The sequence below is a fragment of the Lithobates pipiens genome, unplaced genomic scaffold (assembly GCF_037356315.1).
Source record: "Lithobates pipiens isolate NorthernLeopardFrog02 unplaced genomic scaffold, aLitPip1_a1.2 Scaffold_18, whole genome shotgun sequence".
NCBI classification, from domain to species: Eukaryota; Metazoa; Chordata; class Amphibia; order Anura; family Ranidae; genus Lithobates; species Lithobates pipiens.
In genome coordinates, this window is record NW_027507758.1 from 395,491,465 (window position 1) to 395,563,553 (window position 72,089).

The following is a 72,089-nucleotide window of genomic DNA, read 5'->3' on the forward strand; positions in this document are numbered from 1 at the left end:
CATGCTTTCTGTGTTTTTCTGGCCATAGCTGCCGCAAAAGGGACAAACTTTCAAAAACGTCTTGCCTAGGCTTTAATATTGTTCCAAAAGCAATTTTAAAATCAGTTCTTATACTTATCTTTTAGTTCCTTGAAATCTGCTTTGTTCTTCCCCTTTCAGCTCGACATGGGGCAAGATATTTCTTAGACTAGGTCCATGCACCAGGACCAGGCTGACTATGCATCAGCACATCAGCCTGTAGCCTACACTTGAAGTGAGTAACTTAAAGTGACAACGCTGCTTTTCCATAGATTTATAGAGTTAGTAAATGTTGTCACTTTAGGACAGGAACTGCATTACTGGCAGGTGCAACAGGTAAAAATCAAGAAAAAAAAAAAACTGTGAGAAAAGAAAACTAATACAGCCATCACGTCTAAAGACAGATAAGCTGTACTATATCACATTTTTGTTCTTGGCTTTAGATATAGTTTAAACATTCAGTGATCATCCTAGATAACTTTAACAATAAAAATGCTGCAAAATACATTTCTGTCAATAACAAATAAATCTTCTTTAACCATTAAAATAAGCTGCACATTTCTATCATTTAAGAAATGATGGTAAAAATATAGGGCATCAATACAGTGCATCAAGTGCAAAGAAGTCTTGCTGTTTTTTTATGAATTGCAGCAGGCACCCGAGACCCCATGTCACTTATTCCATAAAGATACTATGACATTAGTCTGCTGTTCCTTTCAGAATCACGTCTATGCAGTAAATTATGTTTGTTGCTTGCCCTCAGCTGTAAAGTAACATGCTTCAGTAACTGCCACCTTAATTGAGATGGATTACATTTCTCTTGAAAAAGTGGTGTGCTTGAGATTGAAAATTTATATTTCTGTATTCTCACTTTGATTTCTCTTGACATTTTGCCCAAACAGCCATGGCTACGAGGGCATTTTTGTTTTCAGATAAATGATGAACTGTTTTTGAAATATAAAGACTGGATATTGGGTGTGTTTTATGAACATGAATATTTTTGTATTTTAATGGGATGTTGCAAATGTAAGCTTATTGGATTTGTAAAGCATAGGCAGTATCCAGAAGGTTAGAGGCTCTTATACTCATACTGTAAATACACAAGCCAGGAAAGACTTCTGTTAAAAGAACTATATGTTAATAAAGAGAAATTCCAACCTACATGGGAAACCAGGCAGTGAGCTACTAATCCAATCTAGCAAATACTGAAGTTGTACTTAAACCAAAAATTTCACCCAAAACTTTAATCGGCGGTCTTTGTTATCCTTTTCACTCAGAATCCATAGAGAGCACCACATGGTTCTTCATGCATGATATTCATGTAAACTGTATTTTGTAAGTGCCACTATCTCTACTTCCTTTATCACAAATAGAATTCAAACTTTGCCATGTGATTTGTAGCTGTTAAATTCTTAGGACTATATATGTACAGTATATATTTTTTTTACATCAAGCTTTCTTTGTTAGAGACAGCAAGACGCCAGTAGTGGATATGTTTGGGGATCGTTCTGTATCACAAACAGCACTTTGTTTACCATATTACTAGCCTGTTCAGGTCAGAAACAGATGTTTGTCAAAACTGGTTCCATTCATCAGACAGTAACAAGCACCCCTGAACTAGTGTGGGGTTCTTTGACCTGCCTTCCACAAATTTTATCATTATAACATCTCTGCTGCAGCAATTTCACACATTTAGCCATGTAAGTTGAGGAGTTTTGAATAGTGTTAGAGAGGGTTAAAACCCCTGCCAAGTTTTTTTTTGTGCCATCTGTGCCCCATTGGAGAGATTTTCCCTCACTTCCTGTCCCATGGCCAAAACAGGAAGTTGAAGGAAATCCCTCCAAAGTGAGAAGATCTCTGGTTGTCACCAGTCACAAAATCAAGTGTCACCTTCTCAACTCTATTTCTGTCCTGGTGACAATTTCAGATATTTTTTCACAGAAATGGAGAAAAGTGTCGTTAGAAAAAGACAGAATAGTCCATCAAGCCCACCCTTTTTCTTTTTTTTTACCGTTAACTTTATTGTCTGACTATAGAGCTATGTTTATCATTTACTGTTGACTATCTCACTACCTCTGCTGGTAATTTATTCCAAGCATCAACTACCCTTTCAGTAAAATAATACTTTTTAAGATTAGTTTTGAACTGTCCTCCAGCTAGTTTGAGGTCATATCCCTGTGTTCTTGATTTTGGTTTCATATTGAAAAACTGCCTTCCTGAACCTTATTCACACCCTTGATGTATTTAAAGGTTCCAATCATGTCTCCTCTTTCCCTTCTTTCCTCCAGACTTTACATATTAAGTTCCTGAAGTCACTCTTGATATGACCTTTACCATTTTTTGTTACCCCTCTCTGGACTCTTATGAATATCTTTGTGTAAGTGAGGTCTCCAGAACTGTACACAGTATTCTAAATAAGGTCTCACCAAAGATCTGTATAGGGGCATCAGAACCTCCTTCCTCCAGCTGGTGATCCCTCTAGTGATTAGGGGTGAGCCGAACACCCCCCGGTTCGGTTTGCACCAGAACTTTCGAACGGACCCCACGTTCGTTACGAACGTTAGAACCCCATTGAAGTCTATGGGACTCGAACGTTCGAAATGGAAAGTGCTAATTTTAATGGCTAATATGCAAGATACTGTCCTAAAAAGGGTTTGGGGACCTGACTCCTGCCTCAGGGGACATGGGTCAATGCAAAAAAAAGTTTTAAAACGGCCGTTTTAGCGGGAGCACTGATTTTAATGAGGATTAAAGTGAAAAAAAAAGTGAAATATTCCTTTAAATATGGCGCCTGGGGGGTGTCTGTAGTATGCCTGTGAAGTGCCACGTGTTTCCCGTGTTTAGAACAGTCTCTGCACAAAATGACATTAAACGGAAATAACACCATTTAAAACTGCTTGCGGTTTTAATGTTATATCTGGTTCCTGCAATATGGTTGAAAATCATTGAGAAAAATGGCATGGGTAGCCCTCCCTGCCCATTACCAGCCTATTTGGGTCTTGTACGCATATTAAGGGTAACCCTGTACCCATATTAAAAAAAGGAAATGCGTGTGGCCCCCAGGCCCTATATACTCAGAACAGCAGTATACAGGCGGTGCAAACAAGACAGGGACTGTGTAGGTTTGTTGTGTTAAGTTGAATCTGTTTGTAATTTTCAACTGGTACATTTTTTAAGTGTAGCTCCAGTCAAAAAAACTATTTTTAAGCTTTTTGGAAAACATAGGGAAGGGTTATCACCCCTGTATAATTTGTTTTGTCGTCCATCTTTTTTCATCTCACTTGCTGCTGTCTGATGTTTGTAAGTTGGATGTTTGAAAGTAGGGGCCTGCCCTATATGCTCTGCAGAAATGGCGGAACAAGGTGTTGGTTTTGCCACAACATTGTAAGCCCTGAAAGTGACTCTTGGTGGGCGCTGGAGCGCCCTGCTGTGAACGATTATATCAAGAATTGTAATTACATGCCATTGTTGAACAGTGGTAGAAAAATTGACCTTTGGTGGTTGTGGTGCTGGTGCCACAACACTATAAGTCCTACCGTTACTCTGGGTGGGCACAGGAAGGGGCCCTCCTGTGAAATATTATATCAAGAATTGTAATTACATGTCCCTGTTAAACAGGAGCAGAAAAATTTGGCCTTAGGCACTGCTGCTGGTGCCACCACACTGCAACCTCTTCCATATACTCTAGTTTTTTTGCTGGAATTAGCCCTGCTGCAAAGCATTGCATCAAAAATTGTACTTAAACGCCCCTGTTAAACAGGGGCAGAAAAATTGGGCCTTAGGCTGAGGCGAATATCGCGGTGTATACTGCGGTCAGGGCACGCAGACAATAACCAGAAAACAGCAGAGATAAAGGGGTATATACAGATGTATACTGTGCTGTGCTGGAGGCACACACAACTTCCAATAACTCCTGCAGATGGCAATTGGGCTCAAATAGAGAACAGCTATGTAGGTGGATTATAGCGGTATGTACTGGGTACAGAGCACGCAGACATCACGCACTCCTAACACTACTGACTGCAAGCTCTATTATTAAAGCTAGATCACTAGCTATATAGGTGAGGTGAATATAGTGGTGTATACTGCGGTCAGGGCACAGACAGTAACCACTACACAAGAGCAAGATAGGAAATCAGCCAAAAACGATCGGTGTGTAACTGTGTTGAAGGTACACAGAACACCCACTGCTTCAGATGCCAACACACTACACGAGGCCGCCTCAAAGGCGGACTTATATAGTGTGGGGCGTGCACTACACAGCCTGAGCTATGATTGGCCACAGGCATCCTGCCTGTGGCCAATCATGGCTCTCCTCGCTGCTGGCGCTGCGATTGGCCAAACATGCGGGGTCACAGTGCATGCTTGGCCATCGCAGTGCATTGTGGGCCGTGCGCGCCACACGAATTTTGACGCGAATGGACCAAGAGTTCGGATTTCGCCGAACGGACGAACAGCCAATGTTCGAGTCGAACGTACGTTCGACTCGAACACGAAGCTCATCCCTACTAGTGATGCATCCTAGAATTCTATTACTTTCATCTCTTTTAAACTATCATGGTGGGTTTCTTAAAGCACTATTAATAGTTTAGTCTCAGCATACACTGCACAACTTTTATTGCTGGCTCTCTTTTTTTCTTTGTTGCTCAAATAATTGGCGTTTCACCTAAGTAGTGGGTCTTTTATTTTTTCTCACTCTTAAGGATATCTTTTTATGTTTTTGGATATTATTTATATAAAATCCTAAAAATCCCCATTCTTTCTTTCTTTGATTATGTTTTTTCTTTTATCTATACAGCTCAGGGGATACTAAACAGTATCCATCACCGATCCTACTTCTGTTCACTTACGCCTCAAGAATACTTATTAAACACTGAAGATTTGAAACCTTATGAGCCCAATGCACCTTTAAAGTGATTCCACTAAGCTCAAAATCTATACTTATATTTATCTGCTCAACAATTACTTCCTTTTTTTTTTTCCCTTTTTCCCCTTCCCCTTCTTCTCTTCTCCTTTTTTTTTTCCCTCTGTGGAGAAATGGTTGTGTAATCAATCGTACCAACTTCCCCATTCTCCTTCGGAAATGGTGGTCTCTCTATATGGGACACACTCTATGAAGGAATGTAAGTATTGATGGCTTGACACTATATGATATGAAATAGGAATGTTATATCCGCCCCCACATTGTGGTCCCAGAAAATCCCCCTTTTTCCCTCTCCCCCCCTCCCCCCCCCTTTTTTTTTTCCCTCTCCTTCATCCCCCTTTTTCGAAACACCTCAGTACTCTGATGGGTGATATAACGAAATATGTTATATATATTTGGATATGTGTATTTTATATGTATGCTTATATATGCGTTTTTTTGTATTTTATATACATATATGTTTTTTCTTTTTTATTTATTTATATTCTCTCCTTACAATTTAGAACACTGTTATCAGCTCCTGAAGAAGCGTCATCACAGACGCGAAACATGTAGAGCACCAAAAATATATGTAATTGCTGACTGTATGGTTAATATCCTTGATCCTATATTTATATAGATATATATTTTGTTTTTTCCTTTTTGGAAATTTGAAATGGATTTTACCACTTTTGATAGGATGTCAATTAGGTCTTAAATGTATAGTTATAAGGAGGAAACATTTCTTTTTTGTGTGTAAAAAGGAAATTGAACTCTTTATTTTCTGTTTTTATTTTTTGTTTTAAAAATAAATAGAAATAATTCTTTTTGAATATACTGGTTGTGTTAACAACTTTCTTTCTGCCTAAAAAGTCCAACTGAACCCACATTTTTTCTTTTGAGGTCTTTTATGTGAAGGTTCTTTTATTTTCATTTTTTTTTTTTCTCCCTTACTCCCCCTTTTCCTTGTCAATATTTACATTCACTAGAATTCTATTAGCTTTCCCCACTGCCTGTTCATACTGTTTGCTCATTTTAAAAATAATCTGAAATAGTTATCCCAAATCTTTTTCTTCTGTAGTGCTGGCTAACACTGTACCCCTGAAGCTGTACTCTTGGTTATAACAGTAAATAAGAGCAATAAGACAAATCTCCCTAACGGGGGCATAGGAAGTAATAAAAACCTGACAGGTGTTTTAATTCCTCTCCACTTGATCTAAAACGAAAAAAGGAAAGTTTGCCTAAAGCCATGTTTTGCAAACATTTTTAGGCACAGGTGTGTCAGGTGTTTGGGAGTTCATTTTTTTCATTGGCCAGAATATTAATCTATTCTGGCCACTGAAATTAATAAATACTAAAGCGCCTAATTTTCTTAGGTGCATTTACATGCTTTTACAGTAAGTCCCCTACTTACAAAAGAGTTCCATTCCGGAAGCTCGTTCGCAAGTCCAACTTGTTCATAAGTCCAATAAAGCTCAGCGCTTGCAAACAAAGGCTGTGGGTTCTGGCAGGGTGGAGTGCCCCTGTTTGAACACAATAGCAAAGCTGGGGAGATCGCTCCACCAACATTGCTTGTGTTGGTACGCAGATCTGTCAGTTTTTTTCACTCAACCCGCTGGGTTAAATGAAAAAAAAAGATGTTGCAATGTTTGCATCTTTGAAAGATCACAACTCGAAGGTTCCTATGTAGCGGATTTACTGTATATGCATTTAGGTAAATTTGTCATTCTTTTCTGCCAAAACACTCCTCTCCTTCAGACTCAGCTGATCATAGATCGGGGTGAAGGGCCACGTGATCAGCTGTGTCCAATGACAGCTGATCATAGGATGTAAACACAAGCCAGTTATTGGCTTTTCTTTCCTCACGCTGACAGCGTGAGGCGAGAAGAAGAAAGCTGATAACCGGCTTGTGTTAAAGGGACATTGGCACAGATAATGAGGGCACTGATTATCGGTGTCCTGATTATCAGTGCAGTCCCACCAGTGCCCAGCAGTACTGCCAATCAGCGCCCACCAGTGCTGCCAATCAATGCTCATCAGTGCCCATCAGTGCCACCTATTAGTGCCACCTCTCAGTGCCCATCAGTGCCACCCATCCGTGATGCCTTTCAATGCAGTCTCATCAGTGCCTCCTCATCAGTGCCCATCAGTGCCACCTATCAGTGACCATCAGTGCAGCCTCATCAGCAAACATCAGTGAAGGAGAAAAATTACCCGTTTGCAAAATTGTATAACAAACTGTCTTTTTTCATTCGTTTAGCAAAAAATAAAAAACCCAGTGGTGATTAAATACTACCAAAAGAAAGCGCTATAAAACAAATATATAAAAATTTCATATGGGTACAGTGGGTACAGTGCTGCATGACCGTGCAATTGTCATTTGAAGTGTGAAAGTGCTGAAAGCGGAAAATTGGCCTGAGCAAGAAAGGAGAAAAGTGGCCAGAAGACAAAGAGGTCCTTGATGACGTCCTGTGTGAGGGTGAAACGCATTGATGTAATTACTGGTTCCGAGACGTCAGTTCTGGTTATCGGTAAAACACGCGCCATGAGCGGCGCTCTTGTACTTACTGCTCTCTCACTTTTTATGCCTGATTTTATCTTCCTTCTTGTAAGTATTCATTTTTATATGCACAATAAATTCATTGCCAAACGATACTTCACTATAGTCCCTTCTTTTTGTTTTTGGGTACTAATTATCTCGGCTGAGTATCTGTAACAAGTGAGATCTTGTTACAGATACTCGGTGAGATCTGTAACAAGTGAAATCTGTCTAATGATTTGATGTCAAGCTGCCATTCCCGGTCACCGTTATAAGCCTGAAGTGACCCCTAGACTAAAAAGCTAGGGGTCCATTCCATCTGGTGAGTGGGGACACAGGAGGGGGTGTTTTGCGCACCTGAAAACTCTGGAGCACTTTGCATTTTTTTGGATTGGAGCACATCAGTCACTTTATATGGACATTCACTTTTTATTGTTTTTCACTATATTTATTGATGTTATGTTTGCTAGTGCTGTAGTTTATATTTTATCCTGTTTGTCAAGTGAATAGCACTTTGTGCACAGCAGCTGCATTTCTATTTTTATCTTTATCTTTTCCTATTCGTCACATTTACCACACCATTAGCGCAAGTTTATATATTTAGAATATTTATGTTCAAGTGGTTAAACGGTCCTGCCTCTAAACACCTATGTATGCAAGGACACATGGGGGGCTATTTAAGAAGGGCAAATCCACTTTGCACTGCAAGTGCACTTGAAAATGCACTGAAAGTGCACTTGGAAGTGCAGTCACCCTAAATCTAAGGGGTAGATCTGAAATGAGTGGAAGCTCTGCTGATTTTATCATCTAAGCATGTGCAAGCTAAAATGCTGTTTTTTATTTTCCTTGCATGTCCCCCTCGGCTCTACAGTGACTTTACTTCCAAGTGCACTTTCAGTACACTTGCAGTGCAAAGTGGATTTTCCTTTAGTAAATAACCCCCATAGACTAACATGGAGGGACATTTAGAGGCAGGAGAAAAAACCCTGTCAAACTTCCTTAAAAGTGGTGTTTTTGATGCCTAGTGTGTATGGGGCCTTAGGAAAGGAAACTTTACTTTCTTCCATCACTACAAAATTGAGAACCTTGTTTTTGTTATAAACACATTTTCTGCATTGATTGTCATATCTTCAACCATGTCCATTCTGGAACAGACACATGTTTTCTAGTTATTTGAAAAGTAGAACAGGGTAAAATGTTCCTATCTCACCCTTTTTTGCAGTAAGCCTTCTCATTTCCTCCAGTCTCAGAACCTGCTCATTTAAAGAAGGCTTCTTACAGAAATCAGTGATTAGAGAGTTACTTGCAGCTCTGCCACTACCCTGGAGGTACAAATGTCTGCACTTTGAATGCTGTGATATCTCCTTTACCTCGGGAAAAACATCTGCGATAGAGTCATTAAAAGATGTCATTTACAGTAAGTGAAGTCTGCATAAAACAAACAAATCATCTATGGTACAAGGGAACGGAAAAATGGAAAGCTACCCCATGCTGTTCTTAATGGGCTTCATTTTAGCCATTTCTAATAGCCTTCGGTATCACAGTTGAGATTTCTGGCGTTCTTTTAATTCACAAATATGAATTAAAATTTTAAATATGCTACGTTTATCAAAGAAGAACGCAATGTCATTTTTTCAAAACTGTTATGCAACAAAAGCCTTATCTCTCTCATTTTTTCCTTTTGTGTCTTTTCCCTTCAAATCCTGTCTGGAAAGCCCCAGGGTAACTTATCCAATTATTGTGGACACTGACTATATTAGGCTATCCTTGCATGATAGCTTTGTCTTAATTGCCGACAGAGACCCTAAAAATATCAGAACAAAAATTATATCCATCAAACATAATCCTCTTACCGGATATTCATATGCATTAGATGATTTACATTAATTGACAAAGATAAGCTGCTACTATTTTCCATTCGCAAGTAAGACTCATTTCATGCCAAATCATTACTAAATTGCCAAGGTAAACTACCTGCTGAATGAAGAATAGGATAATAATGCTTTATGTGTTTCATTTACATAAACAGAGTAAAAAAAAAAAGAAAAAAAAGCTAGGTCATTACATTTTTTAGTCTACTGTGCTATGCAATGTAGCTATGATTTATTAAACCTATTTTTTATTTCAAATAAACATACACATTTTGCATAATATTTACATAAGTAAACATAATGAAATAGCTTTATCTCAAATGTATTATTTGTTTTGTATTCCCATGTTAACCCTTTAGGTATATTTGTAGCTGTGGAAATCCCCTCACTGCCACACACAGTATACGGGGTATACTATACAGCTGCTACCCAAAAATATCAATAAACTCAACAATATAACAATATTTGATATAGCTAAAATGAAAAAAAGTGTCACTATAAAGGAATCAAACAAATATAAATGTAAAATATAAACATATATACACAAATTCATTTTTAACAAACACATATGTCCATAACATAAATAAATTAAAGGAGTTGTAAAGGCAGAAGTTTTTTTTTATCTTAATGCATTGTATGCATTAAGATAAAAAACTTTTTGTGTGTATCAGCCTCCCCAGCACCCCCTAATTACTTACCTGAGCCTCCTCTTTCTCCAGAGATGTCCACGAGTGTCTAAACCATCCAGGGCACTCCTCCTGATTGGTTGAGACACAGCAGCGGCGTCATTGGCTCCCACGGCTGTCAATAAAAGTCAGTCGGCCAATCAGGGGAGAGAGGGGGCTGGGCCGGGCCGGGGCTGCCTGTCTGAATGGATACAAGGAGCTCTGACTCGGCTCATGTGCCTCCATAGGAAGATGATGGCTGAGGGGGCACTCGATAGGAGGGAGGGGCCAGGAGCAGCAAAGAGGGACCCGAGAAGAGGAGGATCCAGGCTGCTCTGTGCAAAACCAAGTGCACAGAGGAGGTAAGTATAACATGCTTGTTATTTAAAAAAAAACAACTAGACTTTGCAATCACTTTAATGATTCTTGATAGTAAATATTCATTAATAGTCCCAAATAAATGTTCCATTTAAAATGATGAAAATTCCTTCATAGAACATCCACAATGTGTCCGCATACCACCAGCACAGCTCTCCACCTACGATAATAGAACACCAGAGGAATTGATCACGATATTGCATTGCCATGCACACAGGCATTGTAGGGTCTGTTCACATTATTTCCCCATGGATAAATGCAGGTAACTGCAATGACACATGGAAAACATTAGTGTTCACACCAGAACTCTGACTTCCAGAGAGGTGTGATATTTTGCAACATGTCCGCATAAATGTTGCACCTTACTTGATGGCCCGGAATGTCACTGCGCAGCAAATGCAACGCAGCACGCTTCTGTGTGGTCAAATAAATGAAGGGTCACTTTGTGCACTTCAAATAAAGTTGATACAAAAAAAAAGGAACTGCGTGATGCGATTAAACATACACCGCCCCCTACCACTGGCTCACCTGGTGAGTGTGAATGGGCCCATAGGAGGAAGCTGCTGATGCTCTTCAAATCTGTGTGAAAAATTACGTAAGGTTTGTTTATTCTAGTCATTGTTTAGTGCAACATATGCGCTCTAAGGCTTCATTTAGAGGAGCTGCTAACATTGCTGTACATCCTGAAAAGCGAACCGTGGTGGATCCCTTTTCAGAGGCGTTTGATGGGTAGTGAGGAGGTGAAATATTGCTTCCGCACCACCTGTTTTAACTCTGTAAATGCTGCACCATGGCACCACAAGCACGTGCATTACACTCAGTTTCGGGGCAGTTGAGCATGACCCCTCTCATTGGAATGAGTTTATGTTCATCCCCAAAAAAATCATATTTCTATGCTATGGACCTTTATACTTTATGTGTTTCTTATATATGAATGCATATATTTACTATATTTCAGTGCCTTGAAAAAATATTCATATGCTTTGAAATTTTCCTCATTTTGCCATGTTACAACCAAAAACCTAAATGCATTTTATTGGGATTTTATGTGATAGAACAACACAAAGTGCCACATAATTGTGAAGTGAAATTAAAATGATAAATGGTTTTCAATATTTTTTACAAATAAATATGTGAAAAGTGTGGGGTGCATTTGTATTCAGCCCCCTTTACTCTGATACCCCTAACTAAAATCTAATGGAACCAATTGCCTAATTAGTAAATAGAGTCCACCTGTGTGCAATTAAATCTCAGTATAAATACCCCTGTTCTGTGAAGCCCTGGGAGGTTTGTTAGAGAATCGTAGTGAATAAACAGAATCGTGAAGGCCAAGGACCAACCAGACAGGTCAGAGATAAAGTTGTGGAGAAGTTTAAAGCAGGGTTAGGTTATAAAAAAAATATCCCAAGCTTTGAACATCTCACAGAGCACTGTTCAAACCATCATCCAAAAGAGGAAAGAGTGGAGCACAACTGCAAACCTACCAAGACATGGCTGTCCACCTAAACTGACAGGCTGGGCAAAGAGAGCATTAATCAGAGAAGCAGCCAAGAGGCCCATGGTAACTCTGGAGGAGCTGCAGAGATCCACAGCTCAGGTTGGAGAATCTGTCCACAGGACAACTATTAGTCGTGCACTCCACAAATCTGGCCTTTATGGAAGAGTGGCAAGAAGAAAGCCATTGTTGAAAGAAAGCCATAAGAAGTCTTGTTTGCACTTTGCAAGACGCCATATGGGGGGACACAGCAAACATGTGGAAGAAGGTTCTCTGGTCAGAGGATATTAAAATTGAACTTTTTGTCCTAAAAGCAAAACGCAATGTGTGGTGGAAAACTAACACTACTCATGAACCAGAACACACTATCCCCACCATAAAACATGGTGTAGGCAGCCTCATGTCATGGGGATGCTTTTCTGCAGCAGGGACAGGGACGCTGGTCAGAGTTGATGGGAAGGTTAATAGAGCCAAATACAGGGCAATTTTAGAAGAAAACCTGTTATAGTCTGCAAAAGACTGGGGCAGAGGTTCACATTCCAGCAGGACAACAACCCTAAACATACAGCCAGAGCTATAATGGAATGGTTTCGATCAAAGCATACCTGTATCCATGTGTAATGCTCTGTACACACGGTCGGACATTCCGACGACAAAATCCGTCAGATTTTTTCCAATGGATTTTGGCCCAAACTTGTCTTTTGCACTAAGTTGTTGGAAAATCTGATCGTTCAGAATGCGGTGACGTAGAACATGTACGACGGGACTATAAACGTGGCAGTAGCCACTAGCTTTTGTCTCGTAATTTATTCTGAGCATGCGTGGCACTTTGTCTGTCGGAATTGTCTACAAACGATCGGAATTTAAACGATCAGATTTTTTTGGCGGAAAATTTTAGATCCTGCTGTCAAACTTTGTGTGTCGAAAATTCCAACGGAAAAAGTGTGATGGAGCCCACACACAATCGGATTTTCCAACAACAAGATCCGATCTCACATTTTACATCGGAAAGTCTTACCGTGTGTACAAGATATTAGAATGGTCCAGTCAAAGTCTAAACCTAAATCCAATTGAGAATCTGTGGCAATTTGACATAGCTTGAGATATTTTGCAAAGAGGAATGGGCAAAAATGTCACTCTCTAGATGTGCAAAGCTGGTAGAGACATCCCCAAAAGGACTTGCAGCTGTAATTGTAGTAAAAGGTGGTTCTACAAAGTATTGACTCAGGGAGGCTGAAAACAAATGTACCACACACTTTCCACACATTTATTTGTAAAAAGATTTTGAAACCCATTTATCATTTTCCTTCCATTGCACAATTATGTACCACCTTGTGTTGGTCTATCACATAAAATCCCAATAAAATACATAAACATTTTTTGGTTGTAACATAACAAAATGGGGAAAATTTCAAGGGGTGTGAATGCTTTTTCAAGGCATTGTATGCAATTTCTTTATATTCACAAATCTTTCAATACATTCTATATTTATAATTGCTGCTTTTATTTTGTTATATTTGTAGCTGCAGTGGTTATTAGAACACCCAAGTGAATGATAGAACACCAACAATCAAAAAGAGAATCACTAAGTTGGAAAAAGGATCATCCCCCATATGTCAGTATTTAGTTGGACCGCCTTTTGCTTTAAATACAGCCTTTAGTCTGTTTGGATATGTCTCTACTAACTTTGCACAATTAGACTTTGCAATATTTGCCCACTCTTCTTTGCAAAACTGCTCAAGTTCAGTTAAATGTGATGGTGATGGTTTGTAGACTGCAGTCATTCCACAGATTATCAAGGGGTTTAAGTCTTGGCTCTGTGATTCTGTTTTTTTTTCCTGACATTTTGGTGTTATATCTTTCACTTGAATGTTATAAGTTGCACTAGTAACTAAATACAGCTGGATAAAACAAAAATGGTGTCTGACTTCATTCAGGCTCTAAAGCAACAACATGTGCTTATTTTAAAGGGGGTGATTCTTTTCTATACCCACTGTTTGTAATCAGATACTGTTTACCATTTAAGTGTATGTAAACCTAATCACTAAAGTACAAAATAAGCAATTGTAAAAATTATCAGTTCCCATGTGCATTTGTTTTAATGTAGTACTAAGCTTAGTTATGTACTGTAAACCTTGGCTTTTTAAAACCAGTCATTTCAATAAAAAAATAAAACTGTACTTACAGTTATTATGCTTGTTAATAACAGGCATTCAGCAGGAAACCAAAAATATGTATAACTATTAAGGTGTATTTAAACGCAATGGATAAAATATTATGTACGTTTTAACATGTTAATGTAATATCAACGGTAATTTTCAATATTTTTTCATTTGTGGCCTTCATTAAAAAAATATTTGGAGATCCTGTCATGAAGGTCCTTTTCTAGGCACTCTCTGTTAATAAAGTGATTGCACCATTTCTCCCAGTTGTACCCATTTTCCCCCTGTTACACAATGAAGACCAAGTGAATGTTTCAGCACACATTATGCAGGTATAGTGCACTGTTGAGATAAAAGGAGAAAAATGTTGGGACTTTATATGAGACCTTGGACATCACGTACAAAGGTCTCCATCCCTAATATATTGATACACAGGAGGGAAAAACTAGGGGACATAGAGGACAAGGGGACTTTATATGAAATACGACACTCGGGGTAGGCTGAGACATTAATTGTAGTATAAATAATGTTCTGAGGTGACAATAATGGGCATAGAGCAATAATTGATAAATATTTAATTGAAATCATTAGGTAAGATATAAAATAAGAGATAGTTGATACAATATATTAATATTAAATCAATAATATAAAGTAAATAAAATATAGTTAGTATAATATCTCATAATACAATTTATATCATACAATATCTCATAATAAAAATAAAAATAAATATAGTACTATATTTATTTTTATTATGAGATATTGTATGATATAAATTGTATTATGAGATATTATACTAACTATATTTTATTTACTTTATATTATTGATTTAATATTAATATATTGTATCAACTATCTCTTATTTTATATCTTACCTATTGATTTCAATTAAATATTTATCAATTATTGCTCTATGCCCATTATTGTCACCTCAGAACATTATTTATACTATAATTAATGTCTCAGCCTACCCCGAGTGTCGTATTTCATATAAAGTCCCCTTGTCCTCTATGTCCCCTAGTTTTTCCCTATAGTGCACTGTTGTCACCAGGGCAGGACTTAGGGTGGTGGGGTTAAGTCACTTTCGGGCCCTACCTTCTATACATTACCGTATTTATCGGCGTATAACACGCACCCCAAGTTTAGGAGGGAATTTTAAGGAAAAAAACTTTTAGGAGAGAAGTTTAAGGTAAAAAACTTACATTTAAATGCCCATCAATGCAGCCTTATCAGTGTCATTTGCAGCCTTGCCCCAGTGTCATTTGCAGCCTTGTCATTGCAGTCTTGAAGTTTGAAAATGGCGCCACCGAGGTACAGAGTCCTGTGTATCTCGGCGGCTCTTGGGTCCCCTCGCAGTCCCGAGCAGAACCGAGTGTACTCGCCTCGGCTCACAGTCACACTCAGTGCCTGTGTTATGTCCTTATGTCCATCATAGGGCGGGACTGGGCGTGACTGTGAGTGGAGCCAAGTACACTCGGCGGGGCCCCCTATTGGGAGGGACCCATGGGCTTGAGCCCAGTCAAGCCCAATGGTAAGTCCAGCCCTGGTTGTCACCATCAGGAACCCAGTCCTGAGAAAATTGGAAGAGAGCAACTGTTTTTTTTAACCTAATGTATAGAATGCTTTAAGGTAAGAAAAATAAATTGCCTTTACTTTAAAGTGGAGTTCCAGGCTAAAATTGAACTCCTTTTTCGTTTATTTTCCTCCTGTTGCTTTCTGGGACCTGTGTGTATCCCAGAAGACAACGAGACTATTCAGAAAGCGCCGTGTGACTTGCACATGTGCAGTTGGAAACAGGTTGTGAAGCCACAATGCTTCACTTCCTGTTTCCCTTAGTAAGGAGGCAATGGATGGGTTGGCTTCGGGTGCTGACACCGTGGGCTTGTTGGACAGGTAAGAGTCCTTGTATTAAAAGTCAGCAGCTGCAGTATTTGTAGCTGCTGACTTTCATTTTTTTTTCACCCAGGCTGGGACTCCTCTTTACAATGAATCATATATTCATTTTCACACTGAATTTTAATGTCTTCCAGGCCTACTCCTATTACTTGGAAGGATTATTAAAGTTTGTAAACTTCCTTTGTGAAGATCCCCATAATTTACTTCCTTGAATTCTTTAGAACATATTCACTCTGCCTTGTTGATAGACACTGCTGTGTAACAGAATTCAAATAGCCTGCCTTCTGAACTACAAAGGTGCTGAGAGGAAGAGTTTCAGGAGCCTGTGTCAGTATGGGAATCACTGATTGCAGGCAGCAAGGTACCATGGGATATGTAGTCCTTAGAAATTGAAAGTAAACAGCAGGGGAGAAGCTGATGGTCAGCTGACAGGCAGAACTCACAACATGAAAGTAGATTTTCTAAGTAAGCTTGTATTGAATGGCTATTGTTTTTATTTGTCAGGAAGGCACTAGCCATAGTACAGATGAATCCTCAAGACGCACACAGATGCGCAGGAGCAGATGTGCAGGTGCCCGTTTTTCTGTGCATAGCCATGCGCAAATGCGTGTGCCCATTGCCAATGTTGGTGCCAATGGGACTATTTGAACTGCAGCAGTTCTATTAGCCAGTACTGTCTGAACTACAGCTATTACTGGTGTCCAGTGGCGGTGCATCCATTAAGGGTGCATGGGCGCCGCCCCCTCTCTCCAGCCACCCCCCTCTGTGTAAAATGGATAGATTTATGCATTGCATGAATCTATCCATGGGTGCTATAGCCACCTCCAATTCAGGCGTCTGGCCCCTTTTCGGATGCCGGGGTGCCTGAATTACAGCGGCAGGGGTGTTTTTATGAAGCACCTGATTAGAGCCATAGGCTTCAAAAAAGGGGAACTGCAAGCGTGGTGTCTTGCACTCGCAGTTCACCTAGGTGGGTTAGCAAAGCAATTTAATATTTGCTTGGCTAACACTGAACCGCCTTTCAGCCAATAAGGAGGCGCAGGTCTAATACCCATCACCTGATTGGCTGAAAGCACAGGCTCCCTGATTGGATGGAATGGAAGAAAGGCAGGGCAGAGAGACATGGAGGACACAGGAGCTCACTGCCGTCACCTGCTGCATGTCCCACAGATCGCTGCCGTCACTCGCCAGCAGGATGGGGTAAGTGTGTACCGGTCAGACGGCATGCGGGGGGTCACAGAGGCTGCATATGATAGGCACACAGGCTATATATGATGGGCACACAGGCTATATATGATGGGTACACAGGCTACATATGAGGGGCTCACAGGCTGCATATGATAGGCACACAGGTTACATATGATGGGCACACAGGCTGCATATGATGGACTCACAGGCTGCACATGATGGGCACACAGGCTGCATATAATGGGTCACAGATACTGCATATGATGGACACACAGGCTGCATATGATGGCACAGAGGCTGCATATGATGGGCAAAGGTGCTGCATTTGATGGGCACAGAAGCTACATATGATGGGCACACAGGCTAAATATGATGGGCACACAGGCTGTATATGATGGGCACAGAGGCTACATGTGATGGGCACAGAGGCTGCATATGATGGGCACAGAGGCTGCATATGATGGGCACAGGCTGCATATTATGAGCACAGAGGCTGCATATGATGGGCACAGGTGTTGCATTTGATGGGCACAGTGGCTGCATTTTTATGGGGCACAGTGGCTGCATTTGATGGGCACAGAGGCTGCAATCGATGACACAGTGGCTGCAATCGATGGCACAGTGGCTGCATTTGATGTCACAGTGGCTGCATTTGATGGGCATAGTGGCTGCAATTGATGGCACAGTGGTTGCATTTGATAGGCACAGTGGCTTAATTTGAGGGGCACAGTAGCTGCAATTGATGGCACAGTGAGGCTGCAATTGATGTTTTTTTTTCAGTTTGTCTATGCCCCCAAAAATGTTGAGAACCAGCCGCCACTGCTGGTGTCCCTGTATCTGTTCCTGTGTTGACTTTTTTTTTATAAATAACTAACATGTTATACTTACCTTCTTTGTGCAGTGGATTTGCACAGAGCCAATGGCGCTGCTGCTGTGTCTCAGGAAACAGGAGGGAGAGTCTTGGACAGCTGAGGGACTTGTGGACATAGCTGGATAGAGATGGGGCCCAAGTAAGTATTAGGGGGGCTGAGAGGGGCTGCTGTACACAAAAGTTTTTTTTATCTTAATGCATAGATTGCATTAAGATAAAAACCCTTCTGCCTTTATAACCACTTTAACTGACTGACTGTTGACTTGACTTTTATTAACCCCACTTGCCCTGACCTTGCTTGAACACTTCCTGCCCTGACCTTGGCCTGTCTCTGGATTTGCTCTGCCTCCTGCTCATCTGCTTGATTCTACATTGCTCACTTTTGCTTGTATCCTGACAATTTTCTGCCTGCCGTTCATGTATCTGACCATCTGTTGCTGATCTTGTCTGACCCTGCATCCAGTTATCCACCTGTCCTGCTCCGGGAGAGGACTCCCTCTACATGTCAGTCTCTGCAATAAGGTATGTGACAGTATTATTATTATTAGACTGCACATGCAATTAAATGTAAGTGTATGCTTTGACCATAAAACTCCTTTAAGCTTTGGGATGAATTTACAGAGCACAGCCCACCTGCTCTTTATTTTTACTTTCATTCCAGATAGTATTCACAAAGACAAGCAATCCAGCCTCTTTGTTGTCTCCATACACAGAAAGGCTGATGTAAAAAAGAACCAACACAAGATGTTACTTACAGCCACCAATCAGATCCAAAGGTAGCAGAGAAAGGTAGGAACATGCAAAACACACAAGATAGATTTTTCTAAATATAGAAAATGAAATAGGTTGTCATGCTACAGGTACTGCATCCATAAAATGATAATTGAAAGTATACCATTGATAACACAATTGCAGTAAAAAAAATGATAAAATCAATTTTGTCAAAATCTTTTTAACAGGACTCTGATGCACAGTGGTGTAGTGGTTAGCACTCTCACCTAGCAGTAAGAAGGGTCGCTGGTTCGAATCCCAACCACGACACTACCTGCCTGGAGTTTGCATGTCCTCTCTGTGCCTGCGTGGGTTTCCTCCGGGTACTCCGGTTTCCTCCCACAATCCAAAGACATGCAGGTAGGTTAATTGGCTTCTGTCCAAAAATTGGCCCTAGTATATGAATGGGGACCTTGGATTCTGGGCTCATTGAGGGTAGGGACTGATGTGAGTTTGCAATGTACAGGGATAGGGACAATTGTAGACGCTCACTCAGGTTGAACTGGATGGACTGGTGTCTTTATTCAACCTTACTAACTATGAAACTATGAAACTATGACTCAAAATGCCATCACTACAAGTTTCTGATCTGCTAGACAGGTGATAAGAGCATATTCACAGCGCGGTTCACTGAACAAATTTCTTCCTCTTCAGGAAAAGTATTGAGACTAATTTATTATCTGTGTACTCTGCATTGGAGCATATAAACTAAAAATGCTTCCCTGGGGCGAGTAGAGGGGCACCAATGAGGACCATAGGACCTTGATGTGAAAGAAATTGTTCCCGGCTTGTAAGGAGGTGCATGAAATCTTAAAGTCTTAAGCTGTTGCAGCCATAGTGTCATGCAGTACATCAGTAAATTCCAACTGATCTAAGGGAAGAGGCCTCCTCATAAGCTAACTTAGGCCATTGTATCAATGTCAAAATTCTTGCCTTCGTTACCTTAATGTTGTGGAGAGTATTACATCACACTTATTGTACTTCTTTGAGTATAGGGGCTAACTATATAGAATAATCTGATAACTCAGATTCTTCAGGGTGGTAAACATTCAGCTTACAGCGTGCACAACCCAAGTTTTTAGTGCTTAGATCCCCTGTTCAATTAATATTAGGCATACTCTCCATATACAGTGCCTTGCGAAAGTATTCGGCCCCCTTGAACTTTTCAAACTTTTGCCACATTTCAGACTTCAAACATAAAGATATAAAATTTTATTTTTTTGGGAAGAATCACCAACAAGTGGGACACAATTGTGAAGTGGAATGAAATCTATTGGATATTTTAAACTTTTTTAGCAAATAAAAAACTGAAAAGTGGCGTGTGCAAAATTATTCGGCCCCTTTACTTTCAGTGCAGCAAACTCACTCCAGAAGTTCAGCGAGGATCTCTGAATGATTCAATGTTGTCCTAAATGACTGATGGTGATAAATAGAATCCACCTGTGTGTAATCAAGTCTCTGTATAAATGCACCTGCTCTGTGATAGTCTCAGGGTTCTGTTGAAAGCGCATAGAGCATCATGAAGACCAAGGAACACACCAGGCAGATCCGTAATACTGTTGTGGAGAAGTTTAAAGCCGGATTTGGATACAAAAAGATTTCCCAAGCTTTAAACATCCCAAGGAGCACTGTGCACGCGATCATTTTGAAATGGAAGGAGTATCAGACCACTGAAAATCTACCAAGACCTGGCCGTCCCTCTAAACTTTCAGCTCAGACAAGCAGAAGACTGATCAGAGATGCAGCCAAGAGGCCCATGATCACTCTGGATAAACTGCAGAGAACTACAGCTGAGGTGGGAGAGTCTGTCCATAGGACAACAATCAGTCGTACACTGCACAAATCTGGCCTTTATGGAAGAGTGGCAAGAAGAAAGCCATTTCTCAAAGATATCCATAAAAAGTCTTGTCTAAAGTTTGCCACAAGCCACCTGGGAGACACACCAAACATGTGGAAGAAGGTGCTCTGGTCAGATGAAACCAAAATCGAACTTTTTGCCCACAATGCAAAACCATATGTTTGGCGTAAAAGCAACACAGCTCATCACCCTCAACACACCATCCCCACTGTCAAGCATGGAGGTGGCAGCATCATGGTTTAGGCTTGCTTTTCTTCAACAGGGACAGGGAAGATGGTTAAAATTGAGGGGAAGATGGATGCAGCCAAATACAGGACCATTCTGGATGAAAACCTGTTGGAGTCTGCAAAAGACCTGAAACTGGGACGGAGATTTATCTTCCAACAAGACAATGATCCCAAACATACAGCAAAATCTACAAAGGAATGGTTCACAAATAAACGTATCCAGGTGTTAGAATGGCCAAGTCAAAGCCCAGACCTGAATCCAATCGAGAATCTGTGGAAAGAGCTGAAAACTGCTGTTCACAAACGCTCTCCATCCAACCTCACTGAGCTCGAGCTGTTTTGCAAGGAAGAATGGGCAAAAATTTCAGTCTCTCGATGTGCAAAACTGATAGAGACATACCCCAAGCGACTTGCAGCTGTAATCGCATTAAAAGGTGTCTCTACATAGTATTAACGCAAGGGGGCCGAATAATTTTGCACGCCCCACTTTTCATTTTTTTATTAGTTAAGAAAGTTTCAAAAATCCAATAGATTTCGTTCCACTTCACAATTGTGTCCCACTTGTTGGTGATTCTTCACAAAAAATTAAAATTTTATATCTTTATGTTTGAAGCCTGAAATGTGGCAAAAGGTTGAAAAGTTCAAGGGGGCCAAATACTTTTGCAAGGCACTGTATCATGTATGTGCTTCTCAGGTTAGTGTGGTTTTTCTCAAGGTGACCCAGTTTTCCTCTTAAACCTAGAAACACTCTGGTAGATTTCCCTTCAATTATCCAGTCATGTGCAGATGACAAAAGAGATAAACAGGAATTTCCCTTTTACTTGGATTCTTAAAGTGAATCTTAAAGTGAAAATTTGCCTGTCTTCTGATCAGTATGAGCCTAGAGTTCCTGCAAGTGTTTGTTCGACTGATACAGGGACATTGGACTGCAAACTTTTCTAAAAGCAATAACCCATTTAGGGTTCTAAATCTAGGGAGTAAGCAATACTCACTATACATATTATTGGTAAAGTTGACAAGTGGGTTTTTAATTCTGCCTTTCATTGTGAATCTCTGCAGAAAAGACAGTGCTTGGGGTACAGTAAATGCATCAAAACAAACATTCACATTAAATTCTTGTCTATGCAGCCAAATATTGTCAGTGGTACATTCCCATCAATCACCTTTAGTTAGCATATGATAAATAGGAATTTCCTTCCCCAAAGACAGTGTAAAATATATAAAGCCAAAGGTATTGTATTGCAGAAGCAGACCAAAGAACAAAAATGGATTATGTTGCAGCCCACAGTCATTAGATGGCAAAACATTTTAAGCTATGAACATTTTCAGCAAATAAACAAAATACTGGTTGATCTTGCAAGAAATGTGGTGTCCTTGTCATTTCCTGCAAGCTGCACCTAAGAATTTCCTCCTTCCTAGCTATCTTCTCTAAACTACCAATTGCCCTGGTCCCATGTAATAGAGGTGAAGAGATACGGACATGTTTGGCGTCAATATCAGGAAAGTAGCCTAATGTGACAACCATGGCTCCCTCAATAGATACAATGGGGGAGTGACATAGCCACCCAAGGAATGCAGATGTGTTATTCACAGGATTACCAGGTGAAAAAACAACAAAAGAAACTTGAAAAAATAAAATGAACGCAGCCACCAAACAAAGGACTAGTAAGCTATAGCATATTACATTTTTGGTTTACATAAACTTTAAAGGGGTTGTAAAGTTATTATTTTTTTTTTTCAATAACAAACATGTTATACTTACCTCCACTGTGCAGCTCGTTTTGCACAGAGTGGCCCTGAACCTGCTCTTCTGGGGTCCCTCGGCGGCTGTCTTGGCCTCCCCACGCAAGTACTTCTCATGTTCATGCGAGCTCACTCACATGGTGAGAAGCACTTGCGGGCGCTCTCCCGTGATACAGCAGGCGGCTATAGCAGCTCACTGCATCACTCCGCTCTGCCCTCCCGGTGCGCCACGTTATTGGATGTGATTGACAGCAGCGAGAGCCAATGGCTGCGCTGCTTTTAATCCATCCACTCTAGCCAATCAGCGGCCAGGCTGAGCGGTGAAGAGGATGTCGGAGGCGAGTGCGGGACTTTCGAGGGGTCAGGTAAGTAAAATGGGAGGGCTGGGGGACCCGGCACTGTCAGATGTTTTTTCACCTTAATGCATAGAATACATTAAGGTGAAAAAATATTTACCTTTGCAACCCCTTTAAATGAAACGTATGTGTATTTTGTTTTCAAAACGTATAAAGGAAAGTTTGAAAAATGTCATCATGCATTATGTGTACTGATCCATGGACATTATACTACATCCAAAATGCATTGTAAATGTAATCACCAAAAATGTGGGCTGGTTCACATTTTCACATTTTATTCTAAATGTGATTTTTACAAAAATTTTTTTATTTTTTTCATAAATAGCCTAAAAATAAGCAATATATTATATGTTTATAAAAATTACAGAAAATCGTGTTCGTTTTTGTGGTAGATTTAGATTTTTTTTAATGAAAGTGCAGTTGAAATGCTTCTTGTTGTTTTTTTTTAAAATGCACTGAATAAAAATGAATAGATGCAAACAGTGCCATTGATTATAATAGAACCAATCTCATCATACAATTCGTGTACGTGTTCTTGTTTGAAAATATGAACGAGACTTGATGTAAATGTACTTAAAGGTCTCACTGGACCGTTAAAGAATATAAAAAGAGGAAATTTTTTTTAATTGTTATTGAAAACCAGCTAAGCAATATAATTTGGGCGTCTCTCCCATTTAATCGTCCAATACAATAAATCTCCATCCACTAAGTTTTTGAAACTAACATTGAATCCTTTGAAAAGTTAAATAGGCAACTTTAATTAAATACTACAGTTTCTATGATTATCCCAATTATTCCACAGCCAAAGGAGGGAATCTGAATGTGATGCTGACTTCCAATATCCTGTGCTTTTTTGTGTTTAGCTAAGAGTTCAGAATAATAGTAGAGTACATTTTCTTTTATTTATTGCAAGAACAAAAGCCATCTGTGTCACTCCCACGATGATAAAAGGATATTTGGGCATAGCTAGATGTTGTTTTGAATGCACACAGTTGCCACTGGCAACATAATTAGTAACTACTTTGTCTTGTTTTTCATAACACTAGATTAATGTTGCATATAAAGTAAAGCGATGACGCAAATAATTTAAGTTCTGTCTGACAATGTTATTTTTCTGTTTCCATTTTATGGCCAGCAGATAGTTTGAGGAATATTCCTCCTGCGAAGTTTCCAATGGCTGGTCAAGAGGTTGTTTATTGGATAGACGGGAGAATTGTTTTGTAAATTGTGTGTGTTTTTACATGCATTCTTTACTCTTAATGTGGTAAACTTTTAATGCTTTTAAAGCTAATGGTTCTGAAACAGAGTTTCAGCTCTTATTTACTTTATTCTGTTAATCTGATATTTTAGTTCAAAGTCATCAGACGTAGCTAGCTGAGTTTCCCACATCGCTATTGTTCTATAAATGGCATTGACATTGTTGCCTAAATACTCTTTCTCTCCTTTCCTTTCACATTGACAGGAACATACAATCAAGTCAAATATCCTTTGGTGCCCATAGACTTGCATGCATGTTATTAATATGCTTGGAGATTGAAGAAAAAGTAAAACAGAGAGCCAGGGCAGGACCTCTGCCAAAAATTGTGACCTCCCTTTTTAGTCTAGTGAAAGAAATATCCAAAAACATTTTAATCAGTCTAGAAATGACCCAGATAGGTCATAGATAAAAAGTCATTATAATTTATTCAATTTAAACATGTCATGAGATAAATACACCACTATATACTTGTGCAATTCTGTGCCTAGATTAGTGAATAATATAAAAAGCAGAAACACCAGCTAGCACATGGAGAAATATACAAAACCTTAAGCAAACATCAATATATATTTTATTATATAATTTGTTATCACAGATTTTATTGGTTATTGCATTATGTGTTTATTTTGTAGATATTGTGACCTCCATTCTCCTGAGGAAGCGGACTTGTGCTGTGAAACATCTACAGAAAATTCCAACGTGGAATCATCTCCCATGCTTTCATATGTATTTGTTTATCCACTTACAGACCGGACCATTTTGCTGGTCAAAGACCAGACCACTTTTTGCGATTCGGCACTGCGTCGCTTTAACTGACAATTGCGCGGTCGTGCGACGTGGCTCGCAAACAAAATTTACGTTCTTTTTTCCCCACAAATAGAGCTTTCTTTTGGTGGTATTTGATCACCCCTGCTGTTTTTATTTTTTGCGCTATAAACAAAAACAGAGTGACAATTTTGAAAAAAACGCATTATTTTTTACTTTTTGTTATAATAAATATCCCCCAAAAATATAAAAAAAACATTTTTTTTCCTCAGTTTAGGCCGATACATATTCTTCTACATATTTTTGGTAAAAAAAATCGCAATAAGCGATTATTGATTGGTTTGCGCAAAAGTCATAGCATTTACAAAATAGGGATAGTTTTATAGCATTTTTATTAATAATGTTTTATTATTTTTTTTTTTTTACTAGTAATGGCGGCGATCAGCGATTTTTATTGTGACTGCGACATTGTGGGGGACCCATCAGACATTTTTGACACATTTTTGGGACCATTGTCATTTATACAGTAATCACTGCTATATAAATGCAGTGATACCTTTGTAAATGACACTGGCAGTGAAGGGGTTAACCAGGGGGTGGCAGTGTAGGGGTTAAGTGTTCCTAGGGGTGTGTTACTAACTGTAGGGGGTTGGGCTTTCATTTAGTGAACACTGATCTCTGCTCCAATCACATGGAGCAGAGATCAGCGTCACTAGTTGCTAGGCAGAATGGAGAAATGCTGTTTACACGGCATTTCCTCCATTCAGCCGTCCCGTGAGACGATCGCGGGTATGCTCGCGGCGATCGAGTCCGCGACCAGACTCACGGGGGTCCCGACCTGCGCGGGAGCGCGCCGCCGGCGGTGCGCTCCTGATGGTAGGGTGGCATTGAAGATTGGACGTACCTGTATGCCAATATGCCTGCCTGTGCCATTCTGTCGACGTACATCGGCGTGCGCTGGTCGGGAACCGGTTAATACTGCAAATGTATTGAGATACTGTCTGAAGTGGATTTAAACCCTCACATATACCCAGTGAAGTGAACAGCCTCAGATGATACACAGAGATGAAACAAATCTCCCTACATAACTTTTACTTGCATATCTGCTGTCTTCATCTTGCTATATTCTTTAGAATTCTTACATTTTGTTAGAATTTTCACTTTCTCATTCAGCACTGAGAGTGTAGTCTTGGCTTACACTGGGAGACAGCTGATTGGAGGAAAGTCACACACCCTCCTCCACATAGGTAGAAGAAGAAAGGTACTTTCAGAGCTGTTCCCTGCTAATCTATTTATAGCAACCTCCCACAACACACATTTTCAGCTGCTTTTATGTTCCATCTCGGAGAACTTGTCAGAAGTTATCATGCTGATAACAGAGCAACAAAACAGCAAAAACACACATGACTTAGTGCTTTGGAGAGAGATAAGAAAGCACTACAGATATATGTGCATAGGTCAAATTTCATAAATCGGATTTACATCCACTTTAACCTCCCTGGCGGGATGATTATTTCAGGTTTTAGGTGCTGAAAGCAGTACCATTATTTTGCATGGAAATTTGGCATTTTATATTGTAGTCCTGTAATTCTTAGGAATAACTCACTTAAATCTGTCCAAACCAGAGTCTAGCAGACATCCCGGGTATGATAAAGTTTAAAAAATGTAATCATAAATTATAATATAATTAATAACTATACATAATTATAGCAAATAATAATATAATAATAAGAAAAATTATTCAATAATGTAATCAAATCAAAAACACTGAAATTTGCTCAGTTGCAGAATTGTCACTGTCATTACTTTCAGTGTTTGATGATGAATCTCCCCACAAATCGCTATCGCTCAATTCTGCAAGTGATTCTAATTTATTATCGCTGTTTTCTAGCTGGTCTAAAACCTCTTTTTATGTAAAGGGATGGTTTTGGTTGCTATGGACAATCTCCAGTTTCCAGGCAAAAAGAACAGTTTTTATATTATAAAACTGCATGCAGGACACTGGGCAGACCACTAGGGACAAAGGGGATGTGAAATAATTACATACAGTAATGTAATCTGTAAGATTACATTATACTGTATGTATAGTGTGTGTTTCACTTTTTGAATTTGGCACCGTTCTCCATCCCCGTGCGTCGCAACGCTCCCAGGGAACTGAGCCCGGCGATGTGATCGAGTGGAGGACGAGCCGCTCGCAGTGCGGGGGGACATCGCTGGATCCAGAGGATAAGGTAAGTAAGCTCATCCTGGATCCAGCGATGCGATCCCGAGTCCGGCTCGGGGTTACCGCTAATGGTGCTGAATTTTCACCCCGGGAATACCGCCAAGGGGGTTAAGTCATTTCAATTTATAGATCTATATCACATGGGGACAATGTCACCACTAAATGGGAGCCCTCTAAGGAGGAATAGTATATGTATATGTTTTTAAATATATTCTGTTACAATAAAAAAAAAATTATTTTTATACAATTTCATAAAATTGTCAATGTTGTAAAGTCATCCATGGGGGGGGGGCGGGGTACCAAAAAAGTATTTTTTTCCTCAGTTCATATGTAATTTCTTCATAGATTTTTGGATGTGATCTCAATATACTGGCAATTTTACTAGAATAATAGAAATAGGGGTGAGGTTGGATGAGAAACCAAAACCGCTTTAGGGATAAACTCAAAACATGTCAGCATTGAGTGGTACAATCCCATTAATGCCTCCGCTTCATTCTAGCTTCACTCCCATGTATCAGGAATATGTAAGATTATATATAATATATAATATAATTTATTAAAATAAGGAACTGCACATACATTCCATATAAAAAAACCTGCATCAATAGTCCATACGCTGCAAAATTTGTAACATTCACTATGTATTCGTCCTGGCCAGTGGCCGCTGTGCGTGTTGCGAAGTGTTGCAGCATATGGACTATTGATGCCAGTTTGTGTGCATTTCCTTATTTTAATAAATTATATTTTAAGCATAGACTGCACTATGAATGTTTATATCTTGTTCCAGATATATGGGAGTAAAGCTGGATTGAGGTCGGAAGCATTAGCAGGATTGCACCACTCACTGCTGACGTGTTTGGGGTTTATCTCTCTCATTCAATCTCACTCCTGTGACTATTGGATTTCTGTGGGCCCTTTCTGGAGTTTTGAAACACCTCTTCAATTCTCGTGGACTTTTTTGAGAACCTGAGCACTGACTGTTACTGGACTGATTTCTTTTTTGTTTTTTTTAGCACATGAAATGGCCTCTTTGTCTTAAATCTTGGCTGGTTATTCTCCAATTAAAGGGTTCCTGAATATTAGGTATTACTCTAGCTGTGACCTTTGACATCTCAGCACTGTTTGGCTGCTTATTGATAAAGGAATTTCCCAAACTCATTCTGAGCTGATGGCATAAGATTTACCCAGGATAACATTGTTTTTCACACAGTGAAAATAGCAACTTCAGATGCTTTATAAGCCAACTTAAAACTTCTAAACTGTATTCTTATGTATAAGAACTGGCTGAACAAGTGCTTGCCAAAAGTTCATTAAATTCCAACTCCGCATATTGGCCTCTTGGGCTTAGATTTACTTACATTAACTTCTATCTCGTAAATCTATGGAACATGTCCAAAAAGCTTCAGTTACTGCTCTGTAAATTATTAGTCTGTGATTCTTCCTAAAGCGGTTGTGAAGGTTGATTTTTTTTAAAGTAAGTAACATGTTACTCTTGCCCGCTCAGTGAAATGGTATTGCACAGAGCAGCCCCCTGTCTCCTCTTCTTGGCTCCCTTGCCAGTACTCTCTGTTCTTCATCTTTACTCAGTGCCCCTATAGAAAACCCTTACCCTGCAGGCAATGCTTCTGAGCATGGCTGTGTGCATCTATAAACCCCCACAGTGTGGCTCAGCCCTGCACCTATTCTCTCCACACAGGATTAGATTGGAAGCAGCAAGAGCTCCTGTTGCTGCCTCTGTGTCCTATGAATACAGGAACAGAGAGCAGTGCTGCTGCAGACGGGCACTGTGCTGGACTGAAAGAGGTATTAAAGGGCAGCTGGAGGGAGCTGATCATGGAAGGTTTTTTTACCCCAATGCAGAGAATGCATTAAAGTGAAAAAAAAACCTTATGCTTTTAGAACCACTTTAACTATTTTCCTTGCATTAAGGTAAAAAAAGTTTTGACAGCAATATCCCCCTCAACCCCCTTCTAATTACTTGAGCCCTCATTGGATCCAGTGCTGTCTCTGTCTGCAGCTCTTCTCTCCCCTCAATAACTGGTCTCACAGGCTTTGCTAAGGTAGCGAGAGTCATTGGCTGATATCAATCAAAGCCAGTGATGAGTGAGCGGGGGGCATAGCCCATTGTCTGTGCTAACAGAGGCAGACAGCAGGGCTTGGGAGTGAACACACACAAGTGCCTCAAAAGGAAGTTTCTTCCTATTGGGGCACTCACCAGAGAGGAGGAGCCAGAAGTGTCGGCGGGGGATCCAAGATGAGGAGCTTTGGGGCTTCTCTGTGCAATTCCATTGCACAGAGCAGGTAAGTATAAACCTGTTTGTTATAAAAAAAGAAAAAAAAAAGAAAAAACAGAAAGTTTTACAATTACTTTAATGATTATATTGGCTATTCAGGTCGGATTCCTTTCTTGTTACTAGTAATCAAGCTTCACCTTCGTTGTGCAGGAATAGCTTCATTAGATATATCTGATATAACTAACCCTCTCCAAAACTCTCTTGCTAGTATTAATTATTGGTTTAAAAGTTACACAGGCCTACAGTCTTTCAATCTGATGTTGGCTCAGTGTCTCAAGTTATAGGACATAGTTTTGCTCATACTAGGTATTCTGAAGTAATTAGTCGCACTCCAGTTTGGCAAATTCATTCTTTCCTTGAACTTTGAATGGTGCCACATCTTGAGCTCTGGCGTAGACATGATATCAGTCAATCAAGGTTTAACTGGTAGTGAGCAACTCAAATCCTATTTATTCTAAAAGAGGAATTTAATTTTCCAAATTTTCAAAATTTTCAAAATTTTCAAAATTTTCCAAATTTTCAAAATTCTATGCTTTGCTGATACCTGCTGCTTAGACCAGTTTGGACCCTTATTTCCTGCACTTGTAGATAATCGTTTTGCTGACACTATGGTAAGAGCCTCTCCCAAAGATATGATTCCAGAATTTTACTCAGCCTTCTAGGAATCCATGGCACATGTTCAAGCTTGTAATAGAAACATTTTTTGGCAGTCTGATTTGGGTCCTATTACTGGGAAGAAGTTCTAATGCCTCGTACACACGATCAAACAATCGGGTGGAAAAGTCCGGCAAACTCAAGTCCGCCGGACAATCCCCCCGTGTGTAGCCTCCGGCATACTTTTTTGACCCAAAAGTACGGCGAACTTAGAAAGTAGTATTGCACTTCAATCTTCCCGCCGGACTTGCATTTCGGCGGACAATCCGGCTGTGCGTATGCCAGTCCGTCGTACTTTTAAAATGAATGGACTTTTCCCACCCGGAGAAAAGTCCGCTCATTTTGAGCGGGTCTCCAGGTAGGCGGGGCCTGCGAAGGCGACGTCGCTGACCCCTCCACCTGGTATGGACTTAAAGGGGAATCCCAACGCCGAAAAAATCGGCGTGGGGGTCCCCCCAGGTCCACATCAGACCCTTGTCCGAGCACGCTACCCGGCCGGCCAGGAAAGGGGGGGACGAGCGAGCGGCCCCCCTCCTGAGCCATACCAGGCTGCGTGCCCTCAACATGGGGGGTGCCTTAGGGAAGTGGACTGTGAAAAACAATCTACCAATTTTTTTTTGTTTTTTTTGTTCATAATTACTATATATATGTTACTGTTTTCAAAAAAGCTGGATTTCCTTGCATAGAAGAGCTAGGATTTTGTGTTAGTGAGCCATGTGACCTCACACAATGCATTTTTTTTATTGCATGACCTTTTGCATGAATAGGATATCAACAATATTGCATAAATATTACAGTAGCTGTAGAAAATAGCTTCCATGCCAATGTAATCTAATGTTTCTCAATAGCAAATGCTTGCAAGAAGTTAACTGTCGATTTACATATGGTGAAAGACAGTGTCATAAAAAAGATAGTGTTTTGATTTGGCACCCCTTCATCTTTCTTTAGTTCAGCTTGTTATGTGTCTATACTGAACTTACACTTTCTACATCTGATATGCTTACAGCAGTTGTTTAGTACCAGGTATCAAAATAGATGTGCTCTCTAGTGGCTGAAAATGTTAGTTTTTTTGGAGTACATAATATGAAAAACACTTTTTAAATACGGTATATACTGTACAAGAACTCTGAAAAATGTATAGCTAGAAATCACAAAACAATTTGCTTAAATTGATCGTTTACTGAACAAATACATTTCAAACAGCCTAGTTGGACATAACCTCCAGTACACAGCTTTAAAAAAAAATCCATTGTTAAATATTTTAGAAAGGACCTGGTGATAGAACCAGTTTAATCTAGATCTGTATCGGTCTATCTGTAACCTTTCCAACAGCCTCTGGCAGGAACTTCCCTGTCACTTGGTCTTAGCATTAGTAACTATGCATGCTTTATACTTAGCCAGATATACAGCTTTACTTTCAGAGCACAAGCTGTGTGTCTGCATAATGCGCCCGTGTTCTGCATTTAGCCAAGGAGAAATTTCTCATTTGCTATTGTCTGACACATTTCTGTGTCTACTGGGAGCAGAAATAGTCCTCCAGAGAACATATTTCTTCCAAAGATAGCTTTATAGTGAGTCATATGCAGGTGTAAGTTAACCAGGGGATTCCATTCTTCTGTTTTACTTTCTTCCTTGTTTTTATGTTTAATGTGTATGCACGAATGTACTCTAGGGACTCGTATACAAGAATAGTCTCTCCTCTCTGGATATATATATATATATATATATATATATATCTATATATATCTATATCTATATATATATATATATATATATATATATATATATATATATATATATTTAGATATTTAGATATAGATATAGATATATTTAGATATAGATATATAGATATATATGTACATAAACCATTTGCAATGTGTAAAACAGATAAAAATGTTGCTTGTCAGGCTTAGCTTTAAAGGTAAGCTAATTATAATCTATTTATAAGAGAAAGCATTGGTTTGAGAGATTGAGATAAAGAACTTGATATCACCAAATATAATTGATTAACATGTTTGCCTACTTTCCTTGCTATGGAAGATCAGTTTTGTTTCAGCCCTTTACCCAACAATCCTTTATGTCATGTTGACTGACAGCAAGCTTACTCACAGAAAATCCCTCAACGCTAACATGGCATCATGTGAGGTGTTTCCAGATTACACCACCTCACCTATGATATGTTGAGGATTAGTCAAACATACAAACATAGACTCACAAAGAAAAGTCCTAACTACTTTAACTTCAACATTACATAGCAAGTCCAGTTGAATGTGACAAACTACTACCATCTACTATATCATAACCCGGACATATGAAAAGCGCCACAGACATCATTAGGGTTTGCATATTGGCATATATTTATTTTTATTCATTTTAAATTTTAACTGTATGTTTAATGCACTGCCTGGACTAGGTTATTTTTTCTTGTCAAATTTGTTTATTGAATTTTAAACATTAGTATACATAAGTACATATGGGGACAGCAAAAGAAAAGATCACATATATGGTAATAATATTTAGTTGTAGTTAAACTAAAAGTAGTTTAACTAAAACAATTTTAGCATGGATCTAACTACTTAAAATATTGTGTCATACATTGTATAGGAGAGGATAAAACCAACTTAGACCAGGTTAATATAAGATGACCTCAGATAAAAAAAAAGTCTTAATTATTAAGAGTATTGTTTTTAAATAAAAATAAATAAATAAATAATGTATTATATAATCTAAAATTTTATACTACATATTGGAACTATGTACAATTGGTATAATGATAACCAAGAAGAGCTACCAGAACTATATAAAGAGTAAATTGAAAGAGGAGAGAGAGAATAGGGGGTAAAAGTAGAAGAGAGAAAGAAGATAAAAGAAAAAGTAATCTTAGGTAGGAGAAAACATAGATAGGGAAGAAAGAAAGGAGAGGTAGTAGGGGTCCCCGGGGTAGTACATGGTGATAAACACATACCATGAATGCAGAGAATGGAAGTATAAATTGAGATTACCAAGGTCTTAATAGAGAAGCATCAAAATTGGAAGGCAAAAAGTGAGTCACCCAGGAATTCCATGTATTCTCAAAGTTGGATATTTTATCTTGAGTTATAGCCTCTGTTTTGGTATGGATCATTGCTTGATTGACTCTATTTTTCATTTCAGCAATTATTAAGGAAGGGGATTTCCAAGCTTTGGCAATTGTTCACTTTGTGGCTGTAGTGATCTGTAAGAGGAGGTTTGAATTGATGGAAGGAGAGAGTGGCCGGTTTTATGTTTAAAAGTGCTATTGTAGGATCAGGATTGACAGGGATTTCAAACAGTGTTGAAATCATAAGAAATACATAGAATTTTTTTTGCTACTGGGCAATCAATCCCACCAAGTATGAAGATGCGATCTAAGATTACCACAGCCACGAAAACAAGATGGGGAATAATTTGGAACATATTTCGCAATTCTAACAAGGACCAAATACCACCGTGTGAGTACTTTGTAATTTGTCTCTAAGGCAGCTATGTTTTGTGAGGATAACTTAGTTGTGATCCATATCTTATCCCAATCGGCAGCTTCCAACGAAAACCAAAATTCCATCTCCCACTTAGCCACATATGATGGTAGGTCTGAGTTGGGTTTAGTAATAAGATGAGTGTAAAGAGTTGAAATAAGCCCCTTAGTTTGTGGGTCATGTTTACATATATTTTCAAAGCACATTCATTTATCTTAATGAATTCTTCCTTGTATATAGGACATAAAAATGTTTTAATCTGAAGATATCGAAAGAGCTCTGAATTAGGAAGTTTGTGATGTTCACATAAGTCAGGGAAAGTTTTGAATGAAGTATAGGATGCCAGTTCACAGAGTTGAGTTAAATAGTGGAGGTCCATGCTTTAAAAGATTTACGGGAAGACCAAGCAGGATAGAAAAGTGGATTTTTAAGAAATAATAAAAGAGGTATATGGGGAGATTGTTGTCCATTTACTAATTTACATGTATCCCAAATGGCTAGTGTATGTTTATTTCTAGGATTTTTGATTTTTATTTTACAGTCAGGGGAATTAGACCATATAAGGTTGGTTATTGAAAGATATTGATTCCAGCGCAACCCAGTGGAAAGTGGAATTTCACGTTTTGCGCGATATTTAGGGATATGGGCTAATTGAGCTGCATGGTAATAGGTGGTAAAATTAGGAAACCCTAGCCCCCTTTGGGCTTTGGAAGGTAAAGAGTGTGCTTGGGCAGATGGGGTTTCAAGAAGCCCCAAACAAAAGTTAATGCCTTACGTTGAAGTATTCTGAGAAAGTATGCTGGAACAGGGATAGGTAAAACTCAAAAAAGATAAAGAATTTTGGGCAGTATAGCCATCTTTATTACGTTAATTTTACCTATCCAAGATAATGTTAGAGAGGACCATTGTGTCAAAAGATTAGATATTTGATGCAAAATTGGAGGATAATTGGCAGTGAAAATGTCAGAAAGATTGGGTGTGAGAGTTATCCCTAGGTAAAGAAGGAGTGAGGTGGACCATGAGAAAGGGAGGGATGTTTGCGCTTGTTGTAAAATATGAGGAGGTAAAGATATATTTAAAGCTATAGATTTTTGAGAGTTAATAATTAGACCAGATACGTGGGCAAAGGATTACATTTACTTATAAGATTAGGAGCAGAAATATGAGGGGATGACATAAAGATTAAGATATCATCAGCAAATAGGCAACGTTTATGTTGGTGACTAGTTAAATCTAGACCTTTAATAAAGGGGTCAGTACGGAATGATTGAGCAAGGGGTTCAATAAGTAGGGCAAATAAGAGTGGGGAAAGTGGACATCCCTGACGCATACCCCTACAGATGTCAACTAGGTTTGATTTTTATCCAGCATATTTAACATTATCTTTGGGATTTTTGTATAATGAGGAGACCCAGCTAAGAAAATGAGTACCAAATCCCCAACACTGCAGGACAAAATGTAGGTAAAATGTAGGTAATGCCACAAAACTGTATCAAATGCTTTCTTGATATCTAAAGATAAGAGACAGATGGATATTTGTCGTGATTTAGCTGCTTAAATTGGTAAAGTAGTCCTGCGTACATTATCTGCCACTGTGGGATAAAGCCAACCTAGTCTTTATTTATTAAAGAACCTATTAGCCCTTGTACACACGGTTGGAGATTCCATCGGAATGTGTCCGATCGAAGAGGTTTGTCGGATATTCCGACTGTGTGTGGTATGCATCGGACTGTTTCCGTCGGAATATCCGTCGGACCAAATTTTCCAACTTGCTGGAAATATTTTCCGACAAACTGCTCCGATCGGATATGCTCTGATCATGTGTAGAGAATTCCGATTGAACAAAGTGCCACGCATGCTCAGATCAAATTCCTACATCAAAGCTATTGGCTACTAGCCTGAACGTAGTCCCATCGTAACGAAATTACGACAACTTTGTCCGACCATGTGTATGCAACAGTTTTGGACAAGATCCGTCGGACAAAATCCGACGGATTTGGTTGTCGGAATTTCCGACCGTGTGTACAAGGACTTACACTATTTAAGCAGGTCACTAAGACTTTTGCTAGTAACTTCATGTCAAGGTTGAATATTGATATGGGTCTATAGTTAGAACAAGATGTATTGTCTGATTCAGGTTGGAGATCATTGAAATTACAGCCATTAATGTTTCGGGGGGATTGATAGTTAAGGAGAGAATTAAATGCGTCTGTTAACATTGGAGCAAGGATATGAGAGAATTTCTTATAGTATAGGGCAGAGAAACCATCTGGGCCTGGACGTTTATTTGGTTTAAGAGAATTTCTATAATAATATAATAAGCTATAATGGGGCTTTCAAGACAATCGCATTGGGCTAAAGGAATAGTAGGAAGTTTGATTTGTGAAAAAATTGATTCTGCTAAAGTTTGATCAAAAGATCCTTCCTTTTTATATAGGGAGGTAAGATGTTTTTGAAAGGTGTGGAGGATCTTTACTGGATTACTATTAAATGTATCATAAGATAATTTTATTCAAATGGGTTTAAAGGGACGATTTCGTTTTGTAAGTGCTCGGACTAAAAGAGTGTCTGGTTTATTCACTTTAAGATACAATTTATGTTTAGAGTTACATAACATTTTATCTACAGATTCTGATAAAAAAAAAGGTCAAGGTTTAAATGTGTTTATCAAGCTGTAATTTAATAACAGGGGTAGGATTGGATTGAAAGATTGTGTGGCATGTATTAAATTCTGCTTCTAATTTTTGTTTTAGTTGTCGTTATTCTCTTTTAAGAAATTAGGCTTGGCGTATACAAATCCCACAGAGAACAGGTTTATGAGCTTCCCATAGGGTCAGTGGGGATATATCAGGGGTCTCATTATTGGGCAGGTAATTGCTTATGGCTATTTCTAGATCAGAGTAGTGTGATGGACGAGATAGGATTGGGTCATTAATATGCCATGTATAATCTTGTGTTTTGGGTATTAGAGAAGTGAAAGTTGAAAGTACAGCACAGTGACCAGTCCATGTAAAATAGATAATAGATGAAGAAAGTTCAGGGGTCATGCCTATTGAGATCAAAATGTGATCAATACGGGAAAATGATTTATGGGGATGAGAATAAAAAGTGAATTGGTGCCTAACAGGATTGATTTCACGCCAAGAATCTAATAAAGTGTGCTGTTGAAGAAGTTGTTGGAACTTACTTACGCCTAGAGGCGATTCAGTTCGCATTGTGCGCTATACAAGTATTTCATTCATTCATTCATTCATACGAGATTCATACGAGATTGAGAACTAGATGCAATAGGAGTTGGGGATTTATTTAAAAAAGGATAAAGGACTTGATTTGAATCTCCACAGATTAAAAGTGTGCCTGTTTTATGAGTATCAATTACCTGTAATAAATGGGAGAGGAATGAGGATGGAGTTTTGTTAGGAGCATAGTAGGATATCACTGTGATTAGAGAACTGAATAGATATTCCGTGAGTATAAGATAACAACCTTCTGGGTCTTTGATCTCTGTCAGAAGGGAAAACAATGTAGTATGATGAAACGCTATTAGCACCCCATGTTGTTTCATTTTGGCAGAGGCTGTGAAAACTTGGGGATAAGCTGAACAAAAATATTTAGGGGTTGCCTTATCTGTGAAATGGGTTTCTTGGAGGCATACAACATGTACTTTTGAGAAAGCTAAGTAGCAAAAAAACTTTAGTTTGCTTTTGTAGAATATTTAGACCTTGTACGTTTAACGTAAGGACATTTGAGGGGGCATCGGTAAATCTTAAGGGAAATATTGGAGTATACTGCATTCATGGATTGTGGGTCTACAATTACCGTGGGGGGCAGGGGCAAAAACCAAGAGGTGTGTAGAGACAGAATAAAGAGGAAGAAAGATAGACTAAGAGTCATATAGTCAAATAATAGTAAGTAAATTGTGCGAATAAGAAAAGTAAAAAGGCGGTATACAGAGTGCGTAAAAAAATGCTGACTCAAAGGCCTAGTATCTATCTGAGGAGGTCGTCCAATAATTGGTCAGAATGGATGTTTATCTTAGAACAGAAAGATAGGGGGAGCAGTGACAATCTCTCAAAACCCCAACGGCCTAGATCCAAATACAGAAAAAGAGAAATACTTGGACACCCAAGTTCAGCTGTTGAGAAAAAATAAAAAAATTAGCAAGGTTAAAAAAAAATTAGCTATTAACAACTATACTGTAAGGTCAGTATATATACCTACAGGTAACCCTAGGGAAAAAATACATTAAAATAAGAAACTGTATAGTTTGCATAGCAGTATTACTTATCATAGGATTGCCAGTAATGAAGAAGGAAAATAGTGATATTGATAAACAGGATCATTAAATATAAAAAAATAGAAGTACTTCAATTTAAAAAATAACTAGATTTTTTTTTCTCTAAGATAAATATAAGTAAATACGGTTATAATCAAGACAATAGGTATCTCATTGGCTTGAGGGGGGAGGAGGAGGGGGGAGAGGGGAGAGGGGAGGGGGAGGGGCAGGGAGAAAGGTGGGTAAATAGATAAAACATAAAATATGTTTCTCTGAGGTTCTGGGGATTAAAAGGGAGAAGTTCAAAACTTAATAGAACAGTATTATTTTAAATAAGTTTAGTCAGATTATACTGAAGGTGGTAAATTACTTAGTGACCAAAGAAAGGCAAAGCCTTAAGATTGAATATGCTTCAAGATGAGGAGTGAAAGTCATTCAGTCCATTGTGTCTACAGGATCTATATCAGGAGAATTGAATCAACTTCTCTGAGAGGAAATTTGTCGGCCTCTATCTTTTTCAGATTTGGAGGATTCTTGAGGGGAGCTGGATGTTGTGCGTCGATGTGGTCTAGTCGAAGATCTTTCAATAAGATGTAGTTCTTGTAGAGTGTTTTGTAGTTCATCTGAGGATCTACAGGAATGTTTGACACCTTGATAGGTAGAGTGGATAGAAAATGTGAATCCCCATTGATAAAGGATCTGCCGTTGCTGTAGATTATCAAAAAATATGTGAAAAGTTGTGCTACAAGTGAGTCAAAGTAAAATTGAGTACAAATCAGCAGCTAGCATCAACAATGTGATAAGTTGCTTAAGAAGAAAAAGGAAATATAAAATGCAGCGCTTTTGGAATCTCGGCCCCCCAAGGTCACCTATGGGAGTGGATGTTCAATTAGTGAGTCAAAAATAGTGAAAATAGTGATATGAAAATAAACACTGAGAGTAATATGTGCATAAATACTGGCAAGAAAACTCATATGTGTGTGACATAAACACATGAGAAAATCACATGTTCAAGTGATATACAAATTAAAAATAAAAATGATAATAAATCTATGGTAAACAAAGAGCACATCTAAGCCCTTGTACACAGTTTATGATAGGAACCCCCTGGGGGTGAATTTTAAAGGCACGTACAACTCAATTAGAAAACGATCAGTATATTTTATTACATAAAACAAAGATAGTATACAATATACATAAAATATCTGGATACAAGTATAGAGAAAATATTTATAACAATGTAAGCAACACAAGCCTATACATGATCAATGTAGGTATAGTACCCTAGGTGTTTCGGAACTAAAACAAAGTCTCCTTCTTCAGGGGTGTAGATACAACATATATACAGGGAATTTATTGAATAACAGATGACAGGATGTTAGAGCATGAAGGCAACCAAACAAGTATATTAATAAGGACATAACAATAAATTGCAGAAAGGATTGCAGGTAATACTCACAGAGCTTGTGATAACAAACAGATGTATCACAGAATTCTTGTTTATTAAAAACAAAACAACAGTGGATGATCTCGCATACGTAGCTGGTTTTGCCAGTGTTCAGGGTTCGTAGAGAGAGGTATAGAGAACGAACAGGTGGCGTATCACAGCACAAATATACCGATGATCCTCTATGATTGTTAGGACCAAAGGAAGTCCAGAAAAGGAGATCCAAGAAAAGGGCTTCCCTGGAAAACCCCTAAAAAGGAAAGTAAAAGGGAAAAGGTATTGAAAAAAAGGCAAAATTACAGGGAAACACTGGGGCTGAATATAGAATGCTGGGTCAAAGAACAGAAAAAAAAAAAGGGTATAAGTGCAAAAACACTTGGTGCGCATGCACAGGTATATGCATATGTGAACAAATACACCGATATGTGGTATATAATATGGTATATGTAGGAAGTACATATTAATATAGGGTATAAAGAAGGATAAATGTGCACATACGCACATATATATACATATGCGTGCATACCCCCCTCCACGCATGCACAAGCATATGTACGTGTTTAGCAATTATATGGTAAATGCTGGGGTGTCAATGCCCCTCATTATTGGAGTAGTCACTAATAAGAGTCCCAGTAGGAAAGGAATATAATTATAGTGTATAGATCAGGTAGGGGCACAGAACAAATCACAAACGTAAAAAAGGTTCTTACTTATAATGGCAACTGTTAGAATGTAGCAGGCAAGTTGTCCGGCTGGCGTTCCGCATGTGTAGTCTGCAGGACGCCAGAAGGATGAGTGCCAAAAATATAAGGGGGAAACTCCAAACAGCTGGCGCTGAGAAATTGTGCCAGCTGATGGAGGAGGATGGACCTAGCCGTGATCAGCCCCCTGAGTGGTGTGCGCGTGGTCGGGGCCCTGCCCACCACACCCAATGACATACACGAGCCACACAACCGGACAGCGCATGTCTGCAGGAGTGGCAAGATGGCGTCCGGGTGACGAGCACGTGGCCCCTCCCATGGCGCACACGCCAGAGGACCAAGGCGTCGGAGCGGGGCCCCGACCACTACACCCACCGACACACAGTAACCAGAGCAGTAAGTTGGAGGACGGACAGCGTTGGAAATGCTGGCCAGAGCCCCCAAAATATGCCACCCAGCATGAAAATCATGGTCAGGAGTGGGTCCGCATCCATCCCCAGTGCCAAGGCAACCCATATTCCATTGCGGATTGTACAAATCAGCCTGAGGGCACATACCGACGATATTTATCAGTGGTCATGAAATGAGTCCAACAAGTCCATATGAATGGAAATTTATGCATTCTATCTTGCAAAATATGGATCAATTCTTCCATATCCTTTATTTTAGAAATTCTTGCAAACCATTCCCAGATTGTTGGAGTGCAGGTAGAGCACCAATGTTTAGGGATACAAATTCTAGCTGCATTAACCATATGCATGGCAAGGGTTTTATAATAATTCCTCTTGGATAGGGACGTATGGTGTAGGAGGAACTGGGCCGGGATGTAATCAAGAGTGAGGGTGGTGATATGCGTGATCAGACTATGGGCCTCCCTCCAAAAGGGTTGTAGATTCTCACAGTCCCACCACACATGAAGCATCGTGCCCACCTCTGAGCCACATCTCCAGCAGGTATTGGGGATGTTGGGCGAGAATTTATGGAGACGTGAGGGGGTCCTGTACCCCCTGGTGATCACCTTGTATCCATTTCCTTGGATGGCGACGTTTAGTGAGCCCTTATGTTCATATTCATAGACCGTGGTCCATTCCTCATTTGTTAGGGTGTTTGTAAGTCTCTGTTCCAGGAGATTTGTGAGGGAACTGGAGTTGGGCTCAAAGGTTCCGAGAGGAGGGTGTATAGGAGAGAAATAAGGGTCCTAATAAAATGATAAAATATTCTCATTGATCTTTATTTATACTTGTAAAAAAGGAACACATAAGAGATATGGGACTTTAAAGATGCAAATCATACAAAACAACAAAATGTAAAAAGTAAATATGTACACATTTTATTAAATAAACTACATCAATAAAAACAATACATGCAGTATACTCATGTCCATGGATGTATGCAAAGCATCCTATGAATGACAATTGTTTATTGTAGTCACTCTCTGGTTTTCTACATGTTTCATGGTATGGTTTCTTCAGGAAAGAACGTGAAGCTTTAAATATTGAGACCTACAGTGGTGTGAAAAAGTGTTTGCCCCCTTCCTCATTTCCTGTTCCTTTGCATGTTTGTCACACTTAAGTGTTTCAGAACATCAAACCAATTTAAACAATAGTCAAGGACAACACAAGTAAACGCAAAATGCAATTTGTAAATGAAGGTGTTTATTATTAAAGGTGAAAAAAAATCCAAACCATCATGGCCCTGTGTGAAAAAGTGATTGCCCCCTAAACCTAATAACTGGTTGGGCCACCCTTAGCAGCAACAACTGCAACCAAGCGTTTGCGATAACGTGCAATGAGGCTTTTACAGCGTCCTGGAGGAATTTTGGCCCACTCATCTTTGCAGAATTGTCCTAATTCAGTTACATTAGAGGGTTTTCGAGCATGAACGGCCTTTTTAAGGTCATACCACAACATCTCAATAGGATTCAGGTCAGGAATTTGGCTAGGCCACTCCAAAGTCTTCATTTTGTTTTTCTTCAGCCATTCGGTGGTGGACTTGCTGGTGTGTTTAGGATCATTGTCCTGCTGCAGAACCCAAGTTCGTTTCAGCTTGAGTACACGAACAGATGGTCGGACATTCTCCTTCAGGATCTCTTGGTAGACAGCAGAATTCATAGTTCCTTTTATCACGGCAAGTCTTCCAGGTCCTGAAGCAGCAAAACAGCCCCAGACCATCACACTACCACCACCATATTTTATGGTTGGTATAATGTTCTTTTTATGAAATGCAGTGTTCCTTCCACGCCAGATATACTTGGACACACACCTTCCAAAGAGTTCCACTTTTGTCTCATCGGTCCACAGAATGTTGTCCCAAAAGTCTTGGGGATCATCAAGATGTGTTGTGGAGAAATTGAGACGAGCTTTGATGTTCTTTTTGCTCAGCAGTGGTTTTCTCCTTGGAACTCTGCCATGCAGGCCATTTTTGCCCAGTCTTTTCCTGATGGTGGAGGCATGAACGCTGACCTTAACTGAGGCAAGTGAGGCCTGCAGTTCCTTGGACGTTGTTGTGGGGTCTTTTGTGACCTCTTGGATGAGTCGTCGCTGCGCTCTTGGGGTAATTTTGGGCGGCCGGACACTCCTGGGAAGGTTCACCACTGTTCCATGTCTTCGCCATTTGTGGATAATGGCTCTCACTGTGGTTCGCTGGATTCCCAAAGCTTTGGAAATGGCTTTATAACCCTTTCCAGACTGATAGATCTCAATTACTTTCTTTCTCAATTGTTCCTGAATTTCTTTGGGTCTCGGCATGATGTGTAGCTTTTAAGGATCTTCTGGTGGACCTTACTGTGTCAAGCAGCTCCTATTTAAGTGATGCCTTGATTGTGAACAGGTGTGGCAATAATCAGGCCTGGGTGTGGCTAGAGAAATTGAACTCAGGTGTGGACAACCACAGTTATAGTATGTTTTAACAAGGGGGGCAATCACTTTTTCACACAGGGCCATGATGGTTTGGATTTTTTTTCACCTTTAATAATAAACACCTTCATTTACAAAAATTGCATTTTGGGTTTACTTGTGTTGTCCTTGACTATTGTTTAAATTGGTTTGATGTTCCGAAACACTTAAGTGTGACAAACATGCAAAGGAACAGGAAATGAGGAAGGGGGCAAACACTTTTTCACACCACTGTATATTTCAACAACTTTAGTTGTGCAATGAAAACAGAAAAAATACTGATTAATATAACAAATATCAACAGAATTTATCCTATAAACGTCTATGGCTGCACTTGAAAAGGAGGCAAGAGACATTCCCTAAAACATAAACCAAAGGGCCCTACCTCATGTTGTGAATCTAGAGGCCTGGGCTAAATTTATGAAGAATTCTGTCACAACTGAGCTTCTGTGTTCACCATCCAAGTAATAGGCTGCATACTGAAGATGTTCAGCTCCAGCCAAGGTTTATTGCAATGACAAAACACTGCTCACTCCCACCAAAAGCCATTATGTTTCAGCCACAGCAGAGCCTAATCACTTGAGCTTCTGTGTTTTTACCCTGGCACTAGGGATGAGCCGAACACCCCCCGGTTCGGTTCGCACCAGAACTTTCGAACGGACCCCAAATTCGTACGAACGCTAGAACCCCATTGAAGTCTATGGGACTCGAACGTTCAAAATTAAAAGTGCTAATTTTAACGGCTAATATGCAAGATATTGTCCTAAAAAAGGGTTTGGGGACCTGGCTCCTGCCCCAGGGGACATGGATCAATGCAAAAAAACTTAAAAAAACGGCCGTTTTGGCGGGAGCACCGATTTTAATGACGATTAAAGTGAAAAAAAGTGAAATATTCCTTTAAATATCGTGCCTGGGGGGTGTCTGTAATATGCCTGTGAAGTGCCACGTGTTTCCCGTGTTTAGAACAGTCCCTGCACAAAATGACATTTAACAGAAATAACGTCATTTAAAACTGCTTGTGGTTTTAATGTTATATCTGGTTCCTGCAATATGGTTGAAAATCATTGAGAAAAATGGCATGGGTAGCCCTCCCTGCCCATTACCAGCCCCTTTGGGTCTTGTACGCATATTAAGGGGAACCCCATACCCATATTAAAAAAAGGAAATACGTGTGGCCCCCAGGCCCTATATACTCAGAACAGCAGTATACAGGCGGTGCAAACAAGACAGGGACTGTGTAGGTTTGTTGTGTTAAGTTGAATCTGTTTGTAATTTTCAACTGGTACATTTTTAAAGTGTAGCTCCAGTCAAAAAAAAGATTTTTAAGCTTTTTGGAAAACATAGGGAAGGGTTATCACCGTAGGTGGATATATATATATATATATAGCGGTGTATACTGCGTTCAGAGCACGCAGACAGCACGCACAATATCCTAACACTGACTGAAAGCTCTATTTAAAACGAGCAAGATAGTTAGCTATATAGGTGGCTATAGCAGTGTATACTGCGTTCAGAGCACGCAGACAGCATGCACAATCTCCTAACACTGACTGAAAGCTCTATTTAAAACGAGCAAGATAGTTAGCTATATAGGTGGATATAGCGGTGTATACTGCGTTCAGAGCACGCAGACAGCACGCACAATCTCCTAACACTGACTGAAAGCTCTATTTAAAACGAGCAAGATATTTAGCTATATAGGTGGCTATAGCGGTGTATACTGCGTTCAGAGCATGCAGACAGCACGCACAATCTCCTAACACTGACTGAAAGCTCTATTTAAAACGAGCAAGATAGTTAGCTATATAGGTGGATAAAGCGGTGTATACTGCGTTCAGAGCACGCAGACAGCACGCACAATCTCCTAACACTGACTGAAAGTTCTATTTAAAACGAGCAAGATATTTAGCTATATAGGTGGATATAGCGGTGTATACTGCGTTCAGAGCACGCAGACAGCACGCACAATCTCCTAACACTGACTGAAAGCTCTATTTAAAACTAGCAAGATATTTAGCTATATAGGTGGATATAGCAGTGTATACTGCGTTCAGAGCACGCAGACAGCACGCATCTCCTAACACTGACTGACAGCTCTATTATAAAAGATAGATATATCGCTAGCAATATAGGTGAATATAGCGGTGTATACTGCGGTCAGGGCGCGCAGACAACAACCACTACAGAGAAGCAAGAACGAAAAATCGGCCGATAACGATCTGTGTAAACTGTGTTGAAGGTACACAGAACACCCACTAACTGCTACAGATGCCAACACACTACACAAGGCCGCCGCGCTGGCGGCCTTATATGGTGTGGGGCGTGTACTACACAGCCTGAGCTATGATTGGCCACAGGCATCCTGCCTGTGGCCAATCATGGCTCTCCTCGCTGCCGGCGCTGTGATTGGCCAAGCATGCGGGGTCACAGTGCATGCTTGGCCAATCATGAGCCAGCAATGCACTGCGCCATCGCAGTGCATTGTGGGCCGTTAGCGCCACACGAATTTGGCGCGAACGGCCCATAACGTTCGGAATTCGCCAAACGGGCGAACAGCCGATGTTCGAGTCGAACGTATGTTCGACTCGAACACGCAGCTCATCCCTACCTGGCACATACACCCCTGCTGTAAACTACAGAGGACATGCTGAAACAAATCCATAGGCTTGGTACACCATTGTAGCTAGAAGGAATATAGGTCAGGGCAATCATCAGTGAGTGCATATAGATAGAAAGTGGCTAAAATAAGCTGGGGGTGATCAGCACTGCAGAGATGCAAAAAAAAAAAAAAATATATGAAAGTAGTATTTTATTAAAGAAAAAAACACAGCATTATAACACACTAAATGTCACCCAATCAGTTGCACTTTAACCACTTGCCGACCGCCCTATAACAGTTTTACTGCTACAAGGCGGCAGCTGTGCACAGGATCAAATACAGTATATATACGTGATTCTGCATTTCTGTGAGCAGGGGTGTGTGTGCACCACTGGCGGGCATGCTTCTGCTGTGAATATTCACAGTATAAGCATATCTGCGGGGGCTGGACACTCATTGTCCTCTGGCACCTGCTGATCATCAGCAATACACTGAGAACTGAGATATGTAATCAAGGCATATCTCAGTTCTGACAGAGGGGGAGGGATGTATTCTGTATCTCTGCAAAGTAAAAAACAGCATACTTTGTACACAAAAACACTGGCTAGGCACACAGTTAACCCTTTGATCGCCCTAGATGTTTAACCCCTTCCCAGCCACATTCATTAGTACAGTGACGGTGCATATTTTTAGCACTGATCACTGTATTAGTGTCACTGGCTCCTACAAAGTTTTAAAAGTGTCAGTTAGTGTCCAATTATCCGCCGCACTATTGCAGTCCTGCTATAAGTTGCTGACCGCTGCCTTTACTTGTATAAAAAAAAAATCCATAAATATATCCCATATTTTGTAGACGCTTATAATTTTTTATGAAAAACATGTAGCAGAATACATATTGGCCTAAATGTATGAATAAATTAGATGTTTTCAATCTTTATATTGTTTTTATTTCAAAATGATAAATCAATGTGTAAAACCTTCCACGCTAGTCCTGCATCAACACCACCTACTAATATACATGAATCAAATATATATCTCTGATAAATTTGTAATATACTCAGTGCAGAGTGTGCAAATCCTAAATATTACAAGATGCAGCTAGCACCAATACGCATCTAACCACCTGTATAAATGCAACAAATAATATATTATCTCATAAGGGTGCAGCACTGTTCTTCAATAAATAAAGTGCATAAATCATATAAGTGACTATCAATTTCATAAAAAAATACACAAAAAATATATAATCAAAGTAAGTCCATCTTTCAAAAAAAGTCCATAATTTAAAAAAATTCCAATATTTGTTAATATTGCAATCCCATACACCAAAGGAATCTTGAATTTTTGACTTTTAACACCACAGTGCCCTTCACCCCACCTATGAGTTATCCTCTCACCTGCTTAGACAGACCTCACTAACCTACACGAGGTCAGTATGTGCTTTTGCAGTATTACAGTGGCACTGCTCCACTGGCTGATCAATCCTGATCCACAGCTCTCAGCGTGGTGTCACTCATATGGGAAGCAAGAGGAAGAGACCATAGTGCAGGTCACTTATAATAGTTTTTAGTTTAATGTAAAATACATTCTCATTTCAGAAGTAAATAAATGGCATGTCTCAGTAATACTTGTCCACAGCTCCGCCTAGCTCCACCCAGTTTGCTTACATCACCACATACCTCACACGTTGCACCCAATGGGCTTTCTCAAAGGTTCAAGCTGCTTTTCTTTACTTCATAGATTTTTTTGAAAGATGGACTTACTTTGATTGATCATAGATTTTTTGTGTATTTTTTATGAAATTGATGGTCACTATGATTTATGCACTTTATTTATTGAAGAATGCGTTTCACACTTGTGAGATAATATATATTTTTTAAATTGTTGTAGTGGTTGTCAAATGCCACCAAAAGGAAGCTCTATTTATGGGAAAAAAGTACATACATTTTATTTGGGTACAGCGTTGCATAACCATGCAATTGTCAGTTAAAGTAACTCAGTGCCGTATCGTAAATAGGGGCCTTGTCATGAAGGGGAGTAAATCTTCTGGAGGGCAAGTGGTTAATATTTCATTATAAATAATGGACTTTTCTATTAATATCTCATTAATTATATACTTTTAGTTTATTACATTTTCCACTGGCTGTAATCTAAATACTGTCCAGGAAAACGTAACATTAAGTGTTATAAAAATATGTTACAATTGTTACAATTTGTATTCTTTAAAGGCCTGCAGTGCTCTTTTAAAACAGTGAACACTCTACTGGACCATAAAGTAACTAGGTAAAGTTATCTTCACACTTGAAATTAGCTTTTTTATACTTTGTGGAAAAGCTGTTTTAAAACTGCAAGTGAAAAATGTCACACATTTTTAATGCCTGAATGCTTTCATTCTAAAATGAATGACATTGTATTGCCATGTGAGTCAGTTTGATGCAGTAAGTGCTTATAAGGCTTGATGACCGGTCCCTAAACCCAGGGTCAGTTTAAAGATTTATGTCTACTCAGGCGAAGGTACATTTTTCTGCCCTCCCCAAAGTTCTTTTACCACCCCCCTCAATACAGTGTGTAATGGGGGTTATGCATTCCCCACTTCCCCTCACTGGCTACGGGCATCTGGCAAGTGAGCAAAATTAAAACTTCAAGACTGCGCCCAGTAAGAGAGAGGGTGCAGTGTTAGAGAACAGAATACGGGTATTTTAACCACCAGAGCCATTTTTAAATGTTTGTGTTTACATGTTTTAAAAACCATTTTAGGCATTAAAGTGATATTAATTTAAAAAAAATAACAAACATGTTATGCTTATCGGATCTGTGCACAGGGGAGGGCTGGCAGCCTTAGGCCTGGGGGGCAAGTCCAGTCAAGTGGCCCATTGAACCACTGAATCAGCTCACCACCCATCTACACCACATTCCCCGTACAGAGAGAGAGGGAGACTGCTCCACATTGCCCCAAAGAGAGAGAGACTGCTTGACACTGCCTGCACAGAGAGAGACTGCTTGACACTGCCTCCACAGAGAGAGACCCCGCTTCACACTGCCTCCACAGAGAGAGACCCCGCTTCACACTGCCTCCACAGAGAGAGACCCCGCTTCACACTGCCTGCACAGACCTCGCTTCACACTGCCTGCCCAGAGAGAGCAGTCACTTTCTGTGCAGGCACTGTGAAGCAGTCAGTCTCTGTACAGGCAGTGTGAAGTGGAGCAGTCTCTCAGAGAATGGAGCCGTCTCTCAGAAAGAGACTGCATGATTGCCCCCAGAGAGACTGAGAAAAAGAGCTTGCCCCTTCCCCACACCCAGTACACAGACCAATGAGACTGCAGGAAGATGAAGACTAAAGACTGTGCTGTCACTGCCACCACACTAAGCACTACCTGTGGAGTCCAGAGCTTCTCTGGTGAGTGAGCACCACACCTCTGGGCAAGCCAAGCAAGCAGAGTAGCTGAGAGTCACAGTGAGCGCAGCAGGCTAAACACGCAAGTCCTGCTGTCTCCCCGGCATGAACACCAGATTCACCAGGGTGCAGGTTCCTCCTGTCTCAATTGCGGATAGTAAGAAATGCACATGCAGGTGCATTTCGGAGCACAGGCCAGATTAAGGGCATTGTGGGCCTGGTGCTGCAGTGGAGCAGGTTTAGGAGTGGCAGGGATATGAGGTAAGTAATGTCATATCCCAGCTCTTGCCCAGACTTGGTCACAGCCCCACAGGGCTGTAATGTTAGGGAAGCCCAGAACTTGAATTACCAAGCTTCCGTAAGAGCCGTGTGTCGGTGTGTGCTCTGAGGTGAAAGTTTCCAAGCCATCAGAATACAGTGATCACTGCTGGCAGCTATAGCAGCCAGCACTGATCGCTAAAAAACATAAAGACACGCTGGTTGTACTGTCAGTTGATGGAGTCAAATTCTGTACAACCAGTCTGCACAGAGATAGATCGAAATATCTGCTGAACCGTCAGAATTTCAATCTGTCTATTGTGGCCTAAGTCCACCAGTCTCTGGGTTTAATAATATCCTCAAATCTTCTGAAAGGGGGGCTCCACTTAGGTGTAGAAATTCACTTTGAACTCCACCTTATTTCCAGAACTCTCTTTAGGGTCCTTTAACACTGAAGGCGCTGTACAGGCGTTTTAGTGCTAAAAAATAGCACCTGTAAAGCGCTTCTTATGCCACCCCAGGTTTCCCACTGGGGCGGTGCGCTTGAAGGACATTCTGAAAAGTCCAGCAAGCAGCATTATTGGGGTGCTTTGGGAGAGGTGCCCAGCCCATTGAAATGAATGCAACACGGCTGTTTTTAACACTTTCTTTGGCCACTAGTGGGGGTTAAAAGTGCCCTGCTAGCGCCACTAAAGCGAGCAGCGCTGTACCACTACCGCCCACATCGCCCCAGTGTGAAAGAACCCTTTGGTATTAGATGTGCAAACAAAAAGATGAGACCACATCTAATACCTACAGAGTGTAATGGAAATAAGGTGGAGTTCAAAGTGAACTGTGTCATTACCTGCAGGGATTGGCATTTAGGGGGGTTAAAGCAGGCAGGGATGAAATGTGATATCAACTATTCACTGCCTGTCAAATACCTCTGAAAAGTGACCTGAGCATGGATCACTTTTCAAAGGAGTGGCAGTGGCTGCTGCAAGTGAATACAAGCATTTAGGCTCACACTGGTGTGCTGCGGTTTGGCTGCAGTGCGGGTGTACTGGCGGGTGTCACACCCCCTCAGACTTCTTTTAGGTTACTAATTGTTGCTGCATGTTCTGAAAGTGCACCAAACATGCAGCATGCAGGACGTTTTGTGCACTTTCAGAACATGCAGTAAAAATGTGCATCCTCTATGTCCCAGGGGCAACATGCAGGATGACTGCCAGTACACCAGCACTGCAGCCAAACTGCAGCATGTCAGTGAGAGCCCACGTCATACCACCTAGGGCAAGGTACTGGCACAGGCTGCTAGAAAAAAACTCTTTGGCTGCAGAGAGGAGCAGAGAGGAGGAGCTCACTTACTTGGATGGTCCCAGCCTCCCAGGAGCCTCACTGGATTCCAGCCAACTGCTCAGATTGAGCAGAGAGCAGGTCCAGCCTCTGCCAGCCAATGGTGTGGAGTAGGGAGGGGCTGGGCGGGGCAGCAGCCCTTTCTACCGCATATCAGAGCAGCCCAGGGGGCAATTGCATCCCTGCCCCCTGTCCCAGCCCTCCCCTGTCTGTGCAGGGGTTTTGCACAGAGTAGCCCCGATCCTCCTCTTTTTGTGTCCCCCACCAGCGCTACTGGCTCCTCCTTGCTCTGGGGTACTGGTGTGTGCTCGCTCCCGAACCCCGCTCTATGCGCCCATAAGACACATAGAGCCACGGATTGGCCCTACCCCTGCTCTCTCCTCATTTGCCCACTGGATGTGATTGACAGTAGAAGGAGCCAATGTCTCCTGCTGCTGTCTCAACCAATGAGGAATGAAAGACCCGGAAGAGGCTCAGCTCTTGTGCACATTGCTGGATCAAGAGGGAGCTCAGGTGAGTGTTGGGGGGCTGGAGGGGCTGCTGCATTCTATGCATGAATGTAAAAAACCTTGAGCCTTTAAAACCACTTTAAGATCACTTAAAACTCCCAAAACAAAGAAGACACACTAGAGAATAAAATGCTGGTAGTTCCATTTTTTTATGCTATACAATATTAGCACAACGGTTTATGAAATGCCAAATTTCTGTAAAAATTACACTAAAGTAAACTTTTGGACACATAAATGCAATTTATTATCCAATCTTTGGTAAAATATAAGAGATAAGGTTGTGCCCAGTAAAAAGATACCTAACATGTCAGACCTTAAAATTGCGTGCACCTGTGATACAGTGAAAAACTTCAGTCTGATCTCACTCCGACATACACAGCGACATGTAACATACGTGGGGCAAGCTCCATTTTCCTATGTGGGCACACAACGCATGCATTTTCTATGTGTATGTGTGTGTGTGTTTGTGTGTGTGTGTGTGTGTGTGTGGGGGGGGGGGGTTGCTCTAAAACATTTTTGCTTTTCTTTTCTTTTTTTACGTGTCTCTTTAAATGCTTAAAACTTTTTGTTTGTTTTTTTTGTTTTTTTACATGACTTTACTGCAATCACATAGGGGGCTATTGGTCCCTTATGTGATAGCATATAGGTAACAGGTTCTCTTTTTGAGACATTTGGGGTCTATTAGAACCTCAATGTCTCTTCTGTACTCCACTGCAGCTGATGGAAACAGATCTTGTTCCATCAGCCGCTTCCCTGGGCACTGGTTGACAACTTTCTGGTAGAAAAATACTGCGCTAAATCTATGTGAACAAACAATACATAAAGCTGCTCGCACTACAATTGACAAAACATTGTGATAACATACTGTATATAATATAAAAGTGCAGCACTGAAAGATACAATAAGTACAATAAGTAAAAAAGTAGATTACTTAAATGGTGTGTACCATATTACGGTAAACTCTAAAGTGCAATGTGCAAACAATAAAAAAATTGAAACGTTCAAATAACATATAAAGAATAGTCCAGAAAGAAATAAAAAAGAATGAAGGGTCCCAGTGAAATCACAGTATTAAAGAGTGACAATGTTCCTGTACATATGTCAATCTATGTGTCATTCACCCATATGTGAAAATCCACCACCAAAGGGGATAATGCGCTTACCAGAATGAATTAGATACCGTACCCAGTCAGCAACGCTAATTTGAATCCAAATCTTACAAATCTTTGGACCATAGAAATAAAAGAAGTCTCTAATTACTCCTCTGTTCAGTCTCCAACAGCGTTGACATAGTTTGACTTTGATGGTCACCACACCAGCAGAAACTTCACTCTATCTTCAAATAGCAGACCCTTACTTCCAAGGAGCAGTTTCACGATGCAGCCCAAGGTCTCTGTAGACTTCCGTAGAGTGATCAGAGAGTGTCAAATCCCAGCACTGTCCTCCATCTCCATTTCAGAAAGCGCTCCCAGAAACCAGTAACCATTTATTGAAGCTGCAGGGCCACAGAAGAGATTCCACATTTGAGCTTTTTCTTCCCATTAGTAATGCCGCGTACACACGACCAGACTTATGTCCGACAGACTTTCGAAGGAGTTCTGCCGGAGTTCTGACAGAGTTCTGACGGACTTTCCGAATGAGCGGACTTGGCCACACACAATCACACCAAACTCCGACGGATTCGAACGTGATGACGTACGACTGGACTCGAATAAGGAAGTTCATAGCCAGTAGCCAATAGCTGCCCTAGCGTCGGTTTTAGTCCGTCGGAATAGCATACACACGAGCGAATTTTTCAGTAGGAACTGGGTCCAGCAGAGTTCTGGCGGAAAAATTTGAAGCATGTTCCATTTCTAAAGTCTGTCAGACTTTTGCGAATCAAAAGTCCGTTGCAGCCCACACACAATCGAATAGTCTGCCGGAATCATTCCGTCAGACTTTGGATGTTGAAAAGTCCGCTCGTGTGTACGGGGCTTAACAAGCATGTAGCTGCAGCAGACCATGTGCTTTCATCGGATGCCTAAGTTGCCTTATGATTGCGCCAGTCCTGCCTAAACCCTAATATTCACATAGAAAAACAGGCATGCAGTAAGACCTGGTTACTGTAAGCTCACATTATTTGAATGCTGTAGAAAAGGTAAAAAAATCCCATTGATGCTGATATTGCAACTTGAGTTGTAAAGCTTGCATTTGGTTATGCTGATTGGAGATTCTGTAATCCAAATAACTACTAGGCCCTACAAGGAAAAGATCCAAAAATGGCCAGAGACAATAGAAACTGGTTGGACATGCATGTAAGATCTGATAATCTTATAATGTCTCCTGCGTTAGTAACTCCCATAAATAGGAGCACTCTACTCTTGTTAATGGTAAAAGAGGGGGGAGGCCGATGACAATCGTGATATGGCAAGGCATTCTAGCCAGACTATTTGTTTCTGGAATTGCTAAGTTGGGACTGTTGTGAACTGCCCCTTATAAAATTGATCATCACTGTAGCCAACATGCGCCACTTTGGAAAACTGTTATCTAATATCTTACCTATTAAATGTAAAAGATCTAAAATAAAAATCACAGTAGCATGTTTTGTTAATAGGCATATTGGGGTTGATTTACTAAAGATAAATAGGCTGATAGGCAAATAGGGAGGTTTCCCCAGAGCTTAGTGAATGTAGTAAATTGCCCCTTTGAAAAAAATACCCAATCAGGAGCAAGGAACCTAAAAAAAAAGTACTTGTATTCACATAATTAGATAATTATAGTCAGAAGAGCTTCATCTCATTCACCAAGCTCTGGGGGATATTCCCTTGCACAGTGAACAATCAATTTCCCTTTTGTAAAAGGGAGAGTGCAAAAGCTGGTGCAGCTCTGCATGGAAACGAATGCCACTTACACACGATCAAACAATACGGTGGAAAAGTCCGGCGGACTCGAGTCCGCCAGACAATCCCTCCGTGTATGGGCTCCAGCGGACTTTTTTACCCAAAAGTCCTGCGGACAAAGAAAGTAGTTTTGCACCAAAATATGTCCGGCGGACAATACGGCCATGTGTGTGCTAGTCCTCCGTATTTTTCTAGCATCCTCTGGGACTGTGACATCATAATAGGCGGGGACATCACCCAGCGATGTCCCTATATAAGTCGCTGCACGCCGCGTGCCTGTCATTGTGGCCAGAGATAGCGACGAGTCAACAGCTCAAGAAGAGAAGATGAGAAGAACAGAAGAACAGAAGGTGGCGAAGACAGTGGCGACAGCGGCGACAGAGGCGATAGCGGCGATAGAAGACTGGGCCACCACTTGTAAAAGAGCTAGAAGAAGGCGCGGAGGCCCGGCAAGGAGAACCGAAGAGGGGGACAAGACCCCCGAAGTCGGAAGAAGAGGGCGGCGACGAAGAAGAAAGCCGGGCTCCTCCGCTAGTAAAAGAGCTAGCAGAAGATAGAGGAGGAGTCCCCCGAAGACGGAAGAAGACCCCCAGAGCTGTGCAATAAACTATTTTTAACCCTTGTGTGTTGTGTTTTTTTTACATTTTTTTCACAGGTGAATGGGTAGGGGTACATTGTACCCCATACTCATTCACATAGGGTGGGGGGCCGGGATCCAGGGGCCCCCTTATTAAAGAGGCCCACGGATTCCGATAAGCCCCCCGCCCGCAGACCCCGACAACCAACGGCCAGGGTTGTCGGTAAGAGGCCCTTGTCCTCATCAACATGGTGCACCCCCCATGTTGAGGGCACGCATCCTGGTACGGCTCAAGAGGGGGGGTGCTCGCTCATCCGGCTGGGTTGGGTGCTCGGATAAGGGCCTGATATGGACCTAGGGGTGGACCCCCACGTTGTTTTTTTGGCGTAGGGCTTCCCCTTTAAGTCGCTGGTCCCGGCTACCTGGAGCCGTGCTCAAAATGAAGGACTTTCCTCCATGTGTGTGGGCAAGTCCGTTCATTTCAAAAGTACAGCGGATAGTCCTAGTCCGCCGGAAAAGTCCCGTGTGTGGGCAGGTCCGCTCGTTCGGACAGTCCGACCGACTTTGCGCCGGTTTGTCCGCCAGACTAAGTCCGCCGGATAGTCTGATTGTGTGTACACGGCATAATCGGCTTCCAGTTTTTAGTGTCCAATTTTGGTTGAACAAGCTGAAGTTAGAAGCTGATTGACTACTATGCAAAACTGCTTTAGAGTTTGCACTCTCAAGTTTTAGTAAACCAACCCCATTGTGTCCTGTCACCGTGCAGGATACTAGCTGAGTTGTGAAAAGCAATGTACAGAATGCTCCTCTTTGGGTTTGTATTGGAGCTGATAAGAATCAATTAATGAGTTGTTGCCTATTTTCATCATTTTATCATTACCTACATAAACGTCACTTATGGCATCATGAAGTTTTAAAATGATTAGAAGACATTTCATACATTGTTGGTGAAACAACAATACAATACAATAAAATAATTTGTTAAATCTTCTGTAAGGTATTTGGGAGGCACTTAAGTTAAAGTGTCAATCTGTGATCTATTAGTGAGTGCAAACACATTTGTTGTATCTGCTACTGCTTTGTCAGCTTTAACTGTAATTGACTTAATTATAGTTAATTCCAGAAGAACTCAGATTCCAATTATAACAACTTTATCATTTCTATCCCCATGTTACAGTCTATATTTCTGTGACATGTTCTAATTAACATGCTAATAGACAATATACTGTGAGCACAGCTGCTTCACGCACTTATCTACTAAAAATGCGAAGTATAAAGCTTTTTCTTAGTGCCGCTTTGTTTCACATATAATTAATGCAATATTTTGTATTAAATCATCACACTGTAATAGGCTTAGTAACCCAGGAGTTAAAAAAAAAATAAAAACTCTGGGCACTGCTAACAAACTGAATCTCGTACCTGTCACTACCCTTCCCTCTTGCAAAACAAATATCACAAATGCACAAATAACTTGCCTACTTATGATGCGTTGTACAGCTTTTATTCATTTTTTTTCTAAATTTGCTTTTTTAAAATGGTTTCCATAGAAACTAAATAATAAAAAGGCTTTCAAGACAGTTCACTACACCAGGAATCTGCATTTATTTTCCACGTTCCATGAAAAAAAAAAAAAAAAAACAGTGCTGCTTTTAGATTTACTTTGCATTCTTTTGCATGGGGATATTGAAATAAAAATATAAAATAAAGTTATTTAAATATGTTTTGCTATGCCAAAGAATGATGTTTACTTATAGTGAGTGTTAGCTGCCATTTTATTAGATGGTATACTACTTATGTACACTTGATGGCAGCAAAGAATAAGCTAACGTCAAGCATCGGATCAGGTATATAAATATTCCAGCAAACTTTTATTCAATTACACACTGTTATCTCTTTTTCCCCAGAATTTTTTGTTTTAAAAATGTACATAAAATAATTATAAAATGATACAGTAATGAACTTTTAGTTGTTTTGCACCATTTCAAGTGTAACCTCAATATAAAACTGGATTCCGCACTTGTTTTCATGTTTTGGCTGCAGCTACAACACAGCAAACACTAATTTGCTTATTTTAATTACTGCACTCTCATTGAACCATTAAGTACAAGTACAGAAAATAAGCCAAATTATGGTAGTGTATGGGTGAGCAGTGTTTTTTTTAACCCCCATTTGCTATCATGCGGTTTTCTCTAAATTACATAGCTGATGTTTTTTTGATGTGAGCTTTTCCATAACCTAATATAATAACCTTTATGTTATGCATACTGCTGTGCTATGTATGTGTCTGATAGCAGAAGATGTGTGAAATAACTGTGTAATCTGAAGACAGATCTATCTAATGTATACATCCAAGAAATTCTACAGTAAACATCTTATATGCTGAACTTTGCATTCCATTGCAGGTAAATTGAATCCTTAGAAGATATGCAATTCTGCAGAGATAGGAAGGAAACCATGAAACTGCAAGTTTCTATTGTGCTGAATTTCATGCCATTGTCAATCTAAATCAGAAAGCAATCACCTAAAAATATTTGCACAGGTGTAAGGCTGAACTACATATATAAACAAAATGCAATAAACACAAATATATAGTCATTAAAAATAAATTAAGTTACATTTGACTTTTGATTGAAAAACAAAATAGTGCCTTCAAAGCTAAGGTATTTGCTTCATAAGGATTTTAACAAACTTTTTTGCCACACCTTTTATCAAACTGAATGGTAAGTTGAAAGATGTGCTTTAGTTGCTGATCAATCTAAGTGCTGCAATTGGAAATCATATTGCAGAGGATGCCTGTAATCTGCATTTACGCTCCATGCAGATATCTGACTCAAGCAGTGAATCAATCACTGGAGCAGAAAATGAAAGTGCTTTCAGGATACATAACTGGTTAATTGGGCAACCTATAAAAAAACAAAATCACAGTGGCTTTAGAATGGAAACAAAATTGTAATATTGATGGCTTGTGTGGAAATTGTCATGATATCATCTTCAATATAACTAGACAAAGTAATCAATATAACATAAAAGAGTTGAGCGGATACAAGAAAACATAGATGGGGAATTCATGAAGGTTGTAGTTGACATCAATGATTGTGTTGGTGATTCTGTGCCCCATTCATGAGACAGACCTGGTCTCTAAGTTCCCCATCAGGCTCCACCCACCCAATGACAAATCATTTCCTATTGCCATACTTGAGTGATGACTTCACCAGTATCCCCAGCCCCTTTATTTACATTTATCTGAATGGAGCTAGGGATACTGTATGTTTATATACATGACAGCTTCCCAGCACAGACTTGCCCTATTCTGAGCACTGATGTACCTTTGTACACCAGCTCATGGCTGGCCTTGATTACTGCTAGTTTCCTAATCTGAGAACTGATGGTGAGTCTTTAAGAATCTGTCACTGCCATAGCGACAGGATCTTGGTGATGTTCTTTAACAAAAGAACATACATTCCACTTTCATAATTATGCTACTAAAATGAGTGTGTTCTGTAATTGCCTCCAGCACTGCTCCTATTTCTTCTTGTTGGAGGCTACCATTTTGTTGAAGCCCACAACAGTCACTTCTTTATTGGAATTTATCTCCTCTCGCCCCCCCCCCCCCCCCCCACAATCACAACACAATAGCACAGTGGGAGTGATTCTGCTATTTACCTCAAATGCATGGATGGGGGAATTGGATAATTTTTTTGAATCATCCCGCAGGTCGAATAAAAAAAAAAGATGAATTTAGATCAATTAATTTAGCTTTACAGTGCTGAAAGGAGAGCGTATCAGAGTAATAATATAAGAAACCTTGTAAGACATCCTTGTAAGTTTATTTTTTGTCTTCCTGACAGCAGAGTTTGTCCTGTCACCTCTCCTGCTTTTCTTTGTGTAATCTGTATTTTCTGAGCACAGTCTGGGTCATTTTTGTTTTCTCCACACTTTGCAGCAGTAGATTGTTAGGCTGCCAGCAGATTTCCCTCTAGTGATTCACTGATTATTGGCACAGTGCCAGAATATAGGACAACTGAGGCTGTACAGAGCGGGGTATAGGCACTTATTTTTAATGTTTTACAGGGCTTAATTTTCTGATTAAAGTTCCACTGTAAAGTGGCAGTATGAGGAACTAACTTAATATGTCACACGTGTTGTGTCAGTGATGTTACTGACACTAGTGTAAATGTTTGCCTGAATTAGGTGCAGGCAGTTCTTTAAGTGGTTGTAAAGTCAGAATAATAAATAACTTACATCACCTCAGTTTTATCAAGATCCAAAGTACTGTGTCGGTTTTGCTACAATTCTAATCCTAACTACCTTCTCTCACAGCACTGATGTGAGGTTATGTGATATTCCTTTGCTCTTCTTTCCTGATATAAGGAACAGTGTTTCTCAACTCCAGTCTTCAAGGCTCCCCAATAGGTCATATTTTTAGGCTTTCCATTATTTTGCACAGGTGATTTGATCTGTTTCACTACCTTAGTAATTGCCACAGCTGTTTCATCTGAGGGAAATCCTGAAAACATGGGGCGCCTTGAGGACTGGCATTGAGAAACACCGATCTAAGGAATGCAGAGGGAAGGTTTGAGATAACCACCTAACATCAGCCGGCCAGCAGAGGAAGGTCACGTGACCTCACATCGGTGCTGTGAGAGAAGGTATTTAGAAAAAACAGACACACAGTACTTTAGATATTGATAAAGCAGAGGGGATGGCAGTTATTTATAAATGGTATTTTCAAGCCATAGGGAAGAATGGCAGGAGGGGAGGGTGGGGAGGAGATCGGCTCTCACACACACACACAGGCTTTGGAACTGACAGGCAGGGAGGGAAGGGGAGAGGGAGAGACTCAGAGCAGAGGGCACACAGCGGGATGATGGAGGCACATAAACTGACCACAGTATCATGGATCAGCAACCATGAATACCGTGGTCAGCACACACAGGGATACACAGGAACGGTCAGGATGAACCAGGTATTTTACATCATACAATGGGACAAGTTACACAACACAAGCACTGTGCTGTTTAACATGCTTTAAAGGAACAGGATCTTTCTTTTTTTTAGGGTTACAAACGTTTTAAGGGAACTAGTGTAAAGAGATATCCGCGCTTAGTACATAAAATAGCCAGCAGCTGAGCACTATAACCCAGATATCAGGCACAAAGAAAAATGTTTAAATGAAAGTGCAGCGCTAGGGCAAAAAGTGCAATTCATGTGAATCACACAACACATGTGATGTGCATACATCCAAAAATGGTATAATAAAGTGCAATTGTGGAATAATTGTTACAGTTTGAAATTAAATAAATCATAACATAGGTGCAATGCAATATCACAAATGCAAACAATGTGCAAACAAAAAGAAAAGTTCATATGCAGCTGATTTTCATCAGAAGGAGTCCCATGAAGAGGGGGTGTATTGGAAATGATGATCAAATGCTTGGCAGAGTGATACCCATCACGACAAATAAAATAAAGGCTTACCAGAAAGCCAGTGAGCCCCCTTATTCAGGGAGGTCACAAAACGCTTTGTTGGATCTGTGATCCACAGAAAAGATGTCCTGAAGTCTCTCCTCAGTAGCTTCAGAAGATACACATCAGGAACTTCACAGCTGATCAGGGCGTGGTGTTTTAGAAAGCCTCAGAGCCGGAGTATATAGAGAGGCAAAAAGACTGCACATAGTATAATATTGTCTCCTTTTTGCAGTTTATTAGCAGATGGAGTATTTTTGTCTCTCTATATCAGGGTTTCTCAAAAAGGGTTCCATGGAACTCTAGGGTTCCTTCAGAGGTTGCTAGGGGTTCCTTGAGCAATGAGCAATTTCTGCTTCTCAGATAAGTTCCCACTGACACCGCTGATCTTTGTAGCTATCTGTAAGGGGGTAATTCTTCCCAATGACCACAAGTGTGAGGATTATTCTTCCCATTGACCATCACACTAATGTATCATAATTTGTGGACATAGTCATTTTTAGCAGGGGTTCCCTGAGCCCAGAATGTTATTTCAAGGGTTCCTCTGTGTTGAAAAGGTTGAGAAAGGCTGCTCTATATACTCCGGCTCTGAGGCTTTTCTAAAACACCACACCCCAATCAGCTGTGAAGTTTCTGGTGTGTATCTTCTGAGGCTACTGGGGAGAGATGATCCACAGATCCAACAAAGTGCTTTGTGACCTCCCTGAATAAGGGGGGTCACTGCCTTTCTGGTAAGCCTTCATTTTATTTGTGGTGATGGTTATCACGTTGCCAAGCATTTGATCATCATTTCGAATACACCTCCTTTTCATGGGACTCCTTCTGATGAAAATAAGCTGAATATGAACTTTTCTTTTTGTTTGCATTTGTGATATTACATTGCACATATGTTATGATTTATTTCATTTCAAACTGTACCAATTATTGCACAATTGCACTTTATTATACAATTTTTGGATGTATGCATATCACATGTGTTGTGTGATTCGCATGAATTGCACTTTTTGCCCAGCGCTGCACTTTTATTTAAACAATTTAAGGAAACTACTGCTAGAAATGTATTGTTATAACCTAATAAATTCCTTGAATGTTTTCAAGGCTAGAACACACAGTTGTTCAGCAAGATATATCAATAACAAAAACGATAGCAGTATGGGCCCTGCTCACACAAGCTTAAAATCTAGAGGGATAATGAGTAAAAACAAGTGGTAAAGGGAAATGAAAAAGCTGTATATGACATGACAGTGTGTGCTTTGCCAGATGAGGAAATAATGATGCATCACCTACTGAAGAGAATCATTTTCCATAGATTTTACACCTTTTTCCTTCCCATGCATTATAAATACAGCTAGTATAAATGTTTGAATTTGAGATTACCATGACTTCCTGGTATTTGCTTCCTCAGCAGACTGATACTGCAAGAAGAAGGGTCAGTACTAGGAACATATCAGGTTATGGCATAGTACACAATGTTGTTAGAATATCACTGGGATCTTGCGGACAGGCCGAGAGAACGTTTTTATTTTATCGTTACTCTTTAAAGTATGATTTACCCCAACAAACGCATACATTTATTACATGGCACCTTACTAATTTTTAGATGTGACTGCATTCATTTTATTTTTTAGGCGTTCCTTTTTTTAGGCGTTCGCCTTGAGAGAAATCATTGTGTAGGGAGTGTGTGTCAGGATAAGTCTGGTCATTGGAGGACAGCCCAGCTAGAGAACTGACCATTGTGTGCTCTCCTGCCTAGGATGGTCAATTTTTAATAGGAAAGCAAGGGGACTAGCAGGAATGCCATTGGTTTCACACAAAGAAAGCAACTAAAAGAGAACAGGATACTTTGTCATACATGTACATGGTACAGCAGGCACATGTCAGGAATATGAAATGTTGAGGTAACAAACACTTTAATGATTGGTAAGCTGCAATATATTACATTGTTGGTTTTGGATTTAATATTGGCAGATGTGTCTGAAAACTGCTGAACAGAAATACATAACTTTTGGCAGATACATCAAATCACATATGTATTTTATTTGCATATAAAGATAGTTACCTATACTTCAGCTATATCACACTAGATGTAAAGGGGTTATGGTTCAAATATCACTGAAATACTGTTACAAAAAAGCACACACACTTGGAAAAATGTAATCTGAAACCATTATTTAAACTTTCAAAATTTTTAATATGTTTTGCAATTTTTATATTCTGATTTTGATATATTGTTCATAATCATCAGAAAAGTAAAGCTGGCCATAGCCAGACTGAAATTTGACTTTGACTGGTTTAGCAGGAACCAGCCGAATTTTAATCCATCTATGGGCAGGCTAAAGTCGATCTATTGATTAGCTTCACAGTAGAAAGCCACCAGGGGAAAACATAAGGTTGTTGCCAACATCCCAATGTTATATAGGAAAAGAAAGTAGATCACAAAATTGCATAAAAACATAAAAAGGATTGAATTCTTCTTGAAACGCGTCAGAGAGAGGAGGAGACATTGTTTAATATTGTATACATTTGTATAACTAGTATTCAGCCATTGCACTTTTATTAGAATTTTATATCTGTACAACTGTCATATATAATTTGTAAATAATATAATACAATTCATGTTTGTAAGCAATTTTGTGATCTACTTGTAAGTTGCCTGTTAATTCCCACACCCTGTTTGGGGATTTCTTATTCTTTTCCTATTGATTGACTTGAGTTCAATCAGCCTGTTGGGTTTTTTCATATAATCATTGAGGCTGGCTTCTTACAGTGGGGAAGCCACCCGCTGTCAGAAAACAATAGCATAGTGGGAGGGATTCCCATAGTGGGAAAATAATTGAGGGATTTTCTTTCCTTCCACCTCAGGTCTACCTAGAGCAGGCACGTGTCTCCAAATAGTTTTCCTTCCTGATGAAGCTTTGTGTGAAACATGTTGCAGTAACTACTTGTTCATCAGAAAATGAAGACACCTTTGAATAACATTTGTGAATGTACATGTATCACCCATGCTAAGAATTGTGGAACTTGTTTTTTAGAATATGCTGGATTTTAAAGGATGTTATTTAATATTAATATTTAATAATAAATACATTAGTTTTTTACATTTAATTTGTACATTACTTATGACACCTTAAAAGTCACACTATTTAAATGTTTTATATTGAATATTCAGATAACAAAGGAACAAAGCAGTAGAGGAAAATCACACTCAGCGCTTTGAATAGAGGCAATGGCACTGTATAGAAGCATGCGTTCTGTTCATAATTCATGTCTGAGGTTTACAACCAAAAGCTACCCCTTACCTCCCTAGCTGCTTCTAATATTAAGTTACTCCTTCTCAAAGTTTCAACAAAGACTCTGGAGTTGCTATAGTATGGCTTCTATGAATGGAGGAGGCAGTTGGAAAGGGTAAACATAGTCTTAATTTTTAATGACATGTCCCTTGGCTCATATTAAGCCCCTTGACACCAGATGATTGCCACTGGGGGAGGGGGGTAAAGGGAAATCAGAGAAAAGAAGATTTCAACTAAATTAGCAGCCAGCAGCACAAGGGATACATTGATTATAAGTACTGTCCCTTGTGTATATTTAAAAAAGAAAAATGTTGACTAAACTTAAGGCTAAGTTCACACTATTGCAGGCATGGGATATAATTTCAATTCCATGCGTTCCCAGACCCGCTGGCACCCACAGCCAAATCATGCTGTTCTTTTGCAGATGTGTGGGGTGCCAAAAGCTTATTTTGGGTACGTAAAACTGCATGCTGAAAAATCACCTTGTGTTTTTAATATGGCTGTGGTTTGGAAAGGTGCAGAGACCCTTTTCTTTCCATTTTCCACAGGTACAGCAGCCTATTCTGTGGTGTGTCCGCACTAACATGAGCCGCAGGAAAACGCTGAAATGTGAACCTAGCCTTAATCTCTTGTAATGCCTTGTACACATGACCGGACTTTCCGGCAGACAAGTTCCGTCAGTCTTCTCTATGGACTTTCAGCGGAGTTCCAACGGACTTCCGAACGAATGGACTTGCCCACACACGAACGGACTAAGTCCGTTCGTTTTGAACGTGATGATGTAAGACGGGACTAAAAAAGGAAGTTCAATAGCCAGTAGCCAATAACTTCCCTTGCGTCCTATTTGGTCCATTGGACCAAGCATACAGACAAACAGTTTTCCCGATAGGAATTGATTCCGTCGGATAGATTTGAAACATGTTTTATTTCTAGGTCTGTCAGATTTTTTAAATGAAAAACAATCGGATTAGCCCACACATGATCGGAATGTCCGGTGGACTAATTCCGTCAGACCTAGTCTGCCAGAAAGTCCGGTCGTGTGTTTATAGATACAAAAATGATCGAGGACCCCATTTAAAGTGATTTTACTGTTTGTTCAGAAAATTTAAATACTTCAATGTACATGAGCTGGGCACAGGTTTACTTATCCCCTCTGTGAAACAAAGCGGTTGCAGCCTCATGGTTTGGACCTACTGTGTTGCCTCTGGGCCGAAACATCTTGCTGTCATTGATTAAATTATAAACTCTGAACTGTAACTTTGGATCATTTCCCTTAAAATATACAAAATACTGAAATAAATAAGCACTATGCTTTTGACTCCTTTGTTTAATCTGGTTCTCATTATTTAGCTTGATATTTGTAGTGAAGTTATAGCTTTGCAGCAAAGAGGGAGTGAGGCATAATTATCGTACTGAGCTCCCAGACAGTGACCATAGTATATATGCCGCATATGGCTATCTCCTAAACATGGATCCTTCCTTGTCCTGTAATGACTTTACAGTACTTTTGTCTTGGGTTAAATAAGCAATATATATTAAGAATTAGATATACATGCTACATTTGTGCACACATTGTATGAATGTGCTTGTACATAATTAAAGTATATATGGTTGTTATTTTACATGAACTATATCATTTTTGATCATACTGAAAAAAAGAAAAAGCCAAATAGACATGTATTTAAAATGCCACCTAAATTAGACTATTGGAACATGTAATTTTCTTTGTGTTCTTTTAACCTGTCCAACAGTGTTAAGTGTTTTGTAATTTTCAGTCATATATTAATGAGAATTATCAGGAGACATTCAAATAAAGAAGAATGGACTTTTTATTGAGAAAATCTGAGCGTAGAGAAGTATTTTTTAAGGTTTATTTTCCTTTTATATTAATTTAAACAATTGCTTGGGTAGAGACAGAAATGGAAGTTGAATAAAAGTTAAATGCACTAGACTTCAAGTGAAGTATGGTCCACCTAAAGTCTAATATATGTCAGTCATAAGAGACAGCGGTAGTCTGATTCACTGTCGGAGATTAATTTACTGAAAAATGTGAAATGGTAAAACTGATGGCAGGTGGTAGTTGAAGAACTCAAATGTGGCTGGTCTTCAAGGCTAATATCTTTGAAGTTTTACACTGAGATATTCAGTTGTACTTGGCAAGGTAGTATCAAAAATACATTTCATTTTAAGACTTTCCTCTTATTTCCTATTATGTTGAAATCCATAATTAATGAAAGCCAGGTTATGAAGCTTGAATAATTTGCTCTTATGTCCAGGAATTCTATATTTTTACAGATTGTTGCTGTTGCTTGAATCTGTATTACCACAATTAAGAAAAAAATAACCTGGACATTGAATCAAAGTTTTATTGGGATCTCAGAATCCCAGTTTATATACTTCATACGTACGTATGCTATTAACAGTAGACTGCAGTCTTTTATTTTATTTTTATATGCACTTTTTATTGTATAAGTTTGTATGTTATATGTACTGTGAAAATGATCAGCTTAATAGAATAATCTTATCATAGTTGCTCATTATCCATGCAATCTTTTAATACTGTTCTTCATTGTCACAAAATGAATTTTTTTTACTGAGCTTTCTTGCAATTTACTTCAATACTTTTGCAGGCCTTCTGACAGTACACTTCCTATTTGACTGATAAATGTCACAACAGTTAAGTATGAAGGCAGGCTGATTTTTGCGAAATCCAGGGCATAATCTATGAAATGACATAAATAGCACAGTAGCAAAAATAAATTGGAAATTAAAAAAACTTTTGATTCCTTCTCCTCATTATGCTTATTTTACATTCTGCAGATTACAATTCTGCAATTGTGTCGCTACTCTTTACTCTTCTCCCACTGCCCTCAAATATTCTGGCTTTAAATCTCCAACCTTCCTAATATTTTGAGGCACTGGGCATAGCTTCTAGGGATGAGTTCAATGTTCAGGTCGAACATAAGTTCGACTCGAACATTGTGTGTTCGCTCATTCGCCAAACAGCGAATATTATGGGGCATTTACGGGAAATGATGATTGCCCAAAGCATGCACCTGGCCTGCATGCTTTGGCCAATTACAGCGCACTCTGCTGAGAGAGCCATAATTGTCCAAAGGCAGGGTGCCTTTGGCCCATCATGCTCAGGGGGACTAAGTCCACGCCCCACACTATATAAGGCTGCTTACATAGCGACCGTGCGTTGTGTTGTTGGTGTGAACAGAGAGATAGCTTGAGTTAGAATAAGCAGGCCGGTTATTCAATTAGTGGCAATGTATTTGTGGTTTAAAGATATATATATATATATAGATATAGATATAGATATATAGTCAGTCTAGTGTGTGTGTATGTATATATATATATATATATATATATATATATATATATATATATATATATATACAGTGGGGATGGAAAGTATTCAAACCCCTTAAATTTTTCACTCTTTGTTATATTGCAGCCATTTGTTAGAATCATTTAAGTTCATTTTTTCCTCATTAATGTACACACAGCACCCCATATTGACAGAAAAACACAGAATTGTTGACATTTTTGCAGATTTATTAAAAAAGAAAAACTGAAACATCATATGATCCTAAGTATTCAGACCCTTTGCTATGACACTCATATATTTAATTCAGGTGCTTGTCCATTTCTTCTGATCATCATTGAGATGGTTCTATGCCAGTCCAGCTGTGTTTGATTATACTGATTGGACTTGATAAGGAAAGCCACACACCTGTCTATATAAGACCTTACAGCTCACAGAGCATGTCAGAGCAAATGATAATCATGAGGTCAAATGAACTGCCTGAAGAGCTCAGAGACAGAATTGTGGCAAGGCACAGATCTGGCCAAGGTTACAAAAATATTCTGCTGCACTTAAGGTTCCTAAGAGTACAGTGGCCTCCATAATCCTTAAAGGGAAGACGTTTGGGATGACCAGAACCCTTCCTAGAGCTGGCCGTCTGGTCAAACTGAGCTATTGGGGGAGAAGAGCCTTGGTGAGAGAGGTAAAGAAGAACCCAAAGATCACTGGGGCTGAGCTTCAGAGATGCAGTCGGGACATGGGAGAAAGTTGTAGAAAGTCAACCATCACTGCTGCCCTCCACCAGTCGGGGCTTTATGGCAGAGTGGCCCGACGGAAGCCTCTCCTCAGTGCAAGACACATGAAAGCCTGCATGGAGTTTGCTAAAAAAACTCCTGAAAGACTCCAAGATGGTGAGAAATAAGATTCTTTGGTCTTATGAGACCAAAATAGAACTTTTTGGCCTTAATTCTAAGTGATATGTGTGGAGAAAACCAGGCACTGCTCATCACCTGTCCAATACTGTGACTCTTGCTGAACGATAAATTCTTTCTACAGAACCCAGTTACAGTCCTCTCCTTGAAGTTGTGGAATGACCTCAGATACTCAGGAGGTCTTTTATCACTTCAGCTGCCCTTAATGTCCTTTCCCAGGAATCGCTCTTTCTACCCTGACCTTGAGCAATCTGCAACATTTGCACATTGGATAAGCTTCAAAACTCCCTATTTCTACGACCGTGTTAGAACAGATGTGTGAGACTGTATCAAGTCTGGTAAAGCCAGGCAACACAGGGAATTGTTTCCATGATTGCTTGGATTTAGAAACCTACATGCATGTATGGTGAATTTGCCCACAGCTCAGGTATTATGGAAGCAAGTATATGACATGTTAGCCACATTGTTAGACACGCCCATCCCCATGCTGCCAGGCAAAGACCTACGTCAAAGTGCTTGGCTTCTTGAAGCATCAATTCAAACTAATTACATGTATTTTGATATCAACCAAACAAACTATAGTGAAAGCCTGGCTCATTGGCAGTAGTTAACAAAAGACTTCATGGCAGCGGAACTTAAAAAAAAATGTAGGACCTGTGGGTTTTACGCTACCTGCTAGTGAGTTTTGATCATCTCCTCATAGACCTGTGATGTTGATACTATTTGACCCTTGAGCCTGAAATAACTCACATTTGCTCTGAGTAACTCCCTTTCCCTTCCGGCTCCCTTTCTCTGTCACTCTGTTGCTTACACCTTGCTTACCCTAGGTGTTTAGGTTTATAAAATGTGTGATTTCCTGATTCAGTTTTCAGCTATATCCTTGCCGGCAGTTGTTTCATTGTAACACCCCTTTCAAACCAGGGCGTTTTGCAGGCGCTATAGCGTTAGAAATAGCGCCTGCAATCCGCCCTAAAGAAGCTGCACCATTATGTGTAGTGTGAAAGCCCCGAGGGCTTTCACACTACAGCGGTGCGCTGGCAGGACGTCAGAAAAAAGTCCTGCCAGCAGCTTCTTTGGAGCGGTGAAGGAGCGGTGTGTTTACCGCTCCTCCACCGCTGCTCCCCATTGAAATCAATGGGGCAGTGCTGTATTACCGCCGGCAAAATGCCGCTATAGCGGCATATTGACGGCGGTTTTAACCCTTTCGCGATCGCTAGCGGGGGTAAAAGCTCCCGCTAGCGGCCGAAATGCGCCACAAATGCGCCGCAAATCCAGCGGTAAAACGCAATGGGCGGTGTGGTGTGAAAGAGGTCTTAGTGTGAAACCTGCTTGCAAAGGGGCTGTCAGTCAATGCCGCTGAGGCAGCTCCAGGGAAGGAAGATGTCAGAGGATGCTGGGGAGAGAGCTTCCAAAGCCGGGAACACAGTCTGTCAACCTGGAGGGTATAGACAATCAGGACATGTTTCGGAGGCAAGCCACGCCTTCTTCCTCAGCTAATATATTTTATTTATTCATTATTAAAAATGTACCACACAGAGATGTGCACATGCAGCCTTACATTCCTCTTGGAGTACAGTTACCTGTTTTTAAACCTTCCCAAGCTACTTTTTGTCATCTAATATTCTGAAGTTTTTATGGACAGTGCACCATAATAATTTATGGTCAATACCTTTTGGACTATTGGCATTACCACAGAGAAGGTTAGAGCTGAGGACTTGGTTTGTTTCATTGTTTATCATTGATGTCACACTAATGTAACTAAATGTTATATTCTTGTGTGACGCAATATCAGTACTATGGATATTTGATTGCCAGTATGCTCTGTTTTTAAAAAAAAAATTGAATGAAAAAATTAAGAGGAAATTTGATGTTAAACCCAGAGATTTTTAAGCACTTTCAGCAGCTGTTTCAGTGTGGTTTCTTTCTCTTGCAGCATCCTATGGAGTCATACTTGCATTCAGGGACTAGAGTTGAGTCTCCTTACAATTGTGCATCAATAGAAACACACAGCCCAGTAGCCTAGGATGGCAAGGTACTTTCCTGAAATTCCCTCCTGCCACCCCCCCCCTTTTTCTAATCTAACTGACTGAATGCAGACTCCACTGTCCACTGTTAATTTTTCCCTGTGAAGCCTGGCATAGCATAATTGCACATTAGGTCACACCTCAGAGACTAAGTTGGGCTAACAGTTGAAGCCAAGCAAAAGTTTGACTCAAACATCCCCTGTTTGCCCATTTGGCAAACACTCAAATTTTCCCACTGAGTGCCCCACAATGCTCTGTACACTGCACAGTGCATTTGAGGTCCCTAATTGGATGAAGCAATGCACCTGACCGCTGGTCAAGTGCAAGGCTGTGCCAATTAGGGCACAAAGCACCGTCAGAGCCATGATTGGACAAAGTCTTGATGAGTGTTAGTGTAGTGTGTCAGTGCAGTGTTAGTGTAGAGTGAGTACAATGTAGTGTGTCAGTATAATGTTAGTATAGTGTAATGTCTATTCAGTTTGGGTAATAAGCCCCCCTTCATCTCTGGGAGGCAAACAAGGAGAGGCAGACATTCTCATGCCACTATGAGGGGGCCAGCAGCGTCTGTGTCCACAGGAAAAAGTGGATGTGGTCTGTCCTTAGGCAGGGCATGTCTTTCTCTGTTTAGTGATGTTGCCCATGCTATACAGCCACAGCATGCAGAGGAGGTGGTGAACTGGCTTACTAAACCATCCTCATCTTCCATCACCCAAGCTGAGACTAGTGCGCAGTCCACCACAGCTGCCAGAGTGGCTTATTCTGCCTCTTTATCTACAGCTATTCCTGCCATAGCCCCCAGCATCATGCATTGAGGAGTCAGCTGAATTATTTGAGCACTGCATCAGCCAATTGCTTCTTGACGATGCACAGACATTACTTGATTCTAATGTTGGTTATGAGGTCATGGAAGGTAGTAACATGAGCCTACAGAGAGAGGAGAACACTGATAAACAACAAATTGGCAGTCATGTACCCCCAGCCACAGCATATTACCATGTTGGCTTGATGATGAGGATGGAGGGGATGATGATGATAAGGTCACTGATTTGACTTGGGTGCTGGATAGAGCAGAGGAGGAAAGTGAGTGGGAGGCACAACTTCAATGAGGCAGGATGTCCTCCAGAGGCAGGTATCATGGAAGAGTAGAGAGCAGCCACTCTATCCCATCAGATTGTGTAGCTGTTATCTCTTGGCCCACTTCCCGCAGCTCAGCTGTGTGGGCTTTTTTAGCACATGTGCAGCCGATTGCACTGTTGTAATTTGCTACCTCTGCTGCAAGCAGGCAAAAACACCAGCTATTTGGGTACCACATGCTTGACAAGGCATTTAAGCACTTTGGCAAGAGCACCTGAAAGCCACACAATTCTTCTCCTCCTCACCCCTCACCCTTCATGTCTACACCTGCTATATCTCATGACTTCTCAACAGCCACTGCTGACAGGGATGATGGTATAGCAAAGGGTGTCACAGGTACTTGCAACATGTCTGTCAGCGGCACACCACCAGCTGTAGAGTATAGTAGTCAAATTTCTCTGCTCCAGAGGGTGCATCGCTGGCATTAGAACTCCTGCCCAAAGCCGAATTACAACACCCAAAGCCCAATTTTTACATACCTGTTACTTTTATCCAAAGTCTGCGAAAGAGATACCAGACTTTAGCTAAAATAAAATTGTTAATCTTGGCCTCAGTGTATTATAATTTGGTTCTTCACATAAGGCTTGCTCACTGTGGTGCAAAAATGTGTTATTTCCATCCAAAGTCTGCCAAAGAGACACCAGAATTTATCCAACAAATCTCTGCTCTCGTTTCAAGTGGACTAAATTGCGGCCCCATCATACAGACTGGCTCCCCAAGCCATTGTTTACAAAATAAGAAAGCTTGTGGGGAAAATCAGGCATACTAAGGGGACCCCCCCAGGCACTATATTTAAAGGATTTTTTTTATTTTTATTGTTTCACGTTAAGCATCAGTAAAATCACTGCTCCTTTAAAAACAATCTTTTTTTAAAAAAAATTTGCATTAATACATGTCCCCTAAGGCAGTACCTGGGCCCCCATACTCTTTTTATGGCCAATAACCTGCATATAAGCCTTCAAAATGGGCACTTTAGATTTTTCAAGTTTGGGTCCCATAGACTTTAATGTGTTGTTGAGTTTGCAGTTCCAGTCTGAACTTTTTCAATGTTTGAGTTCTGGTTCAAACCGAACCGGGGGGGGGGGGGGGGGGGTCGGCCCAACTCTACTGAGCTACTGGTAATTTCAACTCTATACACATGAGCATTGCTGAAAAAAAATGACTACATGTACATTTCTACTTTCTTACAACAAGATGTTCTTTTCTTTGAAAATATTGAAGCCCCCTTTTTTCACAAGAATTACCAGAGGTTCTTTTACGATACCCTGACCTGAAAAATGCAGAAATGTTACCCCCGAAGTAATGCTTAAAGCAAATATCTTATTATTACAGATTCTTCTCTCGTGTCACATCGCATGCATAGTCAACACCCATGCAACCTTTGATAATCTATTCTCCACACTATTTGAGCATAGTGGAAAAAAAATTCAGAA